The sequence below is a fragment of the Salminus brasiliensis genome, chromosome 6 (genome assembly GCF_030463535.1).
Source record: "Salminus brasiliensis chromosome 6, fSalBra1.hap2, whole genome shotgun sequence".
In the NCBI taxonomy this organism is placed as follows: domain Eukaryota; kingdom Metazoa; phylum Chordata; class Actinopteri; order Characiformes; family Bryconidae; genus Salminus; species Salminus brasiliensis.
In genome coordinates, this window is record NC_132883.1 from 946,122 (window position 1) to 1,006,957 (window position 60,836).

The window sequence follows — 60,836 nt, forward strand, 5'->3', positions numbered from 1 at the left end:
AACCAGAACCCAGAACCGTCAAACAGCACCAACAACAAAAAAAACATAAAATATCATAATAAATAAACACAAAATAACGTTTTTGTGTAAAAATTGTACATAATTCTAGCAGCAGGTGTTGCCACTGCACAAACGTCTGAGTGACGCTGTGATGATATCTAATGCTAAAAGACTTATTTTATCTCAATGGAAAACCCACCATAACCCCCAAAAACAACACCACCCCAGACCTAGTCTGGACACCCCTAATAAAACCAGAACCAGAATGAGAGCACAAGATGTAACAGAACCAGTCCACAGACCATACACCCCACACACACACACACACACAGGCCTGTCACAATAATCACATTATTAATTTATTGTGCAATATATGGACATGTGATTTTTCAGAGCTCGATATTTCCTGTTGTGTTTACTTGTGTGTTTGTTTACATAAAAATGAACTCACCAGTATTTTAGCCAGTCGCACTATTCTGCTCTCGCGTCTGCTCTCGCGTCTGCTCTCTGTCGGAGACGAGGCTCGAGTCTGTGAATAGCAGTGCAATCTACTGTGTAGAAAAGCAGTGCAGTGCGCAAAAGGATCAGTGCATTAATAACAGCGCCTCCATACACATTCTTTAATACAAAATATTATACGTTTTGATAGGCAAAACAATTTATGTGATTATATCATCAGTATATCTGTATATCTGTTCTCAGACAATATACAGTCCATAACATTTTAATTTGACAAGCCTATTCACACACACACACACACACACACACACACACACAAACCTAAACACAATTCCAACAACCAAGAATTATATATGTGAGCAATATATCGGTATAATATTTCGATATACAATAATACAATAATATATCGATATACACTATATCGTTCCCTTCATCATTTGATTTATGTCTGATCCATTGTTTGTTCTCTAGTTCGTTTGTTTTTATTGATTTAGTTTGTTATGCTGTTTGTCTTCATGTTTCTTTCCCTTTCATCCCCATGATTGCCCCCCTCCCCTCTCCTTGTTACCCCTTATACCCCGAAAACATATTGGGATGCTTTTGGAAAGAAATACTAAAGACTTCCAATGAGGAAAGCTGGTGGTGGAATAAAAATAATAATAACAATAACAATAATAATAATAACAATAATAATAATAATAATAATTTGGGGGATTTTGTGTTGACTACCCAGCCAGTCAGAGTCCTATTAAAGTGTTTTTAATGTAAGTAACATTTTTGGACTTTCCTGCATGTGAACCCAATAATAAAGCTTTGTGACCCACCTGTAAGCAGCCTGGGTCTCCATTATGGCAACTCGCCTACAGACACATCATTCTCACCATGGATGCTGATGAGGATCTGAAGGATTTAATACACATCACTGATTTTGATATCTGTGCAGATCTTGTTAAAAATCTTCTTTAGAAAGCTGCATAAAACATGCACATCTGTCTGATTTAATGACGCAGGACTACAGGTGAGTTTTGTGTGATAATTTCATGAAATCAAGTGCCAGCCTTTCCATTACACAAGCGTGCCCTGATTCATGCAGATGTGCACTGCTGCTGTTTACTGGAAACAATTCAATCTAAAAATATGGATTTTAAATTGATCATTTTTATTCAGTCTAATAAAACCTCTAACACTTTTCCCCTGTTATCATCAGCTGAGACAGAAAAGGGCACAGAGCACCTGTACCTGCTCAATATGAATAAGTTATTAATAATACCTTGTACAATATCGCTTCAGGGCTACTTGAAGACTAAATTTAACATTAATTCACACATTTTTAACATAACTGGAACGCCAAACAAATAAGAATAATTCCCAAAGCCCCTTAAATTTCTCTGTATCTTTTTTTTATTATAAATATATTGCTAATGCTAATAACATGAATACATACATACATTGCTGTTTTCTAAATTTTCAGGCATTTATAAAGGCAATTATTGTATCTTAGCTACATTTATAATTGTTTTACTTCATGAATTATTACAGGTTGTTTTTAGATTATTAAACCTAGCTATTAAAGCTAAAATTCTAGCAGCAGCAAGTCTACAGCCCCATCTAGCTAACGTCTGTGCTAGCTACCAATCACTAGTTAGCTAACTTTAGCTAGCCACATTTCAAAAGCTTATTTAAAATAATATTTGTCCAAAAAACAGAAAACACTGCAAAGATTAATCAGCTGATAAATATGAGCCTGTATAGTTAGAGCCTGTTTTCACTGATGATGTAGTTAGTTAAAGATGTAGTCGGCTTGCTGGCTAGCTATAACTGCTGGCTAGCTATGATAGCTAGCTAGCGTTAGCGTCATGATTTTAGCTAGTTAACTAGTGTTTGCTCTTTTAATCAACATTAGTTTAAGGTAAAAATCTGTACAGAAACCTAGCTATAACACAGCCAACAGCTTTTAACTATCAGAAAACAGGATTTTACCTAAATGAACAGAATTCTCTCATCTAAACCTGAGAAAACCGAGGTCAATTCAACTGAGATAAAAAAAGAAAACTGAGGTAAAGTAAGATATATGAGGTAAACAGGAGAAAACTGAGGTAAAGTAAAGAAATCTGAGGTAAACAGGAGAAAACTGAGGTAAAGTAAAGACAACTGAGGTAAAGTAAAGAAATCTGATGTAAACAGGAGAAAACTGAGGTAAAGTAAAGAAATCTGAGGTTAACAGGAGAAATCTGAGGTAAACAGGAGAAAACTGAGGTAAAGTAAAGAAATCTGATGCAAACAGGATAAAACTGAGGTAAAGTAAAGACAACTGAGGTAAACTAAAGAAATATGAGGTAAACAAGAGAAAACTGAGGTAAAGTAAAGAAATCTGAGGTAAACAGGAGAAAACTGAGGTAAAGTAAAGAAATCTGAGGTAAACAGGAGAGAACTGAGGTAAAGTAAAGACAACTGAGGTAAACTAAAGAAATATGAGGTAAACAAGAGAAAACTGAGGTAAAGTAAAGAAATCTGAGGTAAACAGGAGAAAACTGGGGTAAAGTAAAGAAATCCGAGGTAAAGTAAAGAAATCTGAGGTAAACAGGAGAAAACTGAAGTAAACAGGAGAGAACTGAGGTAAAGTAAAGAAATCTGAGGTAAACAGGAGAGAACTGAGGTAAAGTAAAGAAATCTGAGACAAACAGGAGAAAACTGAGGTAAAGTAAAGACAACTGAGGGAAACTAAAGAAATATGAGGTAAACAAGAGAAAACTGAGGTAAAGTAAAGAAATCTGAGGTAAACAGGAGAAAACTGAGGTAAAGTAAAGAAATCTGAGGTAAAGTAAAGAAATCTGAGGTAAACAGGAGAAAACTGGGGTAAAGTAAAGAAATCCGAGGTAAAGTAAAGAAATCTGAGGTAAACAGGAGAAACTGAGGTAAAGTAAAGAAATCTGAGGTAAACAGGAGAAAACTGGGGTAAAGTAAAGAAATCCGAGGTAAAGTAAAGAAATCTGAGGTAAACAGGAGAAACTGAGGTAAAGTAAAGAAATCTGAGGTAAACAGGAGAAAACTGAGGTAAAGTAAAGAAATCTGAGGTAAAGTAAAGAAATCTGAGGTAAACAGGAGAAAACTGGGGTAAAGTAAAGAAATCCGAGGTAAAGTAAAGAAATCTGAGGTAAACAGGAGAAACTGAGGTAAAGTAAAGAAATCTGAGGTAAACAGGAGAAAACTGAGGTAAAGTAAAGACAACTGAGGTAAACTAAAGAAATATGAGGTAAACAAGAGAAAACAGGTAAACTAAAGAAATCTGAGGTAAAGTAAAGAAATCTGAGGCAAACAGGAGAAAACTGATAAGCCAGAGAAAATTGGAGCAAATGGGTTCTGCACTATTTAGCTGCCAAACCTCTGTACTCTTGAAAACACTACTGTAAATGGGCCAGACTGTGAGAAATGGATTACCTTCTCCTAGCAGCAGAGCTCGCATTGGGAGAACTTTTAGATAATGATAGTGGAAGTTGTGGGAACGTTCCCTGTTAGCTGAGGAAGAACCACTTTTGGTTCTATAAAGAACCGTGTGTGTAATAGAGATGTGTGTCCTTCCACGCTTAAAATCCCTAACGCTAAAAATGCTGCTTTATAGGCAACGGTATCGTCATGACCAACTGTGGAGCACCAGCTTCTTCAGCGGTGAGAGCAGATTGTCTGATCACTTACTGAGAAGAGTATTGTGCTTTATTAGAAAGCCTTATCTTGTGCTTCCACTCCCTGGCCACTTTATTAGAAACACCAAATCAGTCTTATTGTAAGAGATAAAAGTGGAAGTATATTTTACTATCATGAATTTAACTTCACCAGTAAGCATTCAGCTGTGGTGTAAAATATTTTTAAGTAGTGAAACTCAATTTATACACTTACTTACTATTTAAAATGTTACACCAAATTACTTGTAACATTATAATAAAAAGACTTTTATTAATTTGTTTATATTTGAATTAGTTTAGATTCTGATTCTGATATTTGATATAGGAGTAAATATGAACTGCGCTTTGTCGCCACCATTTTGTGAAGCGGCTGAAGTGCAGCTGTGGTCTCAGTTCTTGCCACAGAATTTAGACCAATCAGGAGCTCGAACGTTGAACATGGCGTCTACCATGAGTTAAGTTACAGGAGTCTGTCGATGCAGTAAATAAACGATAGTCCAGTTCTGGTCTGCTTAGAACCCATAATCACAGAACCTGCAGTTAGGATGAACCCGTGGTCCGAGCGAGTTCTGCAGCTCCTGCGCCGGATGAACAGCTTTCATTTACCGGGTCTGTTTGTGTATAACACCTCCTCCAGTTCAGAGTGTGTGTGTGTGTGTTTGTTTCTAATAAAGTGGCCAGTGAGTGGAAGCACAAGGTAGGTGTTTCTAATAAAGTGGCCAGTGAGTGGAAGCACAAGGCAGGTGTTCCTAATAAAGTGGCAAGTGAGTGGAAGCACAAGGTAGGGGTTTCTAATAAAGTGGCCAGTGAGTGGAAGCACAAGGTAGGTGTTTCTAATAAAGTGGCCAGTGAGTGGAAGCACAAGGCAGGTGTTCCTAATAAAGTGGCAAGTGAGTGGAAGCACAAGGTAGGTGTTCCTAATAAAGTGGCCAGTGAGTGGAAGCACAAGATAGCAGGTGTTTCTGATAAATTGGCCAGTGAATAGTGTTCTAACTGCCATCCAAACTCAGAGTGCCTAGTTTTTAGGAACGCTGCTTTACAGGTGATGATGTCATAATGGCCCTGTGACATCACCACCCTGGAGCCTGTGTATAAATAGAGGCTGTAGAGCAGACCCTGACCATTCTGCTCCAGCCCTTCAAGGGTGCAGGACCTCTGACGACATGCTGAGGAAGTGTATTGCAGTCATGAAGAAGGATCAGAGAGGAGGTACGGGAGCAGACATGGATTACCTGAACTACAGGATTTCTCAGATGAGCAGCGACCAGAAACTCCAGGCAGCATGGAGGAGGCTTCAGGGAGAGATCAGCTGCATGAAGCAGTCGCTGGCCACTCAGAAGATGGAGAAGAAGGGGAAGGCAGAAGAAGGAGACTGGCTGAAGGTGCGAGGCCGGAGAAACACAGAGCAAGAAGGGCAGATCGTAGTAAACACCGAATGGATGGACAAGGTGAGAAAGGCTCTGGAAACACTGGCCCAAGAAGATCCAGAGGACGATGAAGAAGAAGAGATGATCTCTGGTTTGAATGAACGCATCCAGAATCTCGAGGAGGACAGTAAGCAGCTGATGGATGAGCTGGAGAGGAAGGAGGAAGAGCTCGAGAGGAGCAGAGAGAAGCTGAGGGAACTATCAGAGAAGGTGAAGAACGTCATGGAAACTTCAGACAAGGTCCAGGCTAACACTCGTCAAACAAATGCCGCATATGAGTGCCTGATGAAGCAGAAGCTGAAGGAGTTGAGACGGCTGAACGAGGTGATGAGCGAGCCACTGGAGAAGGCAGTAAGGGAGAGGGAGGATAAGTTCCTCTTAGCTCTTCCTCTAGTGGTGCTGCAGAAGCAGAAGCTCATGCAGGAACTGAAGCAGAAGTCAGCTCTCCAGAGGACGAGCGAGGAGGAGGAGGGAGCGAAGGAGGCTGAGGAGCAAAGCACAGAGCAGCAGGAGAAGGCCATAGAGGGGGTGGAGGACAAGACGAAGGGAAGCTCCAGTGCTCTCATGAGTGAGAATGAGAAAGAAGGACGTGAGAGGGAGGAGAAAGAGGCTGGGGAGCAAAGCACAGAGCAGCAGGAGAAGGCCATGGAGAATGTGGAACAGAAGAAGAAGAAGGGGAAGAGGAGCTTCTGGAAAAGACTTGCTGCAGTGTTTAAAAAGAGAAAGTGAATAAGCAGAGATGTCTGCAAGAACAGAACCAGAAACCGAAACCGAACCAGAAACCGAACCAGAAACAGAACCAAAAACAGAACCAGAAACCGAACCAGAACCAGAACCCAAACCGTCAAACAGCACCAACAACAAAAAAAACATAAAATATCATAATAAATAAACACAAAATAACGTTTTTGTGTAAAAATTGTACATAATTCTAGCAGCAGGTGTTGCCACTGCACAAACGTCTGAGTGACGCTGTGATGATATCTAATGCTAAAAGACTTATTTTATCTCAATGGAAAACCCACCATAACCCCCAAAAACAACACCACCCCAGACCTAGTCTGGACACCCCTAATAAAACCAGAACCAGAATGAGAGCACAAGATGTAACAGAACCAGTCCACAGACCATACACCCCCCCCCACACACACACACACACACACAGGCCTGTCACAATAATCACATTATTAATTTATTGTGCAATATATGGACATGTGATTTTTCAGAGCTCGATATTTCCTGTTGTGTTTACTTGTGTGTTTGTTTACATAAAAATGAACTCACCAGTATTTTAGCCAGTCGCACTATTCTGCTCTCGCGTCTGCTCTCGCGTCTGCTCTCTGTCGGAGACGAGGCTCGAGTCTGTGAATAGCAGTGCAATCTACTGTGTAGAAAAGCAGTGCAGTGCGCAAAAGGATCAGTGCATTAATAACAGCGCCTCCATACACATTCTTTAATACAAAATATTATACGTTTTGATAGGCAAAACAATTTATGTGATTATATCATCAGTATATCTGTATATCTGTTCTCAGACAATATACAGTCCATAACATTTTAATTTGACAAGCCTATTCACACACACACACACACACACACACACAAACCTAAACACAATTCCAACAACCAAGAATTATATATGTGAGCAATATATCGTTATAATATATCGATATACAACAATACAATAATATATCGATATACACTATATCGTTCCCTTCATCGTTTGTTTTATGTCTGATCCATTGTTTGTTCTCTAGTTCGTTTGTTTTTATTGATTTAGTTTGTTATGCTGTTTGTCTTCATGTTTCTTTCCCCCTCATCCCCATGATTGCCCCCCTCCCCTCTCCTTGTTACCCCTTATACCCCGAAAACATATTGGGATGCTTTTGGAAAGAAATACTAAAGACTTCCAATGAGGAAAGCTGGTGGTGGAATAAAAATAATAAAAACAATAATAATAATAATAATAATTTGGGGGAGTTTGTGTTGACTACCCAGCCAATCAGAGTCCTATTAAAGTGTTTTTAATGTAAGGAACATTTTTGGACTTTCCTGCATGTGAACCCAATAATAAAGCTTTGTGACCCACCTGTAAGCAGCCTGGGTCTCCATTATGGCAACTCGCCTACAGACACATCATTCTCACCATGGATGCTGATGAGGATCTGAAGGATTTAATACACATCACTGATTTTGATATCTGTGCAGATCTTGTTAAAAATCTTCTTTAGAAAGCTGCATAAAACATGCACATCTGTCTGATTTAATGACGCAGGACTACAGGTGAGTTTTGTGTGATAATTTCATGAAATCAAGTGCCAGCCTTTCCATTACACAAGCGTGCCCTGATCCATGCAGATGTGCACTGCTGCTGTTTACTGGAAACAATTCAATCTAAAAATATGGATTTTAAATTGATCATTTTTATTCAGTCTAATAAAACCTCTAACACTTTTCCCCTGTTATCATCAGCTGAGACAGAAAAGGGCACAGAGCACCTGTACCTGCTCAATATGAATAAGTTATTAATAATACCTTGTACAATATCGCTTCAGGACTACTTAAAGACTAAATTTAACATTAATTCACACATTTTTAACATAACTGGAACGCCAAACAAATAAGAATAATTCCCAAAGCTCATTTAATTTCTCTGTATCTTTTTTTTATTATAAATATATTGTTAATGCTAATAACATGAATACATACATACATTGCTGTTTTCTAAATTTTCAGGCATTTATAAAGGCAATTATTGTATCTTAGCTACATTTATAATTGTTTTACTTCATGAATTATTACAGGTTGTTTTTAGATTATTAAACCTAGCTATTAAAGCTATAATTCTAGCAGCAGCAAGTCTACAGCCCCATCTAGCTAACGTCTGTGCTAGCTACCAATCACTAGTTAGCTAACTTTAGCTAGCCACATTTCAAAAGCTTATTTAAAATAATATTTGTCCAAAAAACAGAAAACACTGCAAAGATTAATCAGCTGATAAATATGAGCCTGTATAGTTAGAGCCTGTTTTCACTGATGATGTAGTTAGTTAAAGATGTAGTCGGCTTGCTGGCTAGCTATAACTGCTGGCTAGCTATGATAGCTAGCTAGCGTTAGATTCATGATTTTAGCTAGTTAACTAGTGTTTGCTCTTTTAATCAACATTAGTTTAAGGTAAAAATCTGTACAGAAACCTAGCTATAACACAGCCAACAGCTTTTAACTATCAGAAAACAGGATTTTACCTAAATGAACAGAATTCTCTCATCTAAACCTGAGAAAACCGAGGTCAATTCAACTGAGATAAAAAAAGAAAACTGAGGTAAAGTAAGATATATGAGGTAAACAGGAGAAAACTGAGGTAAAGTAAAGAAATCTGAGGTAAACAGGAGAAACTGAGGTAAAGTAAAGAAATCTGAGGTAAACAGGAGAAAACTGAAGTAGTGAAACTCAATTTATACACTTACTTACTATTTAAAATGTTACACCAAATTACTTGTAACATTATAATAAAAAGACTTTTATTAATCTGTTTATATTTGAATTAGTTTAGATTCTGATTCTGATATTTGATATAGGAGTAAATATGAACTGCGCTTTGTCGCCACCATTTGGTGAAGCGGCTGAAGTGCAGCTGTGGTCTCAGTTCTTGCCACAGAATTTAGACCAATCAGGAGCTCGAACGTTGAACATGGCGTCTACCATGAGTTGAGTTACAGGAGTCTGACGATGCAGTAAATAAACGATAGTCCAGTTCTGGTCTGCTTAGAACCCATAATCACAGAACCTGCAGTTAGGATGAACCCGTGGTCCGAGCGAGTTCTGCAGCTCCTGCGCCGGATGAACAGCTTTCATTTACCGGGTCTGTTTGTGTATAACACCTCCTCCAGTTCAGAGTGTGTGTGTGTGTGTGTGTGTGTGTGTGTGTTTTAACCGTCACTGTTGGTCCGTTTCTTCCAGGATCCAGTATAGAAACGTGTCTGCGGTTCGAGATTGGGGGGCAGCAGGTGGGCTGGGTCCCCCCGAACGTGGTGTCCGTCCTGGGCAGATTCCCTGAAGTTTTCTGCCCTCCACACGGGGGCGCTGTGTCTCTGTGCCCCAAGCTAGACTCTTCAGACAGCAGGTCAGATGCTCTGGAGGCTGTCCTGCAGGAGCTGAGGGCTGGAGGGTCCTTCACCTGTCTGAAAGGCTGGAGGGACGAGGTGAGAACACCTGAGAACACCTGAGAACACCTGAGGCCGGTTCCACAGGAAGCTCTGCAGTGTTAAAGGAGCAGTTCAGTCAGCAGCGAAACTCTCATGATTGATCACTGATCCCGGTTCAGCCGATCGGTCGAGACGTGGTCGGGATCTGACGTGAGCTTCTTTAGTTTACAACAGGAGAGGCTAGGCTAACACTGCTAACAAACACTGGACTTAGACTGTCACCAATCTCATCTCTGGAGACACGCCCCCAAAACGCTCAGCCGGCCTCTCAGCCGGTCTCTCAGCCGGTCTCTCAGCCGGTCTCTCAGCCGGTCTCTCAGCCGGCCTCTCAGCCGGTCTCTCAGCCGGTCTCTCAGAGCTCCTCCATCAGATCTTCGTTAGTTTGATAAATGTGTGTTTTGTCTTGTAGAAATACGCAGTGATGCCGAGGTATTGTGACGCTCCTTTGATGCACATGGAGAGAGCTGCAACAAGTAAGAGTTTATCACACACACATATACACACACACACACACACACACATATATACACACACACACACACACACACTAGCAGGATTTCCATCCCAGTTTTTAAATACCATACTGTCGCATGGCTGATCAGGTGTTTCCATTATTGTGTCCAGCCATAGCTCTGAGACACGAGGGCCTGAGCAAGAAACCTAGAACATATGTTTTACTCATCAAACTTAAAAAAGTCTATTATAGATTCAGAGGAGGTGATTAGTGGACGATTATTTAGAATTTTATTATTAATTAATAATTACTTTCCACTCCGGTGTACACAGAGAGCGGCTAAATTCAGATTACTGTTGGATCTGTTAAAGCTAAATTAACACATTTCATTTATTAGAGAATTAGAGAAGATGGAAAAGCAAAATGGTTTAGAGAATAACCAACAACAGAAAAATTATTTAAGAAAAAAAATTAAAAAGTAATTAATTAAAGGCTAAATAAATAAAAACAAGAAGAATCAGGCAGGCCTAGTGACCCTGCCTGCTATAGGACCCCAGCCTTGCCCTCAAGCTGCAGACCCCAGATTTTCTTAGTGTTTAGATGTGAAGGGCCCTGGACCTCATCAACATGGCTTGTGACTAATGCTGTGTTAGCGGTGCTGGTCAGGCCGGTGGGCGGCACGGTAACGATGCTAACGCCATGTTAGCAATGCGGTAGCAGTGCTAGTGCCACAATTATAACGCCATAATGAGGCAAACCGGAAACAATGTTGGGCGCCATGGTAACGATGCTGCGAGAGGCCCACGGTTGGTGCGGTAGCGATGTTGGACGAGGCCGGCGATCCCCATCGCCACATTGCTAATGCTGTTCAGCCCAGTAGCTAAGGGTACCGGTACCGCTGATGGGCTCAGTAGTGTTGCTGCGTGAGGCGGCCTGTGCGTTAACACTGCAGTAGCGGTGCTGGGCGAGGCCGGTGGACGGCGCACTGTTAACTTCTGTTGACGCGATGTGGAGTTGACATGCCATCACTACTGGTTACCCACCTGATCCCAAATGTAGGCAGTCAGGAAGGGGGTCCATGCGTGCAGCACTGGGGGACATGGAGTTATAATGGTGCATTTCTGCTTTCAGGTCTGTTTGGAGTGAAACGTTACGGTGTCCATGTTAACGGCTTCAGTCGGGATGGAAGTGGACATCTGAGCATGTGGGTGGCGAGGAGGTCAAAAACTAAACAGACTTACCCTGGAAAACTGGACAACCTGGTAAGACATCTGCATTCATGAAGTCGTGTGCAAAATGTGCACTCCTGGTCTAATCACATCAGCCTTACTGTTTATTTACTGAGTTTCTCATGCAGTACACACACACAGGCTGGGGGCGTGGTTTACATTCAGTAAATAAACAAATAGAAACACTGTTTAGTGCAGAAAGATTTTCATATTTAAGTTAAGAACATCTGCAACCTGAACCATTTGAACCAGAGTACATAAACCTCTGCATACGACTGATTGCAGTTTCTTCTGAAATCAAGGGTATTAAAGAGTTAGAGTTGATCCTGCTTTTGTTGGAATAACTGTCTCTACTGTCCAGAGTAGAGGAATCTTGGAGAAAGATTGGTGTGAGGATTTGACTGTATTCAACAAAAAGAGCGTTAGGGAAGTCATAATGTTGGATGATGGATGATCACCACCTCACCTCATCCCAAAAGTACTGGATGGAGCTCCTCCACCATCATTCCAGAGAACACAGCTCCTCCACTGCTCCACAGCTCCTCAATTCCTCTAGTCCACGCCTGGCATTAGGCAGCATGGAGCCAATAGGGTCATGTTGAGTCTATTCTATTGGCAGTACTTCTCTACAGGCAAGACAAGCTCTGTGTGTGTGTGCATTTGCACATCTGTGTCAGCAATGGTTGCAACTTAAAGAAGCTGAATGCGTTGAGTAGAAAGAGTGTCCACAAACATGTGGACATATAGTGCATATTTGATATATTTGACCTTTGAATTCGGTGATACTGTGTGTGCAGGCAGCTGGAGGTCTTGCTGCAGGATGTAGTGTTAAACACACTCTGGTGAAAGAGTGTGAAGAGGAGGCGTGTGTCCCTCCTTCACTGTCAGAGAGAGCGACACCTGTAGGAACCATCAGGTACATCACCTTCTAAATCCCTTCTAAACAAAGCTTGCATCGGAATAAAGACCCCACAGGCCGCTCATTTCCGTCCACATAGTCAACATTTTCCATTTTCTGGATTGTAATAAATGGTTTTATGCATTTACACACTTTGATGTCCAGCGTCGTAAATTAATCTAGAACATGTTTGTTAAGAACCCTGCTACAGAGTGAAGTGAAATTGGATGAATCAATGCTAATTATTTTCATAATGGATTTGATTCTGTCCTGCTGATGTTCTCCTCTGTCTGCAGCTACACATATGAAGATAAAGATGGAGTTTTCCCTGAGTGCCAATTTGTGTTTGATCTGGAGCTGCCTAATGACTTTAAGCCAAAGATTGGGGATGGAGAGGTGCAGGACTTCTACTATTACCCTATAGAGAAGGTACACCATCTACTGATACCGTATAGTGAAGATAACATCCAGTAGTACCTTATAGAGAAGCTACAGCGTCTACTGGGTACCTTATAGAGAAGCTACAGCGTCTGCTAGTACCTTATAGAGAAGCTACAGCGTCTGCTAGTACCTTATAGAGAAGCTACAGCGTCTACTGGGTACCTTATAGAGAAGCTACAGCGTCTGCTAGTACCTTATAGAGAAGCTACAGCGTCTACTGGGTACCTTATAGAGAAGCTACAGCGTCTGCTAGTACCTTATAGAGAAGCTACAGCGTCTGCTAGTACCTTATAGAGAAGCTACAGCGTCTGCTAGTACCTTATAGAGAAAGATGGTAAACATCCACCTTTTATTGATCTGAAAAAAGGTTAAAGGTTATTAGCACGTTCTCGCTTTCAGGAACCATTCATTTCAAACATCTCTACATATGTGCTGATCTATACAAACTGTATACTCCATTGTGTTTGTATGAAATGTACTGTGTGTGTGTGTGTGTGTGTGTGTGTGTGTAGGTGAAAGAGCTGCTTGTGAGTGAGGAGTTTAAGCCTAACTGTGCCATGGTGGTGCTGGACTTCCTCATCAGACACTCCGTCATCAAGCCTGACTCAGGTGAGTCCTGCACAGACATAACCTGATTTTCACTTCCTACTTTTATTCATACATGTGAACCCATCACCCTGTAGAACTCAGCACCAACTCCAGAACCAGACCCATCCAACCCACCTGCAGCAGATACTGAATAATTCATAGCAGTTACTAAATAACTCTTAAGTACTGAATAATCCATAGTACAGACTGCATACTTTACATACATACTAGTTGCTCAATAACTAGTAGGTACTGAATAATTTATAGCAGTTACTTTATAATGAATAGTGGATATTGTTATAGTTCATAGTAGTTGATTAAATAACATGGGTACTGAATAGTTTCTAGCAGTTACTGAATAATTCATAGCAGATACTGAATGGTTCATAATACATACTGCATAATTCATAGTAGTTGCTCAATAACTAGTAGGTATTGAATAATTCATACTGGAGACTGAATAATGCATGGTACATAATGAATAATTCATAGTGGATACTGAATAGTTAATACATACTGAATAATTCATAGCGGATATTGTTGTAGTTCATAGTAGTTGATAAAGAACATTACTGAATAATCAATAGTGGATAATGAATAATTCACACTAGATACTAAATAACTCATAGTGGATCTGAATAGTTCAGCTGTTTGACAGGCTCACTGTATCGCCCATCTCCCACTAACAATTCATCCACTGGGACTTTGTCTTGCTTTTCTGTATCTCTCCTTCAGAGCCGTACTATCAGGAGTTTGTCGCTGGCTTGCACAGAGCATTATGACACAGAACCGTGCTCTGCAGTCGTGGCCCAAACTGGAAACACTACAACTTTAGAAAACACCAGTGTGAGAGAGAGAGAGAGAGAGAGAGAGAGAGAGTGAGAAAGAGAGAGAGAACTCGTACACTCCTTTTACATCTACATGTTTACATTTGAGCCATGAACAAACACCACAGGGAGAGTTTCCCTATAACAACTTTTATTTTTTTCTCAGACTTTAAAACAACTTTGTCGAAATCCAGAGATGCACTCGTGTACAAAAGATTATTTATGCATCAGAGGCTTTTTCCCGACAGCGTAATGCAGAATCTCATCAGAAATTGCTTGCATTTGTATGATATGGCATTAAAACAGCTGTTTTCAAATCGTGTTTCTAACTTTTTGTCCTCATTCTTTTAAAATGTAAGATCTAAGTTAACATTGTTTATTTAACATAAGTGAAAATGAAACAGAACAAGCCAGTAGAACGCCACAAAACCGGTAAAGCGTACAGCGTGCTGCGTACTGCTGAAGCACAGGGTACAGTAAAAGAAAGCCCAACATCAGGGGGTTTGTTTTTTCTCTTCTTTCTTTTTAGAGAACTAAAGAAATATGTTTATCACATCTTTAAAAAAAACTGGCACCAACACCAGAGGAACTGAAATGAGGAGAAATAGAACATTAACCCAACAGTGACTGACCGTCTGCATGACTGCAGCCTTTTAAAGTTGGAGTTTTGAGCTTCGATGGAGCTGATCGACCTGAAGTTTTCCTTTATAAAATTACAATACAATAAACGAGCATATAAAACAGCCACGAGGGTAAAGCGGTAGTATCGTTACGGCTGAATGCGTCGCACTCTGAGATTTATAGGCAAAGGCAAAAGTGTACGAGATACATTACATAAGATAAAATCGCATTTGAGACGTAGAAGACTGATGACGATTTTAACCAGTGACTCAACTGTCAGCGTTACACTGGAGGGGTTTAGAGAGGGGTCTGTTAAAGTGGTAGTTTGGCTGATAATCAAATTTGCACAGTTTAATGTACTTAGTTAGCCAAATCAGGTGTCTCAAACTGGTGTCTCAAGTGTTCGGTGCTTCTTTAGGGTCACACTGATGCTACAAGGCCTCGTAACTCCAGTCTAGAACTAAAGAAGCACCAAACAGCTTGGCTGATTGACTACATTTGCAGTATTCGCCAAATTATCGCTTTAACTGACAGGGTTAGTGTGTCTGCTGCTGGGGGAGGAGATGGACACACACAGGACAGCAGCAGTTCAGCTGACAGACAGCAAATAATCTGAAAAAAAAAAACAACCACCCAAAAACGATGCACTGGGTCCCTGGGAGCAAGGCCTCGACTGAGGCAGCGGCTGAATCAGATATGACTCCGCCTATACAGTACACAAAACCTGCACCCTGACCGGTGGGCATCGTATGAAAAGGAGTCATCTCAGATTCAGCATTTGATCTGTTCAGGCTCCGCCCACAAATGTTTTCTTTCATAGCTCCTGTTACTCGGTTGGACAAGCTCTAGTAAAAATAGTAAAATCCCATTCACACCTCGGTGTATATCACAATACCTACATTTAGAGCGTTATTAATATTCACCCTAATGAGAGACTGTAGCTCCGCCTCCTCAGTGTATATCACAATACCTACATTTAGAGCGTTATTAATATTCACCCTAATGAGAGACTGAAGCCCCGCTTCCTCAGTGTATATCACAATACCTACATTTAGAGCGTTATTAATATTCACCCTAATGAGAGACTGTAGCTCCTCCTCCTCAGTGTATATCACAATACCTACATTTAGAGCGTTATTAATATTCACCCTAATGAGAGACTGTAGCTCCTCCTCCTCAGTGTATATCACAATACCTACATTTAGAGCGTTATTAATATTCACCCTAATGAGAGACTGTAGCTCCGCCTCCTCAGTGTAGATCACAATACCTACATTTAGAGCGTTATTAATATTCACCCTAATGAGAGACTGTAGCTCCGCCTCCTCAGTGTAGATCACAATACCTACATTTAGAGCGTTATTAATATTCATCCTAATGAGAGACTGTAGCTCCGCCTCCTCAGTGTATATCACAATACCTACATTTAGAGCGTTATTAATATTCATCCTAATGAGAGACTGTAGCTCCTCCTCCTCAGTGTATATCACAATACCTACATTTAGAGCGTTATTAATATTCACCCTAATGAGAGACTGTAGCTCCGCCTCCTCAGTGTATATCACAATACCTACATTTAGAGCGTTATTAATATTCATCCTAATGAGAGACTGTAGCTCCTCCTCCTCAGTGTATATCACAATACCTACATTTAGAGAGTTATTAATATTCACCCTAATGAGAGACTGTAGCTCCTCCTCCTCAGTGTATATCACAATACCTACATTTAGAGCGTTATTAATATTCACCCTAATGAGAGACTGTAGCTCCGCCTCCTCAGTGTATATCACAATACCTACATTTAGAGCGTTATTAATATTCACCCTAATGAGAGACTGTAGCTCCGCCTCCTCAGTGTATATCACAATACCTACATTTAGAGCGTTATTAATATTCACCCTAATGAGAGACTGTATATCATGTTAACTGTATATAAATGTTCCCGTGAAAAGTTTGACAGCATCTGACTGGATCTTTTATTAAATCAAAGACATTTGGAACTGCATTAATTATGTCTTATTATGAATTAATTATGAATTAATCGAGTTTCAGCCAATCACTGACAAGCTCTATTGTAGAGGTTTAACAGTCCAAGACTAATTTCATATTTTTTTAATCTTCATTTTTATTCTAAAATGTCCTAAAAAGAGAACCAAACTTTTGCTCTGGTAGTGTTCATGTGGAGTGTGTTTTTTTTTTATTAATTCAGCTTTAATGTTAAACACAGTTACCAAACTAATATCACCCTCAAATGAATATTAATAAATGTAGGTGTTGTGGAATAAACCGAGATTCAGTTTCTCGTTATTTTAAATTGAATTTTTCCAGTAGCTACAAAAGAGGACCTTATTTGTGGGCGGAGCCTGAAATCGCTGTCCGTGCTCGATGAACTTGACCAAGCTCACATTTCCTGACCTGAACTATGACCACTACACTACAAAGGCTTACGGCTAATCCTGATCTCAGAATGGACTGACAGCAAAAAATTTGAGGTCCCTTTTTACTGTTTTCCCGCTAAGTTTCGGTCCTTTGGCCTGCTTTTGTAAAAATTACCCTCCCTCAGTCTCCCGATGCTTATCTAACACTAGAGGGCACTGCCGGCCTCCCTCCCTTCCTCCCGGTCATTCTCTCTCTCTCTTTTTTTTCCTCTGCGGCCTAGTTTGGTCTCCCTCCCCCTCCCCGCTCCCTCCCCGCTCCCTCATAACCTGTTCCTCTATAGTAGAGCGCAGCCATTCTTCTTGCTACGTTTCTTGGCTTGCAGCGCCGCCCTGGTGGCCATCTCAAACACTTCCCTCACACCGTCCTTAGTTTTGGCGGAGCACTCCAGGTATCCGGAGGCGTTGATGCGGTTAGCCATGTCTCGCCCTTCCTCCGCTTTGACCGGCTCCTGATTTCAGAGGAATGAAAAAGGAAACAGTCAATAACCACATAAAGCAGAACTACAGACCCAGCAGTGCCTTCTGTTGGCCTGTGGTCATCTTCTCAGCCTAGCCGAATTAAGCTCAATTAAAGTGTGATTAGTTTCCCCAGACGTCTCCTGAGGAGATGCTGGAGTGTGTCTGCAGACCTGCTTCATCTTGGCCAGCTCTCGCCTCGTGTGTTCATCATTGCGAAGGTCCTTTTTGTTCCCCACCAGGATGATGGGCACATTGGGGCAGAAGTGCTTCACCTCTGGGGTCCATTTCTCTGGAATATTCTCTGCGGTGAGACAGAACAGTAAAGATAAGACCTAAACCCAAACCAGCCTCAAGAATGCGCATGAAGTCGATAATAATTATCTGAGCTAAATGGCAGTGTGTAAAGACTGGAGTCACGCTCATCTCTCAGAATGCTGGAGTGAGGTTTAGGGTCAGTAAGACGGATTCTCACCCAAGCTGTCCGGGCTGTCTATGGAGAAGCACATGAGGATGACGTCAGTGTCTGGGTAGGAGAGCGGCCTCAGCCTGTCGTAATCTTCCTGTCCTGCCGTGTCCCACAGCGCCAGCTCCACCTGATACCAGAACAAGAACATCCTAAAACTCTAAAGCTCTGTATCTACATCCACACCTCTGTATACGCAGTAATTCATAGTGGATGCTTAATCATTTATAGTAGATACTGAAAAATCTGTGATAACTCTAACAAAAGCTTTCTTTGGATTGCCTGATTCGAACAGATTAAGTTGTAAATATCAATTGGTAAATAGTGAATAATTCATAGTGGATACTGAATAATCTATAGCGGATATAAAATAAACCATAATGGATACAGAACAATTCATAGTGGAAACAGAAAAAATCATGGTGGATATTGAATAATCTATAGTATATACTAAATGATCAATAGTGGATATTGAACAATGCATAGTGGATACTGAATAATTCATAGTGGATATTGAATAATCCATAGTGGATACTAAATAATCCACAGCGGAAACTGAATAATCCATAGTAAATACTGAATAATTCATAGTGGATACTAAATAATCTATAGTATATTCTAAATAATCAATAGTGGATATTGAACAATGCATAGTGGAAACTGAATAATTCATAGTGGATATTGAATAATCCATAGTGGATACTAAATAATCCATAGCGGAAACTGAATAATCCATAGTGGATATTGAATAATTCATAGTGGATACAAATTTATTTATAGTGGATCTGCAATCATTTACAGTAGACACTTAATAATTCATAGTGGATACTGACACACTGACATGGTGAAAGACGATTGTAAGCTGATTTGTTTATCAGTTATTGATCAAGTCTGACTCATATGAATCATAAAGAAGGAAAGTTGTTGTATCACAATGGAGGAACAAAGCTGACGAGATCAGGAGAGGTTCAGCTATGTAGACCTGTATGAATACATGTAAAAATGTCCCCCTCCCTCTGTCCTGTCCTGTCTCTCCAAAACACTTTTGGCGAACAGAGAGACTGTGAAACCCGGAGGTCTTAACCTGAGGTGTTGACACTGATGTCCGGACATACTCACCTGTTTGCCGTCCACCTCGATGTCTGCAACATAATTCTCAAACACTGTGGGTACATAGACCTCTGGAAACTGGTCTTTACTGAACACAATCAGCAAACACGTCTTCCCACAGGCTCCGTCCCCAACGATCACCAGTTTCTTACGAATCGCAGCCATCTGGAAACCAGCATGCAGAGGTTAAAGATCAGAAAAGATGGATAATAAGTATGATCATTTTATTTATGTAGTTAAATCAGTTCTGTCTCATCTTGGTAAGGCTTATTATTATTCTTATTAATAATAATATTAATATTGCAGAATGAATGCAGTCAAGTCTCTTGTTGGCCATAAGGATATTGTTTCTACAGAATAACCAGTTTTCACATGCCTCTATATGGTGTCTGATTATTTTATCATTGTTGTTTTAATAATAATATTATTATTATTATTGTCTCTCCATTGTCTGGTTTATGTAGTCAGAGTGTGTTTGTGTAATTGTGTGGTGCGTAGACAGAGAGATCTACACTTTATTATTATATTATTAAACAAGCTGGACATGCCTATCTGAACACTCTGAGGCAGCCCAAATTAGTAAAAGGACTGTCTGGAAATCCAGTATTAATTCATTGTGAATGCAGAATGAATATAATATGAGTCCAGTATGCATGCAGAATGAATCCAGTATAAAGTGTATACACAGTATCAATACAGCATGAATCCAGTATGAATACTCTGTGGGGGAAAAAAATAATCCAGTGTGAATACAGAATGAATGCAGTATGAAGTGTATACACAGTATCACTGTGTCACAGTATCACTATACACTGCGAGTACAATATGAATCCAGTGTAAATACAGTGTGAATCCAGTATGAAGTGTATACACTGTGTAAAGATAGTGTAAATCCAGTATGAATACACTGCGAGTACAATATGAATCCAGTGGGAATACAGAATGAATCCAGTATAAATACACTGTGAATCCAGTATGAATCCAGTGTGAATACAGAGTGAATCCAGTATGAAGTGTATACACTGTGTAAATACACTGTGAATCCAGTATGAATCCAGTGTGAATACAGAGTGAATCCAGTATAAAGTGGGTACACAGTGAAAATCCAGTATGAATTGTAAACACAGTGTAAATAGAGTGTGAATCCAGTATGAAGTGTATACACAGTGTAAATACAGTGTGAATCCAGTATGAATACAGAGTGAATCTAGTAAAAAGTGGGTACACAGTGAAAATCCAGTATGAATTGTAAACAGTGTAAATAGAGTGTGAATCCAGTATGAATTGTAAACACAGTGTAAATACAGTGTGAATCCAGTATGAAGTGTATGCACAGTGTAAATACAGTGTGAATCCAGTATGAATACAGAGTGAATCTAGTAAAAAGTGGGTACACAGTGAAAATCCAGTATGAATTGTAAACACAGTGTAAATAGAGTGTGAATCCAGTATGAATTGTAAACACAGTGTAAATACAGTGTGAATCCAGTATGAAGTGTATGCACTGTGTAAATACACTGTGAATCCAGTATGAATACAGAGTGAATCTAGTAAAACGTGGGTACACAGTGAAAATCCAGTATGAATTGTAAACACAGTGTAAATACAGTGTGAATCCAGTATGAATTGAACTGCGAGTACAATATGAATCCAGTGTGTGTGTGTATGAGTGTGTGTGTGTGTGTGTGTGTATGAGTGTGTGTGTGTGTATGAGTGTGTGTGTGTGTGTGTGTGAGTGTGTGTGTGTGTGTGCGCGCGCGCCACGGCTCGGTTCAGGGAAATGATTCGTGTCTCCCAGCTGAAGCTCCACAACATCACTGTAGACCCTAAACAGCGCGCTGCAGGCTGTACGTTTGACATCGGGTAACCAGTGCACGCCGGGTTAGCCCGCTGTACTGGGTTTGTGGCTCGGTACTGGGCGTTAAAGTGAAGAACTCTGTCAGAAACCCGGATCAGTTTAGTGACACAACCTGCAGCTCTAACGCAGCTTCCGCCACATCCTGCCGCTAGCCTGCAAGCTAACCGGCTACACGCGCCGTAAACATGTCGTTCGCTTGAGTTTACCCACAGCAGCTGAACCCGGGCCGCAGCCGGGGGTCTGTGTAAGTCGGGGATGGAGGGTCGGGTGGATAGGAGGGAGGTTTAGGGGTATTTACCGTCTTTCTCTGCGCTCTCTCTCCCTCTCGCTCTCTGTTCCTCTGCGCCGCCCTGAGACCCCGCCCACTGCCACGCCGAGGGCACGCCCACCACCTCCAACCACACCAATAGCGCGGCCGGGCACAACCGCGATCAGCCAATCAGCACTTTATTCTTCCAAAGAGGGCGGGACGGAAAGCGGAAGTCTTTGAGATTTGCGCAAAGTGTTTCGATAAAAAAAAGACTAAAATTAAACACGTTTATTAATTAATTACTCAAATTAAAACAAATAAAAAAACAAAATCTTAAAGCCAAATAAGCAAAAGAGTAAAATAAAATCCTATTAAACTCTCTAAACATTAACTTGGGATAATCTTCAATAAGTATGAAGTATTAATAAATACACATTAATATTAATCAAATTAATATAAATAAGCATGTGAGATAAAACTGGGTGATACCTGGTCTGGAAACACACACCCTTCTTTCATCTTTACTTTCCACAGAAATAAATGTAATTTATAGTAAATCAAACCTCGCTTTCAGCCATGGTGAGGTTTCCAATAGTTAAAAAAAATTGTCAGATTTTTTTATAAATTACTTTGACTAAAGTAATCAATTAATATTTAGTAATCATGTATATTATGAATATTTTCTACATTTCAAAATAAAAGTTGGCAACTCAAGTTCAATTCATTTTTTATATTATTCATATTATAATTGTACACATGGATCAGTGTGTACTTTAATTTATTTAATATGCTAATTTCAGCAGTACACAAGCCCCCATTTTTATTTTTTTGATAAAACTGTTTTTTCATGTTATAGCTTCTAATAGAGGAAACAGAAAAATAATTTTGCAAAATAAAGGTCTTAAACAGCTACTCACACAACACCACATAAAAATCAATCTCAGGAATTACAAGAACTGTAAAAGCAAACGAGTAACACTAAATTTCATAACATTAGGCTTTTATTGTGATAGTTTATTACAATCTAGGGTACAGTCAAACACAAAGAGGATAGTGCAGGGCCAAAATGCAGCGGTCTACTCGTCCGATGGCGAAGGCAGTATGATCTTGCTCGGGTCATAGTAGTTCTCGCCTATCAGCGGCAGACCCTCCGCCTCTCTCTTTTTGATTAGCTGCTCAGCTTCCCGGCGAGTCCACTGCCTCATACTGCGGAGAACAAGCAGATAAAATAGTAGTTCCTGCTGGAGATTTAGGTGTTACAGCAGCTTTCATACAGTATAAGACAAAATAGGTAGAGTATCTGAAAGCAAAACAGTGAGGGCAATAAAAGGTAAACTGGGTGGGCAGAATGGAACAATGAAATAAAGACAGGGCAGTGGTGCTCAGTGGTTAGAGCTCCGGGATATCGATAACAGGGTTGTGGGTTTGATTCCCGGGCTCGGCAAGCTGCCACTGTTGGGCCCTTGAGCCAGGCCCTTTACCCTCTCTGCTCCCCGGGCGCTGGAGTTGGCTGTCCACCGCTCTGGGTGTGTGTGTGTACTCACTGCCCCTAGCTCACTAGTGTGTGTGTGTGTGTGTGTGTGTGTGTGTGTGTGTGTGTGTGTGTGTGTGTGTGTGTGTTCACTACCACAGATGGGTTAAATGCGGAGGACACATTTGACAAATATGTGCACCTTTACCTTTAAGACTGAATAAAAATAATCCGATAGCCAATAACAGTCGGAATGCTATGTATTATTATTTATTATAATCATAATAATATAATAAATAATAATTCTTATATTCTAACTCAACATCAGAGTGGGGTAGATGGACTGTCTGCTCAGATGGACCTAGGTTAGTCTAACGTATTTTGGGGTTTTTGGCTGTTAGCTCCAAAGTGCAGGTTGACCTGAACTATGAAGTTTAAGGTACACCATGTGTCCAAATATTTGTGGACACCCCTTTTAATGAATGCATTCAGCTGTTTTAAGTTGCACCTAATGCTGACTCAAATGTGCAAATGCACACACACAGCTTGTCTAGTCCCTGTAGAGACGTACTGCCAATAGAATAGGACTCTCTGGAGCAGATTAACATTGATGAAGCTATTGGCTCCATGCTGCCTAATGCCAGGCGTGGGCTAGAGGGGTATAAAGCCCCCCAGCATTGAGCTGTGTGATTGTCCAACATTCTGACTTCACTAATACTATACTATATATATATATATATATATATATATATATATATATATATATATATATATATATATATATATATATATATATATAATACTATTGTCACTTCTATTCCGGACAGTAGAGACAGTTACGGCAACAGGAGCAGGATCAACTCTTTAATACCCTTGATTTCAGAAGAAGCAGTGAGTAAGTGTCCCAATACTTTAGTCCATTCAGTGGTAGTTTCACTGTTTGATTGTGAAAACTATAAAAATACAGTTACAGTTTAGTGTGACTACAAACCGGTTCTGGAAGGGCGTAAAATGAAATATATGAAGCACATGGAGAAATACAGAGTTGGTACTGTGGTGACGGCTCCCTCGCCCTCTGCGTTGAAGACAACGCTGTCCCGGACACGAGAGACAGCACACAGTAATGGCTATGAAAGAACCCGCTGAGGGGATTCCTGTTGTCCTGCCTACCCGTGGTCCGGTAAATAATGAAGAAAAGTTCCCCCAGCGACGATGACCATGGAAATGCCGAAGAAAAAGGCCAGCCTCATGTTCCACTCATCCACAAATGGGTCGGAGGAGAAGCCATGGTAGTCTGGGTTCTGCAAGAACAAGAGAGAACATCCGGGTTAAAAAACTAACATAAATAAATAATATTACAAGAAGTCAGACCACCTTGATTTCGCATAAATTAAGGAATATACCATGTTAAAACATCCCAAATTCCTTTATAATTAGGATTTCTGATTCTGAGACATGCAGTAAACACATTAGAGGCCATATTAGGCTCAGGTGCCAGCAATGAGGGCACTAAAGCAGGTGAGCTCTCTGGATAATTTTAGAAAATGCAGTAAATAATAACTACTAAGGTCACCATCTTCAACACTGGGTGTGGATTGGAGGGGTATAAATCACCCCCAGGATTGGGCTGTGGGGTTCTCCAGAGTGATGGAGCTTCATCCAATATCTCTGAGCGCAGAACTAGTCATCCTACGTCCCACTCGCCCAGCGAGACGGCAGTTACGCTCTCTGGGACTCCTGAGCAATCTCCTGATGGCAGAGCCCAAACATGTACGGCTAATTTACAGCACTAGTACAGAACCACAGCACTCAAACAAACCTCTGCATACGACCCAGTAAACTAACTATAGGGACAAAAGTATTGGGACACCTGCTCCTCCACTGCTTCTTCTGAAATCAAGGGTATTAAAAGAGTTTCTCCTGCTTCTGTTGGAGTAACTGTCTCTACTGTCCAAAGAAGAAGACTTTCTACTAGATTTTGGAGGAGGAACATTGCAGTGAGGGTTTGATTGCATTCAGTGTCAAGAAAGTTACTGAGGTCAGGGTGTTTGGCTGATCACCACCTAGGGCTGCACAATACTGGAAAAAACGGGCACCGTAATATTTTGTTGTTCAGTAGTAAATTTTGTATAGGAAACAATGCAGGAATTTTCACCAGATGTCAACAATCCAACCGGTCATGAACATCATTATTAATTTTTTATTATTAATCTTTAAAATTCATTATTATTGTATCACTGGGCTGTATTGCGTAACCTCTACTGGCTGCTAAATAGATCAATAAAGTATCTATCTATTAATAATGCACACCATGTATCCAATAATGTGTAAAATTAATTAAGTTGGGTAGATATAGAGGTAATGTACCTCTGGTAGATATATCCACTGCTCCACAGCTCCTCAATGCTGGGGGGCTTTATACCCCTCTAGCCCACGCCTGGCATTAGGCAGCATGGAGCCAATAGGGTCATGATGTTGATCTGCTCCAGAGAGTCCTATTCTATTGGCAGTACTTCTTCTCTACAGGGACTAGACAAGCTGTGTGTGTGCATTTGCACATCTGTGTCAGCAATGGGTGCAGCTTAAAATAGCTGAATGCATTTATTAGAAGGGGTGTCCATAAATATGTGGACATGTATGAGTATGTGTATACCGTCACATTATCCCAGATTATTTCGGGAGTTCTTCATCTTCTGCATGATAGTTATGTAATGTATTTCTGTGTGTAATTTATCATCTTTTTTTATCTCTTTTTATTAATTAATTAAATGAATATGGCTCACAGGCAGTGTTTACTGCAGGTTGTGTTAAACTGTGGGAGTAGAGACTTCATATCAGTCTGCTTATAATTAACATTTTAAATGAATAGATTAATTAATTAATTAATTAATAATAATAAATGAAGAATGTCTGAGTTTAGGGTCTATATTTCCTAAATAAACAGTAAACCTTCCTGAAACCTGTATTTACGTTTGCTGGACCACGTGACTCGAACCACAGCAGCTCATCAAGGTGGTTTATGATAGGCCAGGAGGCTCAAGGCACACAGCACCACGCTCTCTGATTGGCTGCAGTCTCACATGCGTGGGTTCCGCTGACCCTGGCGGTGACCCTTTCTACAGGACAGGAGAACAGTTTATACGGTGCTGCAGGTCTGGCAGCGCGTGCGTGTGTCTGTACCCCTCACGCTCTGACCTCCGCGAGCGAGCCTGTGTGTGTGTGTGTGTGTGTGTGTGTGTGTGTGTGTGTGTGTACCTGCTCGAACACGTTGACCTCCTGGTGGTCGTCCTTCACAGGCGCGCGCTGCTGCAGCTCTGCAACGACGGCGCTCTGGGACTGCGCGCTGTTGGACACGGCGCGAGCGAAACAGACGGAGCGGAGCCCCGAGCGGAGCCCCGAGCGGAGCGCGCGGAGTAACGGAGCCATCACATCCACCTACCGAGGACGCGCGCGCGCACACACACATACACACACACTGCTACCGGATCACCCCGAACTGATCTAGAAATACTGCAGACGCAGCTGTGTGCACAGCGCCCCCTGCTGCACTGGAGGAAAAGCGCGCAGCGCTAAAATCGCGTCATCAAACACTTTAATAATAAATAAGTTCATCAGTTAATCAATAACATTCCGGATTGATTTTGCATTTGAGGTAGAAGCCCGTGTGCAAGCATTTCTCGCTCCAGAGTTTCACAGTTTCCAGCAGTTACATAGAAGTGTGAGCCAACCTGAGCTAAAGGATCCTGTTGTTTCTAATAAATTTATTATATAAGTATTTAATAAATAATAAATGGGCTGCAGAAGTGTGTTCACCCTCCTCATGCTATAATGATGCACATACACGAGTAACACCACAGCAACCATCTAGGAAAACAGTGGCCCTTTAATGGTAACCATTAAGACAATTCCCATTTAAACCATCAGGTTTAATCCTAGTTTTGGTGGAATCTGGAAGAAAATAGTTTATTTAATTATTATTCAATTATTATTATTACATTATTTAATTTAATATTATTTAAGTTTTTTCTTCTTCAGTTTTGTAGCATTTTAAGAAAAGTAAAATGTATTATTATTATTAATGTATTATATATTATTATTTTTATTTTATTTATTATTATTATTATTATTATTATTATTATTATTATTATTGTAAGTCTTTATTTACTGCAGAAGTGAAACATCAGGTTAACTTCAAATTATAAGGCTCCTTAGCTCCAGCTGTTTAGAACTGGATGCTCCCTCAATTAAAATAAATGCTTAAAATGTAAAATTGGTCTTAATATTTTAAAGTTGAATTGTAAAGGTTTTAAAATGTCTTAAAATGAAATAGCTGTCATTTTAATTTTAAAGTTGGTCTAAAAATGTGTGCACTTGTTTTAATTCTTTTTATTAATAAGCATTCAAATAAATTTTATTACTATATATATATATATGTGTTTGTTTGTTAGTTTTGTTTAATGTATAAAATTAATTAATTAAATAATTGATATTAATTATGCTAAAACATGTCCAACCCCCATCCCATTACAGCAGCACAGCATCAGCAGCTGCATGAATTAAACAGCACAGGGAAAGCTCCAGCTCAGGTGTGTTGTTAGATTAGACGAACCATGTAAAGTCCATCACTCTTCCACAGCACTGATCATTCATACTAGTGTTCAGCGTTTCGGCTCTGATGCACTTCAGCAGGCCTGAGCGTGATGATAAAATCTTATTCTGAAGAGCTCTTCACATAGCCTGAGTGTGGTGTGTGAGAGAGTGTGTGTGTGTGTGTGTGTGAGAGTGAGTGAATGTGTGAGTGAGTGTGTGTTATCTGCTGTAGAAGCAGGAAATGTACAAACCGCAAGAGCTTCAGTTTTTCAGCTTATTTCCTTCTCATGGGAGCAGCAGTTTTACCCGCTCTCAAATCTGAACAGCACCAACAGCACCATCCGCTCCAGCCTACACGCACAGTGAAGAGCCCCGACCCCCACCTCCACTCTTTATTTATCTCCTATCATAACTATATCTGACTTTATGACCCCAAAAACAGCCATAATTCATTCCTACGTAACCATTCCCAACCTCTCTTCATCCTTCAAAATGTAACAGACTGTGCCTTTAATGCTGATATATGTAAATGAGCTCCGTGCTGATTGGCAGGCCTGAATTACACCTTATGCAAAAAGTCTGTTTATAACTTCAGCAGCAATTTCAGGCTAAACTGCTGTTGGCTGAACAAAATGGGTAGTCTGGTCTTCATGTGATCTTCACTGAGAGATGGATGTGATCTGACTAAACTCACACCCCTGAAGAAACGTCTTTAATCATCATTTATTAAACAGAATTAATAGAAATATAATTTTCCTGTGAGGAGAAAGTCCTCACAGGAATCACTCCTTCTAATGTGTAGAATCAGAGTCAGGAGCAGAAGATCAGCTGCAGATGATCAGAACATGGTTGGAGAGGATTATTCTGGAGGAGTCTGTCTGATTTAAACCTCAGACGTTTAGTCTGGTCTGATCTTGATTGATGGTTGAAGTGAGGGGTGAAGAAGATCACCATCATGGCCAGATCCAGAGAGCTCTCTGAGGCCTTCAGAAAGAAGGGTGGAGATGCAGAGGAGTCTGGGAAGGGGGTTTAAACAGATCTCAGAACAGTTAGAGATCAGACGCTGTTCCACCGTCCACTAAATCATCTACAAGAGGAACAGCTGACCAACATGACCAGGTCAGACCATCCCAGCAAGTTCAGCCCAGCAGCAGAACCTCAAGAGCAGTAAAGAAGACTCCAACAGTCCTGAAATCTCCTCATGGTAGCAGGTAGATCTCACCACAGCTGATGTTAAAATACCGAATCTACCATCAGACAGAGATCAGACAGGTCAGATTTCAATGGCAGGTGTGCCAGGAACATCAGAGCAAGACTGAAGTTCTCCAGAGAAGACCTAGACCAACGCATCTTGAACAATGAGCTTCAGACAAATGAACCCAGACCTGAATTATTTGGATGCAGTAACAGAGGACATGATTGGCGTAAATCAGACTGAGCATCTGAGCAGATGAACCCAGATCAGCTGTGAAGTATGGAGGTGGAGATGTCCTGGTTTGGGGGGCTTTTCTGCAGTGGGTTCTGGAGAGCATCTCCAACATAGAATCCACTCGGAGCTCTTTACTGTATCAGAGGGAGCTTGAGGAAGATGTGAGACCGCCTGTCTAAAAGCTAAAGCTGAACCATCACACGGCTGAAAGATTCCTGCATGGAGGAGTGGGAAACACTGCAGCACGAGGGGAACTGACACAATATTAGGCATTTACATTACATTTACATTTACATTTACGGCATTTAGCAGACGCTCTTATCCAGAGCGACTTACAAAGTGCTTTGCTATTTACCCAAGAAAACCTCAGCTAGTTAGAATAGACTAATAATTCAAAAGATACCTCTAAGCTTTAGACATTACTAAACACAAGACAATAAGGTGACCATAGAACTATTCGTCCAAGTACTCTCTGAAGAGGTGGGTCTTCAGTCTGGGTTTGAAGACAGCGAGCGACTCGGCCGTTCGGACATCCAGGGGCAGCTTGTTCCACCACTTTGGTGCCAGGACAGAAAAAAGCCTGGACGCTTGTCTTCTGCGGATTTTGAGGGATGGTGGGTCGAGCCGAGCCGTACTTGAAGCTCGAAGGGCTCTTGGTGCAGATCGGCTTTTGACCATTGCCATTAGATACGGAGGGGCTGGTCCGTTCTTGGCTTTGTAGGCCAGCGTCAGGGTTTTAAATCTGATGCGGGCAGCAGCTACAGGAAGCCAGTGGAGAGAACGCAGCAGTGGAGTGACATGGGTAAATTTTGGGACATTGAAGACGACCCGTGCCGCTGCATTCTGGATGAGTTGCAGGGGCCTGATGGTGCGCAGAGGGAGACCAGCCAGAAGAGAGTTGCAGTAGTCAAGTCTGGAAGTGACGAGAGACTGCACAAGGACCTGGGTGGCCTCTCTAGAGAGGAAGGCAAGTGGTTTTAATGTTATGGCTGATTTTATGGTTATCAATAGAAACAGTTATGTGTGGAAAATCAAGTATTTATTGTAAACTGAGGCTGTACAAGTCATAGCAAGTGATCCACAATGAAATAATGAAGACTGTTTTACAGCTACGACTCAACTACTAACTGTTTACAGTCAAATATTGTGGCTAAACTTGGTCCAAACCTTTTGTAATATACAGTGAACACACATTTACAGGCTAGTAACGTAAATAACAATACAGTACTACAGGCTATTCTCTCTATTAGCACGATTAGCTCAATGTCTAGCAATTCAGGCAACTCTGATATTATTTATTTTTTAATATTTTCTGCACAAAATCTTCTTTCAAAAATAGAAAATTCCAAATATTTCAAATCTTTTTGCATAATTCAGGGGTTGAGATCTAAACAAAACTCAAAAGTCAAATTTCTCTACAGTGGAGGTGAATAGAAGCAGGCGTCGGTCGCCATGACTACAACACAGATACAGCCCATAATTTATCTCCTATCCAAGCCAACACGAGATGATGATGATGATGATGATGAAGATGATGATGAAGGTAAAAAAGTGGAGAATCTCCACTAATGCAGTTCTCTTTAGGGACTACTTTCTGTAGCTGCACTACACCCTGCAGCATGTATCCCTCCACCATTTTAATGATCTGATTTTAAAAGCAGGTTCTAGAGCCGAACTCTTCTCAGAACTCTGGTAGAACAGTGTCTCAGGCATCAGGCAGCGTCTTCATCACCATTAGGTGAAGAACTTTCTGTGAGGAGCTTTTATTAGAGCTTCAGACGTCTGCTTCCCTTCACCTCCACTGTAGAACTCCAGCTCTGACTGGGGGAGCTTATCTAGAACCTCCACTGTAGAACTCCAGCTCTGACTGGGGGAGATTATCTAGAACCTCCACTGTAGAACTCCAGCTCTGACTGGGGGAGCTTATCTAGAACCTCCACTGTAGAACTCCAGCTCTGACTGGGGGAGATTATCTAGAACCGAAGGTTTCACACCCCACAAACCATCCAAACCTCCACTCTAATTGAGTCTGTTCACATCTTAACTGTTTAATTATGCAGGAATTTCACAATCTAGTGGACATAATTAAGAGCATTTCAGTGCTGGTCTGAAGATCCGCCTTGAATGTATTCCGAGGAATCCTTCAACAGTCCGGCTCCAGGATTGGGAAGTTCAGAGTTCGAGGAAAACGTGGATGTTTTGTCTTCTTGCGTCGTTGAGACGTCATCAGTGCACATCCATGTCTCCGTTTGAGCCCTGCGAGAGGCGCTTATTGTCGCCATCTTCTCCAGCTACGTTCTCCTTGCTCTCCTCGTCCTGCTCGCTGCTTTTCTGCCGGAGCCGCAGGCCCGGATCCTTCTGCATGGGGATCCTGAAGCTGGAGTAACCGCCGATCGATGGGCGCTTTTCTGGACATCGGGAAACAAGAGGAAAACGTGACGTTTGTGCAGAATCAGATACTGTCAGTCACAAAAATTAACCAATGACATTTTCCCTCTGAATTTCATACTTGCTAATTTCCACCCACTGGCTAAGATTTCCCACATGATGCTTCCAGCGCTGGGAGGGTGAAGCCCAGAGCAGTTTTACTCATAATGCTTTCCGGTTCAGCATAAGGGCAGGCTCAGGGTTAAACTGAGGCTGAGTCAGAACTAAAGCAGAAATGCCCACACACAGCATGTGTGTAGTCTAGAGACCGCAGTGTGTGTGGAGTGTATAGGGTGCGTAGAGTGCATAGGCTGTATAGTGTATAATGTGGAGTGTATGGTGTGTGGTCGAGTGTTAAGAGGGTAGAGGTAGTGTGTGTGTGTGTGTGTGAGTGAAGTATATAGGGTATGTAGAGTGTATACTGTGTGTAGTGAGTGTGTATAGTGTGTATAGTGTGGAGTGTGTAGTGTGGAGTGTAGAGTGTATAGAGTGTATAAAGTGTGTATAGTGTGCATGTGGAGTGTATGGTGTGTACCTAAAATGTAACCACAAAGACACACAGGCAGGTGTGTGTGCTGTGATGCTGCAGTGGCCTACATACAGCCTGGTACACTTAAATGCCAGCTACACACACACACACACACACACACACACACACACACACACAGAAAGACACACCTCCTGGTCCGATGGGGTGCATTAACCGGTTCATCTGAACGTTCCAGTGTTTGACGTTGGTGCTGGCCTGCCGGAGCTTCCTCTGGGCAGCCTGTCAATCATAACAGTCAATAAGACTAGATCAGACATCAGAACAACAACCCGTGGTCCATCCCCCGCCCATCACCCAATACAGCAACATTATCGTCAACTAATCTATTAACATTCCTTTATAAGAGACGCATCACACACCATGTGATCCTCTAAGTGAATAATAATAATAACAATAATAATAATAATAATAATGATAATATCACTAACAATAAAAACTCAAATTTCTATTATTTGCTACATTTTAGCCTCTAAAGTGATGTCAATGTTTTCATTTCCTGACTCCACCCACTCTTGACTCCTTCCACCAAATCTTACCTTATCCTTAATGTTTCCACCTGTGTCTAGTTTGTTGTCGCTCTTTCTCAGGTATTTAGGAGTGTTTAGAGTTTTTAAATGATTAATATCTATAAACGCCTGAAGAGACAGCAGTGACTGTGCATAATATTCAAAGATATTTATATAAGCTGTATAAAATTCTCTTTAAATAAATGATTTCTTTTATATATATTTAAATCATCAGTAGTGAAACAGTAGCTCACAGCTGTCTGTATATGTTTACACTTCATTACCAATCATAATTAGTTATTCTTTTGTATAACACACAATAAACTCACTAACAGCAGATATATTTAATTATAAAATTCTACTTTATTTTTTATTTATTTTTAATTTTTTGTTTTGATTTGGGTTGGCCAATTACCAGCAGATACCAGTGCGGACAGCACAGCACCGAAATGATGTAGGAGGAAAGTGCCATCCATGCCAATTGTGCTCTCTTGGGGCTCTGGGTGGCAATGGCTAGCAGCATGAAAATCTGACCAACTGACCAACTTTTGCCCCCAACAGGCACAGAGTATCATCATTAATATGCATGAGCTCATTAACATGGCTTTTAACTGAATTTGACTAAATACCACAGCAGTAAAGGCAGAGTGTCACGCTGATCACCACCCCAAGTGGCTTCATACCCCTCTAGCCCTCTCTCAGCACTGGGCATGATGACCTTGGGCCCATTCTTTGGGTCAGTGCTTTTCTATGGAGACTGCTTCACCTCCTTAGAAGGGCTGTCTGAGGTCTTTTGGACACTTTATGACTTCTGAGGCCTCCAGGAGGAATGGTGACCGAGTTCTAAACCCAGGTTGTGTATGTGCCGGTGTTTAACTGACCACCACGTCCTGGTCCACTCGGTGGCGGTTGGCCCGGACTTCCTCCAGCTGCCTGTGCGCCTCCTCCAGAGAGCGGCTTTTACTCTCCATCTCCTGCTTCAGCTCCTGCTTCTCTCTGTGCGCTCGCTGAATACACTCCTCCTGCTCCTCCTGTAGAGCCATCAGAGCCTTCATCTTCTCCTCCTCCTCAGCCAGCAATCTGGGGGAATGATATTATGCATATTATCTATATTATATAGACAGTGTTTCACACAGCAGCCCCTTTTCATTGGTCATAAGTATTTGGACGCAGGTGTTCTGATGTGTTCAGGTGGGAAAGCTGGTCCGCTTCACAGTATAAAACTGAACTGAATTAATATAACTGAGTTCGTATGGATTTACCAGACTCTTCTGTGACTGTTGCAGCGCCCCCTTCAGTCTGAAACAGTTAACACGCCTTTGGGGGCTTTCAGCTTAAAATAGTGCATTATAAGAGGAAATTATTGACATATTTATTTATATATAAAATAATATAAATAAATAATAATGATTTAAAAACACATTTTATTTATTTATTTTTTTAAATATTTTTTTATTATATATATATATAATTATATATATATATTTCTTTATTTAATTTTATTTTTTATTTTTTTTACGTTTAAATAATTATGAGCAGACTTCAAGCAACAGTAGACTTGCATCTGTACTGAGTTTATACAGAATTGAGATTACCGAGTGTCTCATTTCGGATCTCCAGTAACTCTGTACACTGGAGGCTCTTGTTTTTGCATCCTGTCTGGTGCAGTATGCTTAACGTATACATCATTTGGGGGTGGGTGAGGTGGGCTGGGTGGTTTCTCAGTGTTCGTGCGTATGCTGTGGCGTCAGTCAAACAGTTAGGGCAGAGGATGAAACAGTGGTTGTGTCATTGCACACACACAACGTTACACAACCTCGGCAGAAGCAAATGACTACAGCCGAGGGAAGTGTCTGTATTACGTTGGGGCTACAGCGGTGGTCCGCAGACGTCTGGACACTCCTTTAACTGAAGGGTTTCAGGAGCGAGTGATGGAGCAGCACATGTGAACTTCAGTAAAAACCATAACCAGCCTTAACAAACCTGGATGCTGTGTGTGTGTGTATGTGTGTGTGTGTGTGTGTGTGTGTGTGTACAGCAGCGTGGTACATTAAAGCGATACAAAATCATGCTTATCTGAGATGTTTTTCTGTGTGTGTGTGTGTCTGGTGTGTTGATGCTGAACAATTGGGTGTGAGTACTTGTGTGTGTTATACCCAGCCTGAGTGTGAGCCCAATACTTCCTCTGGCCACTTCCTGAGGAACTTCATCTAACGGCTTTAGAGGAACTCTCTCTCTCTCTCACACACACACACACACACACTTTGTATATATATTTATACACACGCACACACACTGTAATACACAGTGGGCAATTAATTATGTAAATGATTGATTAATGAATTCATTAGTACTATTTATTAATCAATAAATTGCCGATTCGATTAGATAATTACGGTTGTAAAAACACAGGTTCTGCCCTTTTGCCTCAGAATGAGTTTGCTGATAAGAATTTTATTGTTAGTATTTTTATAAATGTATAATAATAGTATACATTACTATTATACAAACATATTAATACTTATTTTACTAAAGAGTAATTACTTTGTCAGAAATTAGTAATATCTATCAGAAACTCCAGCATTATGTGATTGCTATTTAATTTGACTGGTTTCTATTAAATTATTTTTAACAAGCAAACAGCAAACATCTTCATCTATGATTTTCTATTTTGGTAAATTTTAGTTAAACACGCCTAAAACCAAAGAACAGATCCCTGAAAAATGATCATATCTAACATAAACGTTAAAAATAAATGACTCGGCCTGCTTCAAACACAGTGGTAGGTACTGTGCTGGAGCATGGACGTGTGTGTGTGTTGTGTGTGTTTACCGGGTCTGTGTGTATCTGTGCGCCTCCTCATCCTGTCTGGCTTTAACCTCCTGCTGTAGCGCCTCCTCCAGCCGCTGCTGAAGCTCCTCCAGCTCCTTAATCCTCTGTCGCTGTCGCTCCGCCTCCGCCTCCTTCAGAGCCATCTCAGCCTGCATACTTGCACGGGCCTACACACACACACACACACACACACACACACACACACACACACACACACAAAAAGACACGCCACCTCATATACAACTGAACATACATGTTGATCTTTCTATATGTCTTAAAGTATTAAACACTGGACAAAAGTATTGGGACACCTGCTTGAAACAATGGTGGCTCAGCGGTTAGAGCTCCGGGCTGTTGATGACAGGGTTGTGGGTTCGATGCCCGGGCTCAGCAAGCTGCCACTGTTGGGCCCTTGAGCAAGACCCTTCACCCTCGGGCCCTACCCGGGCACCACAGCAATGGCTGCCCACCGCTGTGGGTATGTGTACTCACGGTCACTGTGTGTGTTTCACTGGTGTGTGTGTGTGTTTGTGTGTGTGTGTGTGTTCACTGCACAGGCGGAAGCCAAATTCCATCTGTGTGCAACACTAATGGTGAAGATTGCTGTCTACTAGATTTTGGAGGAGGAGCATTGCTGTGAGGATTTGATAGCATTCAGCGACAAGAGTGTTAGTGAGGTCAGGGTGTCGGACAATCACCTACACATCCAAAAGAGGAGGTGGTCCCACATCCCACAACATGATGTTGATCTGTTCCAGAGAGTCCTATTCTATTGGCAGTACTTCTTCTCTACAGGGACTAGACAAGCTGTGTGTGTGCATTTGCACATCTGTGTCAGCAATGGGCACATTTAAAAAAACCAGAATGTATTATTTAGAAGAGGTGTCCGCAAATATTTGGACATGTTGTGTATCTATATCTGTCTGTCTGTCTATTGCTGGTGTAAAATTTCACTAATGCCAGTGGTGAGAAATAAATACAAGATGTTATCTCAGCTCAGCAATCCGTCGTTCAGCTGTTTACCCACAATGCCATTCTAATGCACAAGCAGCAAGCTAATGTGCCAACCACACGCTAACACTACAGCCACAGAGAGCCTTTACTTTCAGTACAGGGTTTTGAGGTAAAGATGAAATTTGCTCATGTTTTATGTTTATTTGGGTTTATTCTAATGTTATATAGAGTTAATTACAGGTAGACACTCTCACTGACCACTGACTTTATGTTTATTAGGGTTTATTCTAATGTTATATAGAGTTAATTACAGGTAGACTCTCACTGACCACTGACTTTATGTTTATTAGGGTTTATTCTAATGTTATATAGAGTTAATTACAGGTAGACACTCTCACTGACCACTGACTTTATGTTTATTAGGGTTTATTCTAATGTTATATAGAGTTAATTACAGGTAGACACTCTCACTGACCACTGACTTTATGTTTATTAGGGTTTATTCTAATGTTATATAGAGTTAATTACAGGTAGACTCTCACTGACCACTGACTTTATGTTTATTAGGGTTTATTCTAATGTTATATAGAGTTAATTACAGGTAGACACTCTCACTGACCACTGACTTTGTTTATTAGGGTTTATTCTAATGTTATATAGAGTTAATTACAGGTAGACACTCTCACTGACCGCTGACTTTATGTTTATTAGGGTTTATTCTAATGTTATAGAGAGTTAATTACAGGTAGACACTCTCACTGACCACTGACTATGTTTATTAGGGTTTATTCTAATGTTATATAGAGTTAAGTACAGGTAGACACTCTTACTGACCGCTGACTTTATGTTTATTAGGGTTTATTCTAATGTTATATAGAGTTAATTACAGGTAGACACTCTCACTGACCACTGACTTTATGTTTATTAGGGTTTATTCTAATGTTATAGAGAGTTAATTACAGGTAGACACTCTCACTGACCACTGACTATGTTTATTAGGGTTTATTCTAATGTTATATAGAGTTAAGTACAGGTAGACACTCTTACTGACCGCTGACTTTATGTTTATTAGGGTTTATTCTAATGTTATATAGAGTTAATTACAGGTAGACACTCTCACTGACCACTGACTTTATGTTTATTAGGGTTTATTCTAATGTTATATAGAGTTAATTACAGGTAGACACTCTCACTGACCACTGACTTTATGTTTATTAGGGTTTATTCTAATGTTATATAGAGTTAATTACAGATAGACTCTCACTGACCACTGACTTTATGTTTATTTGGGTTTCTTCTAATGTTATATAGAGTTAATTACAGGTAGACACTCTCACTGACCACTGACTTTATGTTTATTTGGGTTTATTCTAATGTTATATAGAGTTAATTACAGGTAGACACTCTCACTGACCACTGACTATGTTTATTTGGGTTTATTCTAATGTTATATAGAGTTAATTACAGGTAGACACTCTCACTGACCACTGACTTTATGTTTATTAGAGTTTATTCTAATGTTATATAGAGTTAATTACAGGTAGACACTCTCACTGACCACTGACTTTATGTTTATTTGGGTTTATTCTGATGTTATATAGAGTTAATTACAGGTAGACACTCTGTGTGTGCGTGAGAGAGACAGTATTTCCTGTACTGAGCTGATTGTAATGTGATAAATTTGGATTGACCATCTGTCTCTCACCTCTCTCTCTCACCTCTCTCTCTCACCTCTCTCTCTCTCTCTCTCTCTCTCTCTCTCTCTCTCTCACCTCCTCGGCCTCTCGGAGTTGCTCCTCCAGGGCTTGCTGTAGTTCATCGTGCTGTTTCCTCCTCCTCTCCTCCTCCTGCTGCAGGAGTATCTGTGCTTGCCTCTGCGCCTCCTTCAGGAGCTCCAGCTCTGCCATTTTCCTCTCTCGCTCCTCCTGCAGGTTCCGGAGGTGCAGAAGCTCCTGCTCCTTCGCCTCCCTCCTCCGCTCCCTGTGCTCCCTCTGGTCCCGCCGCTTCTGTTTCAGATCCTTATGGAGAGAGGACTTCTTCTCCACCTGCAGACGGATCGCTGTCTGGATCGCTGTGGGAAAACAACAATCACTCAATATTTACTATTATTATTATTATTATTATTGTTATTGTTATTAATATTAATAATAATTAATTAACTAATAAATTAACTAATTATTTATACTTAATTTTTAGTGAGAGTTTAATAACATTATTATTATTATTATTAATAATAATAATAATAATAAAAGATGCTTTAGATTATAAATCTAGATTATAAATCTGCCCCAAACTTCCAACCGATATTGATAATAATAACAGTATCACTACTACTACTGCTACCATTACTGCTACTCCTCCTTCTACTATTACCACTATAAGGGCGTTGGTGGTTCAGCGGGTAGAGCTCCAGGCTATTGATGACAGGTTTGTGGGTTCGACACCCAGGTCAAGCAAGCTGCCACTGTTGGGCCCTTCATCCTCTCTAATCAGTAGTGTGTCTGTGTGTTCACTGCACTAATGGTGAAGATGGGTGTCTATTATTATTATTATTATGCTTTCACTTTTATCTAAACAGTTTCATCAGGATTTTCTCAGGATCCTCTTTATTGGACTCAGATGTTCTGACTCACAGTTCGTCTTCAGAAACACTACTGATCCTCAGCTGAGAGAGACCAGCACCTCCTCAACAGCTGTTTACTGTTCACTTCTGTTCAGTTGGTACACACACACTATATGTCCAAATATTTGTGGACACCTCTTCTAATGAATGCATTCAGCTACTCTAAGCTGCAGCCATTGCTGACACAGATGTGCAAATGCACACACACAGCTTGTCTAGTCCCTGTAGAGAAGAAGTACTGCCAATAGAATAGGACTCATACAGAATATCATGACCCTATTGGCTCCATGCTGCCTAATGCCAGGCGTGGGCTAGAGGGGTATAAAGCCCTGCAGCATTGAGGAGCTGTGGAAGAGCTGTGTTCTCTGGAATGATGGTGGTGGTGATGGGATGAGTTGGGGAGTTGGGGATGATGACCTCACTAACGCACTAACTGACTAACCTGACGTCCACTCCTGTCTCTGTTTGGTGTCCGAGGCGCTGAGCTCGAAGGTCTTTGAGAGAGTTTTCAGACAGAACATGCACCTCTTCCCGTCCCTGTCTGGAAGAACCTGCAGAACACACAGAGAACATCTCACCTGGACCTCCAAACCAGCCCTGCTGCTCAGATATGAGTATTTATGCACCTACAAGAGCAAGACTAGCCTAGAGGACCCCCTCAACCGCAGTCGCTTCGTTTCCGGTCGAACCAGAATACACAGTCCAGTCCAGCTGTCCTGAGCTTAGCTGTGTTCCTCACAGACACACCTCTAAACAAACACACACTCCGACCGAGCACACACCAACACCTGAATGGATTCAGGCTATCTGAAGGGTAGAGTTGTGCCTCCCACCAATTCGTGCTGCTTAGCGTCTGAGTGCATACCCAGACCCACAGATCTATCTGTTTTGATGATAATTCAGTCTTCTCTGGTTATATATTATACAACTTAAGTGTATTATTATTATTATTATTATTATTATTATTATTATTGTGTTGATTTATTAAATCAAATAAAATAAAAGATTAGTTTTCAACTCAATTACCGTCTCTTTACCTCTGATACAGTGGTTTAGTTTCTCCAAATTGAATTCAGTTCAAACTATATTTAAAGTTACTTAGAGAACACTGAGTTTGACCATCATTTACAAAGGAGCTGAGCTGATTCATAAAATACAGACAAAAATGAAAACAAGGAATAAATATAATAAAATAAGTAAGATTAAAAAGTAGAATTCTAATTTAAGCAAATCATAAAACTATTAAAATGACTCAAATAAAATAAATAAATAAATGAATAAAAAGAGTAAAAACATTAAACTTTAGTTAAGCAGTAACTAAAAATAATAATTAGGGAAAATATGGTATAAGAAGGTTATTAGAATATCCTCCCTGTTGTTTTATTAAGGCTGTATCTATAAGTCTACACTATGCCTGCACGCTTTATCAAGGAAGTACAACCAGCGCTCATGCCAGCCGCCGTCACTTTGCAGAGAGCGACCTCTATACATCACTGAACTGAAAATTAAAGATAAATAATTTTATATATTATGTTTTATATTTATATATTTTATATGTATTATATACATTGACATGTATACCTTTGTGTCTACTGTGAGAACATGTGTTATTTGGTCTTTAAGTAAAGAACAGAGCTAAATACACACACACACACACACACACACACACACATACACACATATATATATATGAGAAATCTTATACTTTAAATTAGAGCTGGGCAATATGACAATATTTTATTGTATGGTGATGAATGTTGCTATGGTGATAACAATAAACTTCTCTAATCATATGGAGGAGACTTAGTTAGTGTTAATAAACTCTGATCAGCTGCAGGTTTCGTTACTAACAGTGTAATTAGACTGAAGGGTTCATTAGCTGAAGAGCAGCAGATGTAGAGTATAAATCACTGTATTCAGTACAGGAGAGGATCTGAGTAGTAGATTATAAGAATCTGATACTGATGATTTTAGTCTGTGATCACATGAATCGTGATAAATATCGAGTATCGCAAAAAAAGTCTTTAAATATCGTGATACAGTATTTTTACCATATCGCTCAGCCCTAGTATAAAGTTTTACATGCATTAATGTAATTCTCAGCCAAAAGACACATTTGTGTTGCCTTTTAAAAACAGATGGAAATCTATATTAAATTTGTACCAGAAAACATATTCTGTTATTAGTTACGATGCTAGCTAGCATGTCCTTGTATTTTTGAGCGAGTGCCTAATAAACTGGCATTTTTCTCTTATAATCTCCTATCTATAATTTCTCTATAATCTGAGTGTAGTTTAGAGAACTTTAGCCTCGAACACGGCGAAGCTCCGACGCAGAAGCTTAAATAGAGAAAACGCTTCACCAGCTTTCTAATCTACTGAGCTCCACAGTGGTGCCACAGTAATGCGCCACAGGGCTCTGCAGAGAGAGCGACCTACGGGAGGAAGCTGAGGCCAAACTTGGTAAGATGGTTCATTTGCAGTGAAAAGGGCGTTAAAGTCTGTAGACTAATCCCTCATTACCGCCAACACTAGCCATTTCTGTCTATCCCAGAGCGTCCGCGCGGTCTGGAGCAGAGGTTAACAGCCAGGATGAGGAGGAGAACGTCACTGAGGAGGTGAGCGTAACTTTAGCATCTGACCCTGACTCTGCGTTTCCACCACCAGGGGTCCGTTCATCTGTTCATCAGTGTTACAGCACAGGACTGAACAACAACCTGGGCTGTCTGGACTACCTGAGCCGTCTAGACTACCTGGGCTGTCTGGACTACCTGGACCGTCTAGACTACCTGGGCTGTCTGGACTACCTGGGCTGTCTGGACTACCTGAGCCGTCTAGACTACCTGGGCCGTCTAGACTACCTGGGCTGTCTGGACTACTTGCTGTACTGGGGCACACACAGCTGTTCCCCTCTGCTTGCCTAATAACATTACTAGTTAATAAAATTAATAATACGTTAATAACTATTTTAGCAATATTACCAGTTATTATTATTATATTATTGGTATATTAGTAATATGAATCAATTAATTAAACACATGCATTAAATTTATTCACTTTGCAGCAAAAAATAAACAAACAAAAAACTACAAGGGGTCCCAAGAGAGCGCAATTGGCCTTGCTCTCTTTAGGGTGGGTAGATGGCGCTATCCCCCACATCACTCTAATGTGGCGCTGGCCGGCGCTGGCCGTCACTGGCGTCCGCTAGCTGGTGCGTCAGAGCCGGGTATCCAGAAGCTTTGGTTGCCTGGTGACGTCGCATCAGCGGCAGTTAGGAAAAGAGGTGTGGCTGTTGGTCTCGCCCTCACTAGTGTTGGGGGCGTTGCGTGTGATGGGTGGGGGTGGGGGGGGGTACATACGGGTTGGGTAATTGGCGATCTAAATTGGTAAGAAAACGGGTAAAAATCTAAAATAAGATGATTTTTATGATTAAATGACTGAAACAGCTGAAGCTGCTCAAGCTTTTGGAAAGACGCTGGGGCATTATGGGAAATGTAGTGCCTGTAGTGAATTTGCGTGGCTTGTCCTGTAGTTCTGCTCAGAAATCCCTGATACTGACTTTTACAGGAGCCAGTCCCCCCGCAAACTGGGTCTAACCATCCTAATAGAAGAATAGTAGAACAGGGACTAGAGCGCCCCCTATTAATGTCTGTATATGTATCTGTTCATTCACTATAATGTATTCATATGTGGTTACATTACACACAAACACACACACAAACAAACACACACACACACACACACACACAGTACCTCCACACAGCAGTTAAAGTCCAGGGAGATGCTGCCCTTGCGGTCTTTGCGGTCTTCGCCACTGTAGTAATCCAGAGCGTTTGGCTTGAGGGTGAACCAGCGCTCTATCCAGTTCCGTCGCAACTGACCCTTCTTCCACAGGTAACCCTACACACACACACACACACACACACACACACACCTAATTTTACTCTTTAAAGCACATATTTGAGGTTCCCCCATAAACACTAAGTTCGTTACACACACCTGACTATTTTCACTGATCATTTAATTTAGAAACACCTACCACACAGGTGTTTCTAATAAAATGGCCAGTGAGTGGAAGCACAAGGCAGGGGTTTCTAATAAAGTGGCCAGTGAGTGGAAGCTCAAAGTAGGTGTTTCTAATAAAGTGGCCAGTGAGTGGAAGCACAAGGTAGGGGTTTCAAATAAAGTGGCCGGTGATTGGAAGCACAAGGTAGGGGTTTCTAATAAAGTGGCCAGTGAGTGGAAGCACAAGGTAGGTGTTTCTAATAAAGTGGCCAGTGAGTGGAAGCTCAAATTAGGTGTTTCTAATAAAGTGGCCAGTGAGTGGAAGCACAAATTAGGTGTTTCTAATAAAGTGGCCAGTGAGTGGAAGCACAAGGTAGGTGTTTCTAATAAAGTGGCCAGTGAGTGGAAGCACAAGGTAGGGGTTTCTAATAAAGTGGCCAGTGAGTGGAAGCTCAAAGTAGGTGTTTCTAATAAAGTGGCCAGTGAGTGGAAGCACAAGGTAGGGGTTTCAAATAAAGTGGCCGGTGATTGGAAGCACAAGGTAGGGGTTTCTAATAAAGTGGCCAGTGAGTGGAAGCACAAGGTAGGTGTTTCTAATAAAGTGGCCAGTGAGTGGAAGCTCAAATTAGGTGTTTCTAATAAAGTGGCCAGTGAGTGGAAGCACAAATTAGGTGTTTCTAATAAAGTGGCCAGTGAGTGGAAGCACAAGGTAGGTGTTTCTAATAAAGTGGCCAGTGAGTGGAAGCACAAGGTAGGGGTTTCTAATAAAGTGGCCAGTGATTGGAAGCACAAGGTAGGGGTTTCTAATAAAGTGGCCAGTGAGTGGAAGCACAAGGTAGGTGTTTCTAATAAAGTGGCCAGTGAGTGGAAGCACAAGGTAGATGTTTCTAATAAAGTGGCCAGTGAGTGGAAGCACAAGGTAGGGGTTTCTAATAAAGTGGCCAGTGAGTGGAAGCTCAAATTAGGTGTTTCTAATAAAGTGGCCAGTGAGTGGAAGCACAAGGTAGGGGTTTCTAATAAAGTGGCCAGTGAGTGGAAGCACAAGGTAGGGGTTTCTAATAAAGTGGCCAGTGAGTGGAAACACAAAGTAGGTGTTTCTAATAAAGTGGCCAGTGAGTGGAAGCTCAAATTAGGTGTTTCTAATAAAGTGGCCAGTGAGTGGAAGCACAAGGCAGGGGTTTCTAATAAAGTGGCCAGTGAGTGGAAGCACAAGGTAGGGGTTTCTAATAAAGTGGCCAGTGAGTGGAAGCTCAAATTAGGTGTTTCTAATAAAGTGGCCAGTGAGTGGAAGCACAAGGTAGGGGTTTCTAATAAAGTGGCCAGTGAGTGGAAGCACAAGGTAGGGGTTTCTAATAAAGTGGCCAGTGAGTGGAAGCTCAAAGTAGGTGTTTCTAATAAAGTGGCCAGTGAGTGGAAGCACAAGGTAGGGGTTTCTAATAAAGTGGCCAGTGAGTGGAAGCACAAGGTAGGGGTTTCTAATAAAGTGGCCAGTGAGTGGAAGCACAAGGTAGGGGTTTCTAATAAAGTGGCCAGTGAGTGGAAGCACAAGGTAGGGGTTTCTAATAAAGTGGCCAGTGAGTGGAAGCACAAGGTAGGGGTTTCTAATAAAGTGGCCAGTGAGTGGAAGCTCAAATTAGGTGTTTCTAATAAAGTGGCCAGTGAGTGGAAACACAAGGTAGGGGTTTCTAATAAAGTGGCCAGTGAGTGGAAGCACAGGGTAGGGGTTTCTAATAAAGTGGCCAGTTAGTGGAAGCACAAGGTAGGGGTTTCTAATAAAGTGGCCAGTGAGTGGAAGCACAGGGTAGGGGTTTCTAATAAAGTGGCCAGTTAGTGGAAGCACAAGGTAGGTGTTTCTAATAAAGTGGCCAGTTAGTGGAAGCACAAGGTAGGTGTTTCTAATAAAGTGGCCAGTGAGTGGAAGCACAGGGTAGGGGTTTCTAATAAAGTGGCCAGTTAGTGGAAACACAAGGTAGGGGTTTCTAATAAAGTGGCCAGTTAGTGGAAGCACAAGGTAGGTGTTTCTAATAAAGTGGCCAGTGAGTGGAAGCACAGGGTAGGGGTTTCTAATAAAGTGGCCAGTGAGTGGAAGCACAAGGTAGGGGTTTCTAATAAAGTGGCCAGTGAGTGGAAGCTCAAATTAGGGGTTTCTAATAAAGTGGCCAGTGAGTGGAAGCACAAATTAGGTGTTTCTAATAAAGTGGCCAGTGAGTGGAAGCACAAGGTAGGGGTTTCTAATAAAGTGGCCAGTGAGTGGAAGCTCAAATTAGGGGTTTCTAATAAAGTGGTCACGCATCTGATTACGCACCTCTTTTAACACATCTCCCACTATTTCCCGGTACACCTCCTCTATGGCCATGCTCATGGTCTCCTTGGCGATTCCTCTGGTCAGTTTGCCCGAGTTCATCATCTCCAGGAAAGCCCAGACTGTGAAGCCGTTCTGCTGCACAGAATCCTGGGATATGAAGTCCTCCAGCTCCACCCCGTTCAACTCCACACTCATTGCCATGCACAGCTTCTTCAGTAAATACTCCACCTGAGCAGAAAAGCAGCAGAGCAGTGTGATTCTCTCTAAACGTCCCACTCAGACGCTTCCACAGCAGCACCTTCACTGTCCTGTTACTGCAGGACAGAGAAAAGTCTGGACGCTCGTCTTCCTGGATCTTAAAGGATGGCGGGTCGAGCCGAGCAGTACTTGAAGCTGGAAGGGCTCTTGGTGCAGATCGGCTTTTGACCATCGCCATCAAGTACGGAGGGGCTGGCTGGTCCAGTCTTGGCTTTGTAGACCAGAGTCAGGGGTCTAAATCTGATGAGGGCAGCAGCTACAGGAAGCCAGTGAAGAGAGAACACAGGAACTGAACATGGCTGAATTTAGAAACGTTGAAGACGCCTCATGCCGCTGTGTTCTGGATCACCTGCAGGGGTCTGATGGTACGCATAGGAAGACCATCAAGACGGAAGCTGCATTGGTCAAAAGTCTTGAAGAAATGACTGAATGAGACTGAACGAGCCCCTGGGTGGCCTCTCTAGAGAGGAAAGCTCTCCTGTAACCCCAGCAGAAATCCTGTAAAACTGACACTGGCAGTAAGGCTGATCAGACTCCAGCTCAGTGTCTCAACAGCTTCATAGCATCACGAGTATCTCAACCAGCAGAGAGAGAGTTACTATGTTGTAACCCACAGTGTGAACAGAACCGTGACCCCTGTGCCCCAGTACACCCCTGCTCTGAACACCTCCAACCACATGAGACCTGCATTCATTACATAACCTTAACAGTACCTGCAGCTTCTCAGCTCAGCGAAACTGCGGCAGGCTGTTCTGCCCCCACCAACAAGTTGTGCAAACCTGCCTACAGGAAATAACCAGGCTGTAACCTCACGGAAAGAGAAGCCAAAACACAGCGGAAAAGAGCGAAGACAGACCTCATTCTGAGAGCTGAGAACAGAGCAACCTCCAGAAGAGCTGCTAGAACCGAGACTGCTGGTGTTCCCCTCACCATACTGTACCACATTATACTTTACTGAGGTCTGAGTTAATCTGCTCAGTAAATCACTGATATCAGAATAAACACTAATAATAATATCACTCCTACAGAAAGTGGTGGAGGTTCTCCATCACTGTCTTCATCATTAGAACATCTCCAAAGTTCTCCTCTCTCATGGAGTCTAGTGTTATTTAGAGTTCTCCTCTGATCAACACATGGTTTGGTGGTAAATCAGGGCTTAATGATGGTAAATCAGGTGAGCTGCTGCTGCTACTGCTGCTGCTGCTGCTGCTGATGGAGGTGAACACATCCTCCACGCTGTGCTGGCTGGACTGGGGGGCGTCCAGGAGAACCCTGGAGGAACCGAGCTCTGTTCTTCAGACCAGCTCACCGACAAGATCTCACTACTTTCTTTCTTCAGAATGAGAAGCTCTTGTTTCTCCTTTTTACTGGATTTATGTTCAGCTGCTTTATCTGTTCTGATGAGATCTGGAGCTTCTACAGTAGAACACTCTCAGGATCTAGAGGTCTGATGATTAGGGGACTAAAACCTCCGAACACAGAATTGTATTTTTTATTGATTTTAAAAGAAAACATAAGAATCTTATAATTAGCAAAAATTCATGTATTCAGAGTCTGATATTGGCACAAGGAGCCACCATCCAATCAGCTACTTGGTACCGTTCAGTTCATGCAGTTAATGTGCACCCTTAAAAAAAATGGTTCTTCAAGGGTTCTTCAGTAAAGACAATATAGAACATGACAGAGTTGCATATTAATATACTTAAATGGTTCTTCTCTAAGAGATATACTCTTAGAGCAAATTGGGTTCTATGTGCAAGTGGTTTAATTATGTGTCAGCTGTTCCCATCAGCAGGGAACTAAACCAGAGTGGAGTGAGACGTGGAGTGAGACGTGGAGTGAGACGTGGAGTGAGACGTGGAGTGATTGGTCTAAAACAAACTACGTAGGTCTGAAAACTCATTCTCTGCATAATTAAACAGACTCAGTGTTGGGATTTGAGGGGTTTGGTGTGAAACGCTTGGTTCTAGATAACCTCCCCCAGTCAGAGCTGTGGTTCTACAGTGGAGGTTCTAGATAAGCTCCCCCAGTCAGAGCTGTGGTTCTACAGTGGAGGTGAAGGGAAGCAGACGTCTGAAGCTCTAATAAAAGCTCCTCACAGAAAGTTCTTCACCTAATGCTGATGAAGACGCTGCCTGATGCCTGAGACACGGTTCTACCAGAGTTCTGAGAAGAGTTCGGCTCTAGAACCTGCTTTTAGAACCAGATCATTAAAATGGTGGAGGGATACATGCTGCAGGGTGTAGTGCGGCTACAGAAAGTAGTCCCTAAAGAGAACTGCATTAGTTCAGATTCTCTATTCACTGTTTTACCTTCATCATCTTCATCATCATCATCATCATTCATATAAAACTCAGAAGACCCGTGTAGCTGCACTGGTGGGTTTGGATAGGAGATGAATTATGGGCTGTATCTGTGCTGTAGTCGGGAGTGGGTAAGTTCCTCTAGTAAAGCTCAGTTTCACACCGAACCCGACTCTGAATGAGCTCAGCTCACTGAACTCCACCAACAGCTGCAGATCTGACTGTATCATCAGGACAGAGGGTCAGAGGGTATCAGGGCTGTATCTGCTGTTTTACCACCACAAAACACATCGACCAGCTTCAGCCTTAAAAAGAACAATATGAGGACACTTCCTTATTTCCTGCCCTGCACTGAAGCTGGGTTTACCGAAAAGGGTGTTACCCTAAATCAACACTTTACACACAAATAAACATCACAGCTCCGTTTTCACATCAGTGATATACAGCACTACTATATACACTACTGTACGTGTAGTTTGTCTCAATGATGTAACATTATTTACATCTATAGCATTTCTCTCCTATCCCGAAGTGCTCATATAGCTCCACAGCTAACGATTCACAACTAGACTACAGTCCAAACAGCCCCATTCAGGCACTTTCTAACAGACATTAGTGAAAGAACGGGTGGTTCTAAAGAGCTCAGGGCCGGGTGCTGAGCTCAGAGCAGAGTGCTGCTGCTGTTAGAGCTGCAAAGGGGAACCAGCTCCATGTTAATGCCTATGGGGTTAGAATGGGACTTCAGAAAAGGTAAAGGATAAAGGATAAAGGTGCACGTATTCGTCACTGTACAGTGTGGACTGTACAGCGAAATGTGTCCTCCGCATTTGACCCATCTGGTAGTGAACACACTCACACACACACACACGTGTTAGGGGCAGTGAGTACACACACACACCCAGAGCGGTGGGCAGCCAACTCCAGCGCCCGGGGAGCAGATAGGGTAAAGGGCCTTGCTCAAGGGCCCAACAGTGGCAGCTTGCCGAGCCCGGGAATCGAACCCACAACCCTGTTATCGATATCCCGGCGCTCTAACCGCTGAGCCACCACTGCCCCTACGCAGAAAAGCTCCTGTAGTTGGAATAGTAATAGGTGTCCCAATACTTTTGTCCATATAGTGTACCTCTAAACGTAGATACTACCAGAGATACAGACATACAGCACTGATACAGTACTCGGTATATAAAACTGCTCACAGCTGCGTGCAGCACATCCTCTACACTGTGTTTGCATATTATTGATATCATCAGAATATTGATGAGGGTTAATCCATGTAAAATCAGCAAAGGTGCAAAAGCTGCTACACTGTATTAATTATTGAACACAGTTAACACAGTTAACACATATAAGTAATGATGTGCGTTCCTCCAGAGGGTCTCACCTCGTCAGGGATCATCACCAGGGGGTATTTATCCTCCGAGAGGAAGATGAAGAGGCACCAGAGACGGAAGGCGTCCTTCTGGGGCAGAACCTTTTCTCCCACTGGCCTGTAGTTCTTCTTCGCTGTTAGGGTCCAGCACAGCTCATCCACATTCTCCTTCACAAACACACCCTCCACCACCTGCGCACACACACACACACCAATGACACCTTACACATGGCACACATACACTAGCATCAAGCTTTATCATTTCCAGTCAGTGTGTGTTTGTATACGTAATCTTCTGTTTTGTATTTGTAGGTTGGCGTGTAGGTGATGGAAGCCTATCCAGGATGTATTTTTGGTAAGTGTGTGTGTGATAGTACCTTATTCAGGATGTATTTTTGGTGTGTGTGGTAGCACCTCATCCAGGATGTATTTTTTGGTAAGTGTGTGTGTGATAGTACCTTATTCAGGATGTATTTTTGGTGTGTGTGGTAGTACCTCATCCAGGATGTATTTTTTGGTAAGTGTGTGTGTGATAGTACCTTATTCAGGATGTATTTTTGGTGTGTGTGGTAGTACCTCATCCAGGAGGTATTTGTTGGTAAAAGTGTGTGAAAGTACCTTATCCAGGATGTATTTATTGGCAAGTGTGTGTGTGTGATAGTACTTTATCCAGGTGGTATTTGCTGGTCAGTGTGTGATTGTATTTTATCCAGAATGTATTTGTTGGTAAGTGTAAAATGGTACCTTATCCAGGATGTATTTATTGGTCTGTGTGTGTGACAGTACTTTATCCAGGATGTATTTATTGGTAAAAGTGTGTAAAAGTACCGTATCCAGGATGTATTTTTTGGTAAGTGTGTGTGTGATAGTACCTTATTCAGGATGTATTTTTGGTGTGTGTGGTAGTACCTCATCCAGGATGTATTTGTTGGTAAAAGTGTGTGAAAGTACCTTATCCAGGATGTATTTATTGGCAAGTGTGTGTGTGTGATAGTACTTTATCCAGGTGGTATTTGCTGGTCAGTGTGTGATTGTATTTTATCCAGAATGTATTTGTTGGTAAGTGTAAAATGGTACCTTATCCAGGATGTATTTATTGGTCTGTGTGTGTGACAGTACTTTATCCAGGATGTATTTATTGGTAAAAAAATGTGTGTAAAAGTACCGTATCCAGGAGGTATTTGCTGGTAAGTGTGTGATTGTATTTTATCCAGGATGTATTTGTTGGTAAAAGTGTGTGAAAGTACTTTATCAGGATGTATTTGTTGGTGTAGGTGGTAGTACCTCCTATTTGTTGATAATACCTAGATGTATTTGTTGATAATTGTGTGATAGTACTTTATCCAGGATGTATTTGTTGGTGAAAGTGTGTGGTAGTACTTTATCCAGGATGTATTTGTTGGTAAAAGCGTGTGATAGTACTTTATCCAGGATGTATTTGTTGGTGAAAGCGTGTGGTAGTACTTTATCCAGGATGTATTTGTTGGTGAAAGCGTGTGGTAGTACTTTATCCAGGATGTATTTGTTGGTAAAAGCGTGTGGTAGTACTTTATACAGGATGTATTTGTTGGTAAAAGTGTGTGGTAGTACTTTATCCAGGATGTATTTGTTGGTAAAAGCGTGTGGTAGTACTTTATTCAGGATGTATTTGTTGGTGAAAGTGTGTGGTAGTACTTTATCCAGGATGTATTTGTTGGTAAAAGCGTGTGGTAGTACTTTATCCAGGATGTATTTGTTGGTGAAAGTGTGTGGTAGTACTTTATCCAGGATGTATTTGTTAGTAAAAGTGTGTGTAAGTACCTTATCCAGGATGTATTTGTTGGTAAAAGCGTGTGGTAGTACTTTATCCAGGATGTATTTGTTGGTGAAAGTGTGTGGTAGTACTTTATCCAGGATGTATTTGTTAGTAAAAGTGTGTGTATGTACCTTATCCAGGATGTATTTGTTGAGGTAGGGCATGTAGCCCTGGCTGGAGACTGGACCATCATCGTCGTCTCTGAAATGCTCCTCCAGAGCCGCTGGGTCATGGGGAATACACAGAACCGTACACAGATTATGGGACAGAACCTGCAGAACAGAAGGACAGCGTTAGCACTGGACTAATGTAGTAGATAATCAGAATATATATCAAAATATATAACATCACAATTCATTTTAATAATGAGTACAAATTATTTCATATTTCAGCCTTGGTTGTTTTCCCGAAGTTTGATACAATTTGTTACATCAGGCACAATGTATCTGAAAAGTTCACAGTGATGGAAATTATTCTAATAACAATATCACATCTCCCAACTCCAACAACCTGTATAGTATTAACATGCTCCATCTTAAACCATCATCCTGTATCAGCTCCATCTTAAACCATCACCCTGTATCAGCTCCACCTTAAACCATCACCCTGTATCAGCTCTACCTTAAACCATCATCCTGCATCAGCTCCATCTTAAACCATCACCCTGTATCAGCTCCACCTTAAACCATCACCCTGTATCAGCTCCACCTTAAACCATCATCCTGTATCAGCTCCACCTTAAACCATCATCCTGTATCAGCTCCACCTTAAACCATCATCCTGCATCAGCTCCATCTTAAACCATCATCCTGTATCAGCTCCACCTTAAACCATCATCCTGTATCAGCTCCACCTTAAACCATCATCCTGCATCAGCTCCATCTTAAACCATCACCCTGTATCAGCTCCACCTTAAACCATCACCCTGTATCAGCTCCACCTTAAACCATCATCCTGTATCAGCTCTACCTTAAACCATCATCCTGTATCAGCTCCACCTTAAACCATCATCCTGCATCAGCTCCATCTTAAACCATCATCCTGTATCAGCTCTACCTTAAACCATCATCCTGCATCAGCTCCACCTTAAACCATCATCCTGCATCAGCTCCACCTTAAACCATCATCCTGCATCAGCTCCACCTTAAACCATCATCCTGTATCAGCTCCACCTTAAACTATCAGCAGTGACAGGGGGGGAGAACGGCGTCTCCGTCATTCCAACTCCGGGCCGGAGCGCTGCTGCTGCTACTGCACTATGGAGGTTTGGTGGTGGAGCTGCAGGAGGAGAACCTCTCTCCAGAACTGCTGTGTAACGCTGCAGAACCCATAGAGTCATATTAGTGTAAAATCCTGTAGTGTTACTCTACCACCTCCACCCACATGCTGCTCCACCTTCAGATCAAGCTTCTGCAGCTCTCACACTGTCCAGAAATGCATGTTTACAGCTGACCATGAAAAGTGAATTACACTCCTCAACTGTAGGGGGAGCCCAGGAGCAAAAAATACCAATTCTCACGTAATACTCTCTCACAACCTCTCTTCATCCCTCAGAATTAAACAGCTGCTGGTTTTATTACTGTGCAGACGTATGTAAATGAGCTCTGTTCTGTCATTTTTGTCATTTTTTTATTCAGGCTCTTTAGGCTGATGCAGAACACATTAAACTGCTGACTGGTCTGGGAGGGTGGCCTGGGAGGGTGGTGTAACAGCGGCTGGTGTTTACTAGGAAAACTCGGTTTATCAGGGGGAACTGAAAGAACTGACGGTCAGACTGATGTCAGTGAGACTGCTTTTTAAGCTCTAGCTTATGTTAGAAGCTGAGAGAGCCGTACCGATGCTGCAGACAGTTTCCTGAGCAAGAATGAAGCCTAAGCTTGGACTAAAACAAATGCTAATGATAATTCAGCCGTAAACAGTCTCAGTCTTAGCCTACATTCTTAAACAGGATGGCTATCATCTCTTTAGAGTCACAGATCTAAGAGGAAATGATGTAAGAGGCCGATACAATGAATACAAATTGTGAAACTCAGCAGGGGTGGGGTTTTTGTTGGGCGTAATGTGCAGTAATAAACCAATCAGCGTGTCTCTCGCTGTCGCTCCCTTTAAGAGCCAGGTGTGGTCAATCTGACATTTTGCTATTGCTATTTCATTGGTGCATCGCGGATGGTCGGCCTGGGAAGGCGCGCCCTTTCCCTGGGTGTGTGCAGCGATTGGAGTTGAGAGGATTCACCTGTGTTGGTGACGTAGCTCCTGATTGGTGGAGTGGGAAAAAAACGGCCAGGTAACCGCCACACACTTATAGAAGTGTAATAGTTGGTGTTGTGGTGGCTGTGATAGATATTATATTTATGCATTTCATTTTAGGTCAAGCCTAAAAGCAGAGTACAGTATCAGTTATGTTACTGTTGATGTAAAAGTCTGCATAGCTGCCGACTGACCGCGCTGAGGGTTTGTGCACTGCTGCACGTCCATGTGTGGGGCGTAAAGCGTGGGGGGTTGGGGTACGAGCGTCAGGCTGCACGCGCCTGTGTTGACAATTCACTGCCGAGATAGCTCCTGCTGTGTTTCCGCTGCCGAGATACGAAGCAATACTCCAGAAACTGACCTGAACCCCCCCCATTTTGAGACCACCACGCCCATCAGCGTAGAGATATTCACAAGCAGCGCTGCTGTTTAAACCACGCAGGCGTGAGGATAGACTGTTGCGGGGTGGAGGAAAGGGCCCTTAGCCTTTGAGCTGTCAAAAAATCTTAAAATTTGTTAATCTTTTCCATTTTTCTCCCAGTTTGGTTCTGCCAATCAACTCGGCCAACTGCGCTCTCTCTGACTCCGGCTGCTGATGGCAAAGCGGCAAGGCTTAGGATTCAAACTCACAACCCCCCGGGCCGTAGTGGCAGGGCGGTTAGATCGGTGTCCTGAACGTTAACTGTAATTCATTTGTGATGAATTGCCCAGCTCTAGAACCTCAGCTGCAGATGATCAGAACATGGGTCGGATTCTGGAGGAGTCGGTCTTATTCAAACCTCAGATGTTCAGTCTGGATCTCGCCATGGCGATACCATCAGCACCTACAGTCTCCTCCCTTCCTGAAGGCCTCAGAGAGCTCTCTAGATCTGGCCGTGGTGATCTTCTTCACCCGTCTTCAAGTTTAATCAAGAGCAGATCAGACTAAACATCTGAGGTTTAAATAATTATTAGGTCATTAATTATTACTGGTTATTATTGGTTATCACTGAGTGACTGAAATTTAACCTCAAGAGAAGATGCATTGGAGCTGAGGAGGAAAAGGGGCGGGGCTTGTTATCTGATTAACACCCAGAAAGACTGAGAATAAACCACCACATCCGCCGGCCCCTCGCTTCCCATCAGAGAAGAGCTCTGTTTCAGAGAGACTGTGAGTGTGTGTGTGTGTGTGTGTGTGAGTGTGTGTGTTTGTGTGTTTGTGTGTGGCGAGAGGGTTGCTTTTCTAGATCCAGAGAAAAGCCTCGAGTCCCTCTGATCTGCAGTCGGGCGTGTATACGGCTCTTTGATCAGACAGACGGTTTTAAAATAGCAGCAGATTTTTCACGGCGTTACAAATACACTAGTAACACCCAACCAACCACACTAAGTGCCACGGTAACCACTTAGAAACACTTGAGATACAACAGCAACTGAGATACAACAGCAACTGCCTAGCAACCACTTAGCGACACCCTAACAAGCAACCTACTCATTGCTCTTACCTGAAATACCCTAGTAACCACCTGAGGTACCACAGCAACTGCCTAATACCACTTAGCAACAATCAAGCAACCACTTTTCACGTTAGGAGTTAACGCTAAGGTTAGCAGTGGTGATTCCACAGAGCTTTACAGATGGATACGACGGTCAGCTCTCAGTGGTCTCTCATCTTACACCTGGGCAACCACTCAACCCTCCAGCTGCACAGGAGAAGAGCATCAGTTCAAATCCCAGCGATGCCGAGTCACTACTGATCAGCAAATCACCAAAATAGCCAAAATAGAAAACCTGGACGCTGTGGTTCCGTTCTCTTCCGTTCTACAGAAATTAAGCCAGAACCTGCAACAAGAGTCAGACTCGCCTACTCATTTGTAGGTAGCCCCGCCCCCTTCTCCCAGACCGAATCTCAGTGTCTCAGACCGTCTTCACTGAGCTTCCAGTGCAGAAGCAGAGTGGATTCCCCTGGACTCCCAGTCTGTCCGGTAAGTGGACAACAGCTCCAACAGTAAAAGTGCAGCTCATGGAAGTTCCTCTACAGCTCAGCTCCTCCATGTACTGACCAGAGAGGACGCCATGCAGGTCCTGCTGCAGACGACCAGACTGTCTCCTCCAGACAAGACTGTCTGTCAATCACTGCATTCCTAAGTGTAGCCCCGCCTTCTTACGATAGAGCAGAGTAAGGGTTAAAAATGAGATGAAATGAAAAAAGGTTGGAGCTGTTTTGTCACTGAAACATATGAAGATAGGCGGAGTTGCACGTCATACTGCAACCAGCCAGCAGGGGTGCTAGACAAGGTGGAGCTAAACCACTGTTAATACCGGTCAATAACGGCAGGTCGCTGATATTAATGCCCAACCAGATTACTGTCTGTGCCCTAATTATAACCACAGCTGTCTGAATTCTGTCGGAATCATAACAGTGATCACTTATCGACAGACAAAATTGATCAGGATGGGACAGATATTTAGATTTGACTGATATTTCAATTGGATTTTTAAAATATTTATTTATTTGTGTTGGATTTTTACTTCGGCTGGATTTGTTTATGGTTTTATTCGGGGTTATCTTCTCTGTATTTGCTGGCTTTGCTTGCTTTAACAACCTTAAAACCACTTACAACTAGGGCTGGGCAAAACTGTAAAATATCACAATATTTATATACATTTTGGATATTTTCATAATATGTGAAGTGTTGGTCAGTGTTCTTTAAGCACTGGCGATTTCCACAATACACTCTGATAAGAATAAATTCTGAGTATATCGTGGAAATCGTCAGTGCCGGTTCGGTTGAGATAACTATTTTCGGACAAAAATAATTGCGATAAACGATATTATCGTACTTTTCAAGACAATTTTATACCTGTGATATGAAGATAATAAAATAGCATAATTATGCAATTACACTTCTTTAGAGGCCTTTCTAATTAATATAAATTTTTAGACCCTGGAATTTGAATACAAATTATCCTAAAACAAACAAAACATCAATAAAATAAAAACATCGTTTTAAAAAAGTCAAGATTTACATTAAAGGCATTTAGCAGACGCTCTTCTCCAGAGCAAAGAGCTTCACTGTTTACTCGAGAAGAACCTCAGCTAGTTTAAATAGACTAAAATTTAAAGTTCCTCTAATCTTAGACTCTACTAAACACAAGTCAATATGGAGACCATAGTACTCTTCTCTTCGCCTGAGTACTCTCAGAAGAGGAGGGTCTTCAGTCTGGGTTTGAGGACAGTGAGTGTTGGACTCTGCTGTTCGGACACCCAGGGGAAGTTCGTTCCAGCACTTCGGTGCAGGACAGTAAAAAGTCTGGACGCTCGTCTTCCTGGATCTCAAAGGATGGCGGGTCGAGCCGAGCCGTATTTGAAGCTGGATGAGCTCTTGGTGCAGATCGGCTTTTGACCATCGACACCAAGTACGGAGGGGCTGGCTGGTCCAGTCTTGGCTTTGTAGACCAGAGTCAGGGGTCTGAATCTGACTTGTTTTTAGTAGAGTCTAAGATCAGAGGATCTTCTGATAAGGGTATTTTCTGACAGTGAAGCTCTTCAGAGAGTCGCTCTGGAGAAGAGACTCTGCTAAAGGCCTTTAATGTAAATGAATAATGTAATTATTATAACAGGCTACTTAAAACTGTCAATAACATTATTGATCATTATTAGTATTACTAAATGGACAATAGCTTTCAAGCACAGATCAATAATCTCCAAAATAGAGGTCAGTGCCCACAAGGCCAGAAGCCGATGTGTCAGAGGAGCAGCATGTGGCTCAGGCAGTAGCTCAGAGGGTATTGTTGTACTCTGGGCTGCAATTTCTGTTAGGTTCCCAAATGAAGGTCAGTGAGAGGAACAGCAGTTCTGCTCAGATCACTGATCTTCACCACAGGCCTGCATAAAGCACCAGAAACGGGAAGACTGAACAGAAAGTTACTGAAGACCATGTGGCAGAAGATGGGTAACACACACACACAGGAAATGGAGCTCAGAACCAAGGCCAATCTTCATCCTCCTGTAAAAATACCCATACAAGCAGGGTGACCTGTCCCAACTGACCAGAACCCCTTATTCCTGACCAAACGTCTACTTTTCTGACCTTTTCTTTCTACATGTGCACAGACTATGTAAACCCATCCGTTCTGTTCTGAACCAGAAACCGGTCCAAACTAAGGATGCTGGAGTTCTGGTACTGACCTTCAGCTGAGATTTGGACACTTTGCCGCTCTTTTCCACGTCCAGCGCAGTGAAAGCGTACCAGATGGACTTCAGTAGCTCGGAGCGTAAATCCATGACTGCAGAGGCATTACTCCTCTCTCTCTTCTTCTCTCTATCTGACTTTCAACCTCAAAACCACCCACACCCTGCTCACCCGGACAGTGTGCGGAACCACAGGTAGGTGGCGCCCCCTGTTGATTAGAAGCAAAGCACATATGTACACACACACACACACACACACACACACTTACATACAACAACAAAATCAGGAAAGCCTATTAAAACAATAACAATATTAAAGGGAAAGTCCAGCAACTTTTCAGAATTCTCCCCATAACTCAGACTGTGAGAAGAGTTTAGTCAGAGTCGGGAGTTTGGTGAAAAACTGACCCACTCTGATCTCAGTACAGTGGTGGTGAATGGAACTAGGCCTTGGTCGCCATGACTACAACACAGATACAGCCCATAATTTATCTCCTATCCAAACCCACAAGTGCAGCTACACGAGTCTTCTGAGTTTTATATGGAATGATGATGATGATGATGATGATGATGAAGATGAAGATGATGATGAAGGTAAAATAGTGAATAGAGAATCTGAACTAATGCAGTTTTCTTTAGGGACTACTTTCTGTAGCCGCACTACACCCTGCAGCATGTCTCCCTCCACCATTTTAATGATATGCCATTTCCTAGATGCAGTTCTCCAAAACATCTTAAGACGTTCTCAGATATTCTTCATTATTTTCTTAAGATATTTGACTGTAATACGGTCTTTACGCTGCATTTCACAGATGACCATAAACAGAGTCGAATTTTTAAATATTGCTTTAAACCCCTGCGCTGGAGAGCAGAACGGAGGAGAAACAGATTCATTTTCAAACATTTTAAGTGAACAAGAGCTAGAGCTTCGTTTTCCTCATGTAGACTATTTAGAGATTAAGACCAGATTAAAAAGATTTTTTTTTCAATATACAGTGGGCCCAAAAAGTATTTATTCAGCCACTGATTGTGAAAGTTCTCCTAATTAGAAAGATGAGAGGTCTGTAATTTTCATCATAGCTACACTTCAACTATAAGAGACAAAATGAGAAGAAAGAAACCCAGGAAATCAAACTGTAGGATTTCTAAAGAATTTATTTGTAAATTATGGTGGAAAATTACAGTGTTGTACAAATGACCACTGAGTGAACAGACTGGATTATGAGGATTTTGGCCTGGCTGAACTGTTGGAGCTGAATAGGTGGTCATGTGTACAAGTATTTCTGGTCGTTACATCCTAAAAACAAAGAGTAGGATTTTGCAGTTTGGTGTTTATGCAGGTTCTGAACGGGTCGAGGACTGAACGGGTCGGGTCATGAGATCAGCCTTTAGTAATCCAGCATGTGTTATTCTCAGCTATTACCTTCTTCATGTAGTGCGAGTGTAGTCTAATGGTTTCAGTATAAGCGTCAGAACTGGGCACCTGGGTGCAGCCTATCAGAGTGAAGTGGGTGAAGGGGTGTGGCTAATGGGATGAATACACCCCCTTTTTTATAGAGCACAACAGCCAGAGCTGAAACAGTTCTACTGATGAACCTTTAATTGTCTGAACAGAAATGTTCTACACTCAACAACCCATTTCTTGACCTTACAATTAAAAATCATACACTATTGGGACAAAAGTATTGGGACACCTGATCAATCATTGTGTCTTCTGAAATCAACAGTAGTAAAAAAAGAAAAAAAAGAAAAAAAGTTGACCCTGCTTCTGTTGGAGTAACTGTCTCTACTGTCCAGAGAAGAAGACCTTCTACTAGATTCTGGAGGAGCAGCATTGCTGTGAGGATTTGATTGCATACAGCTACAAGAGCATGAATGCAATCAATCAGGATGCTGGATGATGATCATCACCCCACCTCATCATCCCCAACTCATCCCAAAAGTACTGGATGGAGCTCCTCCACCATCATTCCAGAGAACACAGTTCCTCCACTGCTCCACAGCTTCTCAATGCTGGGGGGCTTTATACCCCTCTAGCCCACGCCTGGCATTATTAGGCAGCATGGAGCCAATAGGGTCTCTACAGGAACTAGACAAGCTGGGTGTGTGTGTGCATTTGGACATCTGGGTCAGCAATGGGTGCAACCTTTGAAGGGCTGTCCCCTTATATAGGTGCTGGTCATAAAATTCAAATATCATGAAAAAGTTTATTTATTCCAGTAATTCCATTTAAAAAGTGAAACTTGTATATTTTATTCATTCATTACACAGACTGACAACTGACAACTAATGAAACCCCAAATTCAGTATGTCAGAAAATTAGAATATTGTGAAAAGGTTCAATACTGGAGACACCTGGTGGAACACTCTAATCAGCTAATTAACTCCAAACACCTGCAAATGCCCTAAATGGTCTCTCAGTCTAGTTCTGTTGGCTACACAATCATGGGGAAGACTGCTGACTTGACAGTTGCCCAAAAGACAACCACTGACACGTTAGCAAGACACAAAAGGTCATTGCTAAAGAGGCTGGCTGTTCACAGAGCTGTCCAATCACATTAACAGAGAGGCGAAGGGAAGGAAAAGATGTGGTAGAAAAAAAAAGTGTACAAACAGTAGAGATAACCACACCCTGGAGAGGACTGTGAAGCAAAACCCATTCAAAAATGTGGGGGAGATTCAGTGGACTGCAGCTGAGTCAGTGCTTCAAGAACCACCACGCACAGACGTACGCAAGACATTGGTTTCATGGGAGTCAAGCCACTCGAACAAGAGACAGTGTCAGAAGCGTCTCTTAGCTCCTGGGCTAAAGACAAAAAGGACTGGACTGTTGCTGAGTGCTCCAAAGTGGTGTTCTCTGATGAAAGTAAATTTTGGAAATCAATCCCAGAGTCTTGAGGAAGAGAGGAGATGCACAGAATCCATGTTGCTTGAGATTCAGTGTAAAGTTTCCACAGTCAGTGATGGTTTGGGGTCCATGTCATCTGCTGGTGTTGGTTCACTGTGTTTTCTGAGGTCTAAGGTCAACACAGCCGTCTACCAGGATGTTTTAGAGCACTTCATGCTTCCTGCTGCTGACCAGCTTTATGGAGATGCAGATTTCATTTTTCAACAGGACTTGGCACCTGCACACAGTGCCAAAGCTACCAGTACCTGGTTTAAGGAGCATGCCATCCCTGTTCTTAATTGGCTAGCAAACGTGCCTGATCTTAACCCTGTAAAAAAAATCTGTGGAATACTGTGAAGAGGTAGATGAGATACACCAGACCCAAGAATGCAAAAGAGCTGAGGGCCACTATCAGAGCAACCTGGGCTCTCATAACACCTGAGCAGTGCCACAGACTGATCGACTCCATGCCATGCCGCACTGCTGCAGTAATCCAGGCTAAAGGAGCCCCAGCTGAGTACTTTTTTATTTATTTATTTATTTTAAAGGATAAAGGATAAAGGTGCACGTATTCGTCACTGTACAGTGTGGACTGTATAGCGAAATGTGTCCTCCGCATTTAACCCATCTGGTAGTGAACACACACTCACACACACACACACGTGTTAGGGGCAGTGAGTACACACACACACCCAGAGCGGTGGGCAG

At 41.9% G+C, this 60,836-nt stretch overlaps 4 protein-coding genes across 4 annotated transcripts; 1 reads left to right on the plus strand and 3 right to left on the minus strand.

Moving 5' to 3' along the window:
• The first annotated feature begins 9,256 nt into the window (after positions 1–9,256).
• Positions 9,257–14,522, plus strand: tpk2 (thiamin pyrophosphokinase 2). Its single transcript, XM_072681267.1, has 8 exons — positions 9,257–9,428; positions 9,527–9,768; positions 10,181–10,244; positions 11,357–11,487; positions 12,252–12,370; positions 12,649–12,781; positions 13,306–13,402; positions 14,117–14,522. The coding sequence occupies exons 1-8, from the start codon at positions 9,365–9,367 to the stop codon at positions 14,161–14,163; spliced, it is 897 nt and encodes a 298-aa protein (XP_072537368.1). The 5' UTR covers positions 9,257–9,364; the 3' UTR covers positions 14,164–14,522.
• Positions 14,343–21,536, minus strand: rhoaa (ras homolog gene family, member Aa). The gene is made up of 5 exons (XM_072681268.1): positions 21,456–21,536; positions 19,309–19,464; positions 18,199–18,319; positions 17,897–18,027; positions 14,343–17,716 (listed from the first exon to the last, which is right to left on the minus strand). Exons 2-5 carry the CDS (start codon positions 19,462–19,464, stop codon positions 17,543–17,545), a joined length of 582 nt encoding a protein of 193 aa, XP_072537369.1. The 5' UTR covers positions 21,456–21,536; the 3' UTR covers positions 14,343–17,542.
• An 854-nt stretch (positions 21,537–22,390) lies between these two features.
• Positions 22,391–26,363, minus strand: ndufb11 (NADH:ubiquinone oxidoreductase subunit B11). The gene is made up of 3 exons (XM_072680752.1): positions 26,134–26,363; positions 24,049–24,179; positions 22,391–22,613 (listed from the first exon to the last, which is right to left on the minus strand). Exons 1-3 carry the CDS (start codon positions 26,302–26,304, stop codon positions 22,484–22,486), a joined length of 432 nt encoding a protein of 143 aa, XP_072536853.1. The 5' UTR covers positions 26,305–26,363; the 3' UTR covers positions 22,391–22,483.
• A 3,551-nt stretch (positions 26,364–29,914) lies between these two features.
• On the minus strand, positions 29,915–57,357 carry def6a (DEF6 guanine nucleotide exchange factor a). Its single transcript, XM_072681269.1, has 11 exons — positions 57,239–57,357; positions 50,955–51,095; positions 49,041–49,220; positions 45,099–45,326; positions 42,542–42,688; positions 39,232–39,340; positions 37,939–38,237; positions 35,213–35,379; positions 33,262–33,460; positions 32,003–32,093; positions 29,915–31,305 (listed from the first exon to the last, which is right to left on the minus strand). The coding sequence occupies exons 1-11, from the start codon at positions 57,332–57,334 to the stop codon at positions 31,124–31,126; spliced, it is 1,839 nt and encodes a 612-aa protein (XP_072537370.1). The 5' UTR covers positions 57,335–57,357; the 3' UTR covers positions 29,915–31,123.
• Between the last annotated feature and the right edge of the window lie 3,479 nt (positions 57,358–60,836).

Excerpts from the sequence above, each read along its gene's own strand:
- def6a (XM_072681269.1), bottom strand. The coding sequence starts at position 57,334 with ATGGATTTACGCTCCGAGCTACTGAAGTCCATCTGGTACGCTTTCACT. Across the intron at positions 42,689-45,098 it reads TGGGAGATGTGTTAAAAGAG|GGTTACCTGTGGAAGAAGGG; the intron begins GTGCGTAATCAG and ends GTGTGTGTGTAG. Across the intron at positions 39,341-42,541 it reads ACTTTAACTGCTGTGTGGAG|GTTCTTCCAGACAGGGACGG; the intron begins GTACTGTGTGTG and ends TGTGTTCTGCAG.
- tpk2 (XM_072681267.1), top strand. The coding sequence starts at position 9,365 with ATGAACCCGTGGTCCGAGCGAGTTCTGCAGCTCCTGCGCCGGATGAAC. Across the intron at positions 12,371-12,648 it reads ACACCTGTAGGAACCATCAG|CTACACATATGAAGATAAAG; the intron begins GTACATCACCTT and ends CTCTGTCTGCAG. Across the intron at positions 13,403-14,116 it reads CGTCATCAAGCCTGACTCAG|AGCCGTACTATCAGGAGTTT; the intron begins GTGAGTCCTGCA and ends TCTCTCCTTCAG.
- ndufb11 (XM_072680752.1), bottom strand. The coding sequence starts at position 26,304 with ATGGCTCCGTTACTCCGCGCGCTCCGCTCGGGGCTCCGCTCGGGGCTC. Across the intron at positions 24,180-26,133 it reads AGGTCAACGTGTTCGAGCAG|AACCCAGACTACCATGGCTT; the intron begins GTACACACACAC and ends TTGTTCTTGCAG. Across the intron at positions 22,614-24,048 it reads CATTATTTACCGGACCACGG|TATGAGGCAGTGGACTCGCC; the intron begins GTAGGCAGGACA and ends TGTTCTCCGCAG.
- rhoaa (XM_072681268.1), bottom strand. The coding sequence starts at position 19,464 with ATGGCTGCGATTCGTAAGAAACTGGTGATCGTTGGGGACGGAGCCTGT. Across the intron at positions 18,320-19,308 it reads TCGAGGTGGACGGCAAACAG|GTGGAGCTGGCGCTGTGGGA; the intron begins GTGAGTATGTCC and ends TTCTGGTATCAG. Across the intron at positions 17,717-17,896 it reads AGCTGGCCAAGATGAAGCAG|GAGCCGGTCAAAGCGGAGGA; the intron begins GTCTGCAGACAC and ends CTCTGAAATCAG.